This window comes from Brassica napus, chromosome C1 (assembly GCF_020379485.1).
Source record: "Brassica napus cultivar Da-Ae chromosome C1, Da-Ae, whole genome shotgun sequence".
Lineage (NCBI taxonomy): Eukaryota > Viridiplantae > Streptophyta > Magnoliopsida > Brassicales > Brassicaceae > Brassica > Brassica napus.
The window spans coordinates 13469283-13523468 of record NC_063444.1 but is presented as its reverse complement, the minus strand read 5'-3'; the positions used below and the strand labels follow the sequence as shown (position 1 = coordinate 13523468).

Genomic DNA, 54186 nt, shown 5'->3' with positions numbered 1-54186 from the left:
CATGCATTCTACCCACAAAAGAAATCTGGTATGGTTACTGAGGAAGACATTGTTGTGGTCACGAAATCCATGGTTCGACCAGAGTCTCACCAAACCGTCCAAACCGGCCATGTAGGAGGTACCAGCGACCGAGGTTCAGTCCAAGGCGTATATCTCTACAACCAGAAGGACTTTCAACATGAAACCAATTTTATTGGATTCTACACTCAAGAAGGAGTCCAGGCCAATTGGAATTGGGCCAATATATTCACGAAGAAAGAAGTTATGAATTTTACAATTCAGAGGTTTCTCAACCCGCCCATCTGCGAGTACCCGACTTTAGAAGAAGATTCAAGCTCAATTAAGGAGTGGCCTGAAGCAAAGCCCATCATAAGAGTCAAGAGGAGTTTATCAGCTTTCCATAAAGCTCAATATCAGGAGAAATGGCCACGGAAATTAGGAGTTATGATCAATTCCCCAGAACCGGCCAAACCGACGTCATCTATGGAAAGTCTCCAACCAATTCAACTTGGTTCGACCCAGAGCTATTTATGGGAACCAGGAGATCATCTTAACCAATCAGGAGGTATTCCAGAAGTCCTTTGCTGCACCAGAACCCAGGAGATCAGTTGGTTCAATGGAGAATCACTTAAACCCAACCGGAGCTATTTATGGAAAGATTGTCCAATCTTTCGGTTTGATCATTTCCAAGCAATTCCAATCCAACCAGGAGAACCAGACGACGTCCAGACAAAACCAAGACATCCAGGAGACATTATACACGAGCAAGAAGAGTTCTACAACTTCATCCCATGCACCAGCCCACATAGGAATAAGAAGATCCCCATTATCACCAAACTGGCTTATTTGGAGTCTCAAGCATTAAAACTCCAACAGCTCTTTTTCCTTCAGTCTATGCATGACATCAGCACCTTCCAGACCATTAAGAAGATTCCCAGGAAGCTCACTTACCCCCTCAAACCGTCCAGATACAAGGAGGACACCATCTACATTCATTTGGCCAAGATTCTCATCATTAAGCCTCCAACGGCTAGTTTTCAAGGAGCCATCAATTCCTTTGCTTCGAAGTTTATTATTTCGATTTTAATTCTTTCCTTATGTCATTTTATGACTGTTAGAGAGTCCTTGGTCGAGCCTATAAAGCTCTAGTCTTTGTTTCATTGTAAATCACCCCATTTTGAAAGTAATAAGAATTATTCAGTTTTCTAGTTTTCTTAAAACTATTGTTCTAAGTCTTTTAAGCTTGTGTGAAGCAACTCCAAAGCACCTTGACTTATCAAGGCTCCTTTCCATAGAGTCTTGTGGCGTCCTCAACCCCCCATCCTTCCATTCCAATTCGTTTGCCAAGCTTGAGAGTGATACACATCCAGCAAGCAAAGCACCATCTCAATCCACTTCAATCATCAACTGATTAGGCTGAGAGTGTCACACGACCAGCAGCCTAATTCCATCCTATCTATCTTTATTTATCTTGTTTTATCATATTAGAAATCATATCTCATTTGTTTTGCATTTGTTTTCAGGATCATAACTTGCATTCCATCATATCGCCCATCCGATCATATCTTTGGTCGATCCATCAAGCATCCCTGATTTCCAGCCTGCAACATTTGGTATCAGAGCTGAAGCTCATGAATCAGGTCACTCTATCCTTGCATCATTCATATTTGTTTGTATTTGTTTTCATCATAAACCGAAAAGCCATAAAAACAGTTTTTGCATTGTTATTGTTCTTAAGAAAAGAAAAACAAAAGAGAAAAAGTTTCTTGCATTTGATTCACGAAAATTTTAAAAAGAAATATCATATTGTGTTTACATTCATTCCCCAGCTCCACTTTCCATTTTTAGATTTTATGCATTCATTTAAAAAAAAAAATCAACATTCCATATTTGTTTCTTCTTTGAATCTTGCATAAAAATAAAAATAAAAAGGCATAGCATTTTTTTAATTTCGTGCATACCATAGTTGTTTCATAAGTCTCTTATGTTCATTAAAAAAAAAAAATCATTCAGCTTAGTTTATATCATTTTGGTCCAAGCATACATTTTAGTTTCCATTTCCGGTTTTGTTTTTGCATTTCATCCTATGAAAATTCAAAAAAAAAAATATCCTTGTTAGTTTGTTTCCATATTTTTCTCTCCATTTATTGTTCATAGCATCTCATACTGATTTATTTCGTGCTTGCATCAGAAAAGAAAAGAAAAATATTTAAAACCATAGTTTAGATCATTTGCATATTGTTGGTTTAATTGTTTCATCTTAAGAGAAAAATTCAAAAAAAAAATTCATTGTTAGTTTGCTTTTCATATTTTCTTTCCATTTGTGTTTCTTATCATATCATATAGTTTCATTTCGAATTTACATTCAGAAATCAAAAAGAAAAATCATTTATTGCATAGTTACTTCATATCGGTTCATATTTGCATATTTTCTCGGTTTAGTTAAATTGCATCATTGCATTTGTCTTATTTTGGTTCTACCAAAACTTCCCATACTTTCACTTGCTCTTTGAGATTGTTTTCAGGAAGCAATGAAAGAGGAGGGACACGGCCAAAACCTAAGGGCCACATTGAGCCAACAGTCCGCAGCTCTACAAAAGCTCCAAATTAAGATTGCTCAACTGGAGAAAAGAAATCAGGCACAAGGCCAACGACCCCAGCAAGGAAAAAGAAGATGTGGAGATGTACCAGGGGCTGTATATGTCGAGCCCAAGCAACCAGATCCTTCAAGGATCAATCAAACTCCAACTTCTAAAACCCACAACAATCATGTTGTTAATTCTCGGTTTGATTATAACTCTTTTGCTGATAAAATTGAACTCTTTAAATTTTCAGGAAAAAGAGGTTATCTTAGATGGGAGAGGAACCTTGATGAATGGTTTCACTTCAACAACATCCTGAGGAAAGAAAGGCTAGCTTATGCTATTGATCAACTTAGAGAAGAAGCCTTTAAATGGTAGGTACAAGAAGAAGATGATAGGTGGTTTTACAATGAGCCAACTATCAAAACGTGGAGAGCTCTTAAGGAAGTCATGAGGGATAGATTTGCACCAGATTTTACAAGTTCTGAAATCCAAGAACTATATCCAAGGAGGTATCCAATTCATGGTCCCAAAGAAGCAAGAAGATTAGTGGCACAAGAGGGTCAAAGAGTCTTGTCTCAACAAGATAACTTTCAGCCAAACCAGGGGCATGCCATTGTCCATTGCTTAGACCAGAAGAGTGACATCCCAAAGGTCAGGAAGATGAGTACAAGTGTCGGCCAAAACACTTTGATCAGGTCCAAAGACAAACCAGAGCAAGCTATTGTCTAAATAAAGGCTAAGGTAAGTCCTATACTTGATAAATCTTTTCATAAATCATCTACCACTTGTATGATGCACTTGTCTTTGTCCAAGAGTGTTATTACAGGTCTAAAGGAGCCTAGGTACATAGAAGAAGAGACGCCAGGCACAAGCCTTCCCACAGACCAGAAGGAAGCTCAAAGCACAAAACAATCAAAGTTGCTTAATAAACCAAAACCAGTGATCATAGTATCAAACCAAGGTAAGTGTCAAACAACACCTTTAGATACTGGTTTAAACATTTGTATTCTTGGTACAGGAATACCAGATGAGAGCCACATTCTTACCGAACCATAACATGAACTCAATCAAAATCCACACCACAAGTGGAAACCGAAAACTGAACAAAAGATTGTTCAAGTGCCAAAACCTGAGGTAAATTTCACTCTAGATCATCATGATATTATTAATTCCATGACAAGATTAATGCACTTGTCTTGTCCAAGGAAAAGTGAAATTATTACAGGAAGCCAAGGTGAGTACAAGGCAAAGAAAGAACAAGAAATTCTTGCTGCCACAACTGATTTAAGGGTTAATTGTTCTATGTTTATGTCATTTTATAAATCCCTTTATTTTGGTATAATATATTTGTCTTTGCCAAGATGTTTTGATCCAGGTATAAGTCAAGAAGAACATAAAAACCGAGCTGAGCTATCACAAAAAGATGGTCATACCAACCAAGTTAAACAGTTGCAAGAAAGGCGGCCATCTAACCAAATCTGCCCAAAGAAGAATATCATTCTTCATCATGCTGATGCACCCAAGGTAAATCCGGCCATAACACATTCTGTTCATAAAACTCCAGTATCAGATACAATTCACTTGTTATTTGTCCAGAATGTTGAAAAAATTTCAGGTTGCAAAGAAGAAAGCTTCAAAGAAATCCCACCGGATAATCTTTTGTTGCTAGGAGAATCAACTCCAAAGATGATCAGAAACGTGGCCACCAAAAATTTGAAGGACCATCCACTCCAGAAGATAAGAAATGACCATGTCCAGAGCAGAAGCGTGATCCATTCCTATTTTCTCAAAGGAGAACCACCTGATACAAATTCCATTCCCAAACCGAAACAGTTCCAAGGTAAGGTTTTAGAATCTCAAAAGAGGTAAGTTTCGAGGTCGAAACCTTGTCAAGAGGGAGGGGATGTTGTGGTCACGAAATCCATGGTTCGACCAGAGTCTCACCAAACCGTCCAAACCGGCCATGTAGGAGGTACCAGCGACCGAGGTTCAGTCCAAGGCGTATATCTCTACAACCAGAAGGAATTTCAATATGAAACCAAATTTATTGGATTCTAAACTCAAGAAGGAGTCCAGGTCAATTGGAATTGGGCCAATATATTCATGGAGAAAGAAGTTATGAATTTTACAATTCAGAGGTTTCTCAACCCGCCCATCTGCGAGTACCCGACTTTAGAAGAAGATTCAAGCTCAATTAAGGAGTGTCCTGAAGAAAAGCCCATCATAAGAGTCAAGAGGAGTTTATCAGCTTTCCATAAAGCTCAATATCAGGAGAAATGGCCACGGAAATTAGGAGTTATGATCAATTCCCCAGAACCGGCCAAACCGACGTCATCTATGGAAAGTCTCCAACCAATTCAACTTGGTTCGACCCAGAGCTATTTATGGGAACCAGGAGATCATATTAACCAATCAGGAGGTATTCCAGAAGTCCTTTTCTGCACCAGAACCCAGGAGATCAGTTGGTTCAATGGAGAATCACTTAAACCCAACCGGAGCTATTTATGGAAAGATTGGACAATCTTTCGGTTTGATCATTTCCAAGCAATTCCAATCCAACCAGGAGAACCAGACGACGTCCAGACAAAACCAAGACATCCAGGAGACATTATACACGAGCCAGAAGAGTTCTACAACTTCATCCCATGCACCAGCCCACATAGGAATAAGAAGATCCCCATTATCACCAAACTGGCTTATTTGGAGTCTCAAGCATTAAAACTCCAACAGCTCTTTTTCCTTCAGTCTATGCACGACATCAGCACCTTCCAGACCATTAAGAAGATTCCCAGGAAGCTCACTTACCCCCTCAAACCGTCCAGATACAAGGAGGACACCATCTACATTCATTTGGCCAAGATTCTCATCATTAAGCCTCCAACGGCTAGTTTTCAAGGAGCCATCAATTTCTTTGCTTCCAAGTTTATTATTTCGATTTTAATTCTTTCCTTATGTCATTTTATGACTGTTAGAGAGTACTTGGTCGAGCCTATAAAGCTCTAGTCTTTGTTTCATTGTAAATCACCCCATTTTGAAAGTAATAAGAATTATTCAGTTTTCTAGTTTTCTTAAAACTATTGTTCTAAGTCTTTTGAGCTTGTGTGAAGCAACTCCAAAGCACCTTGACTTATCAAGGCTCCTTTCCATAGAGTCTTGTGGCGTCCTCAACCCCCCCATCCTTCCATTCCAATTCGTTTGCCAAGCTTGAGAGTGATACACATCCAGCAAGCAAAGCACCATCTCAATCCACTTCAATCATCAACTGATTAGGCTGAGAGTGTCACACGACCAGCATCCTAATTCCATCCTATCTATCTTTATTTATCTTGTTTTATCATATTAGAAATCACATCTCATTTGTTTTGCATTTGTTTTCAGGATCATAACTTGCATTCCATCATATCGCCCATCCGATCATATCTTTGGTCGATCCATCAAGCTTCCATCAACCATTTTGCCATCCCTGATTTCCAGCCTGCAACAGACATGCGACTGCTCTGTCCGGCTATCCGTCCCTACGCCCAACCTGGAGTTTTACCCCTTCACAGCACCGACTTTTATGCTACCTTAGGGATGGTCAGTTTCTTTGTGGGTCGTCTCCAGCACTACAGAGACTGGGCGTGGTACACCACTGATTCGCGCCCAAAGATGGGGATAGGTGGAATGATCACACCACTGCTCCAATTTCTGAATGTTCCCTTGGGAAAGGACGCAGCGGGACCTAAGTTCATTGATGGCACCTACTTGAGGATTGCTACCTATTTTAGTGGGATGTATGGGAAGGACTACGTCTACCACTACTACTTGCAGGGCAAACCAGTCGAAGTGGTTCTTCCAAACCGGAACCTGACGAGTTTAGCGATACCTGGAGCTATCAGCTTCAACATACCCCAGGAGTACTTTCTTGGAGAACACGGGCCTCTCGATCCAGTTAATGCTGCTCTATCAAGGAGAAGGAGTGTTCCTACGCGACACGACTCGCCTGTTGCAGACCCTACTGAGCATATCTATGGACCTCCGCGCTACTACTTCAAGCCACATGACGGAGTTCTTCCCCCTGGAGATCTTCGTGATGCTCATGACCACATTAGTCGCATTCAGAGGTGGAACAAGGCTCATGACAGAACGATAGAAAAGCTTAAGGATAAGTGCAAGGCGCTAAGCAAGACAGTAAAGAAGCAGGCTAAGACCTCAGCCAAATTCATGAAGAAAGTAGCTGATGTCTTAACCAGGGGAGGAATAGCTGGATGTAGCTCAGCAGACTTCGCTTTCGCGAACACCTCAAACCCCCAGCCTCCACCTCCGCCTGATGCTCTTGGCTTCCCCCTCACTGCTGCGCAGCTTCAGCGTAAGTGGAGGAACCCACCCACTCAACCTTCCACTTCCGGTAACAAGTCCCCCTCCCTCGCTTCTTCTGATAGTAAGGTCGAGATTGACGAGGTTGAGAGCCAACCATGGTATGGAGGCTCCGGTTCAGCATCCGGTGGTTACTACACCTCCTTCCCACCTGACGACGACGATGCTGGGGCATCTACCCCCACCTACTATCCATAGGAGGTACTCCTTTCTCTCCCTTGTATATACCATTTCCTTTTTGCATATTAGTTTTCTTTTCGGTATCTCTCTCTTTACTTGACAACACAGAGACTGTGTAACTCAAGTTTGGGTGAGGTACCAAGCATTTGATCATATTTGCTTTGATGTTGTTTCATGAGTCATGCATTGCATACCTATTTGCATAAAAAAAAAATTAAAAAAAAAAAATTCATTTAGTTTGCATCATTTTGCATTTCTAGGAGAGTCTAGGGCATATAGGTTGCATTCACTTGCATTGGGAGCAATGATTTTAAATGCCTTATAAAGAACACTACGTTTCACCTGAAAAGCTATGCACCTCTCGAAAAGACTTATATGTTTCGTGCCTTTAAAACTCTTCTTAAAACTTGTTGATTGCTGAAACCTAGTCTTTGAAGCCAACTACGACCCTATTTGAACTAAACAAACTTAATGCTTCTTGCTTAGGGTTCCTTGTGTACTGAGTCATGGCTATACACACTTGAGTTGTCGCATCTTTTATGCCAATCTTTTTTGACAAACTCTAGTGGTAGACCACTCCCAAAAACTTTTCCCTCCTTTTAAGTTTTCATTGTTTGATGAGTGAGGCCTTCTTAGGAAAGTCTTACATGTGCATAATGTTGAGAGTATCGGGAACGACAATGCTTGATCTTCATTCTTGCTAGATTAGGCACATCATTGTCTAGCTATAGATGGGGGTGAGTGTTGTAAAGTTTGATTTGGGAGTATCAGAAAGTGGAAGGAAAAGAGTGAACTCTTGTGCTTAATTGACTAGTCTTTATGGGATAAGTAGAGAAACTTCTAGCTCAGTTTATGAAAAGTCTTGGCCCCCGAAAAAAAGAGAAAAAAAAAGAGAAAAAGAAAAAAAAAATAAAAGAAAGAAAGTGGGCTAGCAAAACTGTTTAGAGCTAAGTTTTATTTTGAAGTTGAGAAAAATCCTTATGAGATTTGAAAGAAAAGAGTTTTGTGTGCAGGGTGTTCTTGAGATCTTTTGGTGAGAGATGTGAGTTGGGCTTGACATTGGGGAAAGATTGTGTAATTGTATGTTTGGGAAAAGGGTAGGACAATGGAGATTGAGCATTGTATGCATGAGTTGGTCTCTTTCTTAGATATATTATGTGCAATGTCAAGGCTACTTGTTTCGAGAGTAAACCACCTTAAAGATTTTATGTTTCGAACCTCTTGAATCACTTGAATAAAAACCTTCCCTTACCCAAATGACTTGGACCGACTGACCATTTGCAAGAATTCACTAGATGTTTTGTGCATAATGAATGTGAGAGTTGGTTGATTTGAATGTGTGGATGCTTGATGATGAGTGTAGGGGCAAAAGGAGTTGAGATAGGACTAGAGAAGCTAGAGTGTAATAAGAGAGTGTGGTAATTGTGTTTGCTAGTTGTGTTTCTTTTGGCTATGAGCTCCCACCTTCAAACCTCTCTCCCTATGAGTTCTAGAAAGTTCACTTGTGGACAAGTAAAGAACAAGTTTGGGGGAGTTGATATCTTGCATATTTCTATTGTTTTATCCATTCACCCATGTGCATTTTGATCATATAGATTAGGATTTAGCCGTGTTTAGGTTCACTACAAGAAAATAGTAATATTGCAATAGTAATATATTGTTGCAATATGTTTATTTATTGTTGCAAATATTAAATTGCAATAAAAATGTGACAAATTTTAATTTCTTGCAATATGAATGTTGCAAATCCATATTTGTCGCAGATACGTAGTAAAATTAGCAACAAATTGAGTTGTTGCTATATATGTCATATTTTTGCAACAATTTCTTATAGCAATTTTGTTGTATATTTATAACATTTTTTGTAACCATAAATGGTGGCAAGTCATTGCTACTTAAAATATATAGCAAACAACATTGCAAATTTACAATTATTCTTTTTTGAAATTTAGTAATATTAATGCAACAAAATTTTTATATAAAATATTTTGGACGTTGCAATTTAAAATCATTGCGAAATTTGCTATGTAAAAGATATAGCAAATGTTGTTGCCAATTTCCTGTAATTGCTTTTAAATAATTGATTTGGTGCAAATGTTTTTTGACGGTGACTACTATATGGTTAATAATTAATATTCTAATAAAATTAGTAGATATTAACTGTGTTGCATAGAATAATTATTTTAGTATTCTATTTTAAGAAATATTAGGTGTGTTATTTATTTTTATGTTATATATATTTTATAATAAAAAAAGTTTTAATGACCAATTTTATTAAATAAATAAATTATTAAAAAGTTCAACGATGCATTAATAGAGAAAAACCAGAGATAATTTAAAACTAGAAAAAAACTAATAAAACCTTAGAAAAAATAACAAAAGCAGTCAAGTAAAACTTAGTTGTTGACATCCCTCCATAGAATAGCTGACATCCTCGATAGAATAGCTGGACAAAGGATCGCTATCATTTTTCCAAGCTTTCAAGTTTGCTCAGCCTTTCTTTGATATACCTTAAATAAGTACCACCATCGATCTTTTACTTTTACGTGTTGCGGTGCAGTTGACCAGTTTCGATATATATGGGCTAGGATAATCAGATCGAATGATTGTTCTTATCTCACTAGTGATTGAATCACGTTTGAACCTATAAAAAAATAGAACGTAACAGAAAAATTTAAAGTGACGTACATGTAATATATATATATATATATATATATATACTTTTTACCACAATGATCCATTCACTTTGGAAGGATTAAGAACACCTAAGACATTCCTTGGCTGGGCTGCTTCTTGATTATGACCATCATTTGCCATCTGATTCATCTGAAAAAAATTACCAGACTTAAAACTTAAAAGTAATTCATGAAGGATATAAAACGCACAAGGAAAAACAAAAGAATTTCTGGAGATGAGTTACTTTGGAAGAACTACGGTCTGCAGAAGTCAAATGAATTATTAAAAACACCGGTATAAGCTCTTTATATATATGGAAACAATAAAATCTAAGTGAATCTTGATAATGGGTTATCCATATCTGTTAATATATTATTCTGTAAACAAACTAAAAGTCAAGCTGTAAATGCAATATAAGGCGGAACTACATTTGATACAATAAAAAAACATTCTAGTAGTTGCCAAGAAATTACGTAACAAGAAAGATCACGTAAACAAAGGAATTACGTAACAACCCATTTTGCAACAATGACGCAAAAGAAATTTGAGAAGTTACCTGCGGCTGTTCTGCACCTTCCTCATGTGATCTACGATCTATCCGACGTAGTAAAACATGAACTTTGACAGAGAAGAAACAAGAATTACACTAAAACTGTATTAGTAAAAAATTAGATGTATCTCTGGATAAGAAAGATATTTAGAGAGAAGAGGCGAAGTTAATTAATAAATTCTTAGCAATCTAATATTAAAGAAGTGGCAACCAAAAGTACAAAAGTACATAATTAATATACGAAAAACCATTTAATTTCTTTTTATAAAAAAAACATATAATAAAAAATATAATCACTGTCACATTTTTTGCGATATATTTTTAATTTTTTTTTTTTTTGCAAATTAGCAATGATTTTAAAATGTTGAATGTTGAATGTTTCTTGCAAAATTTGCAAGATATTTTTTTATGTTGCAAAATGTTACAATTTAGTAACGAAAATATGAAAATATGCAACGTCTGTTATAGTTGTTATTTTGCAACAAATTTGTAATGAAACTGTAACGAATATTCTTTATAGCAAAAATATTGCAATAATCATAACAAATTATTAACGAAAATGGACGTTGCAATTTTTCTGTTGCAATAGAGCTATTTTCTTGTAGTGGTTGCATTTTTCATACATGAGTCCTTATCAGGTATTGGAGTACCACATGGAGTTCTTGGAGACATTTGGGTGCAATTAGAGTTCAAAAGAAGTGTTTAAAGTGATCATTGGCCGAGCACCTTACCGAAGCGACTAGTCCGGAGCGACACCATCAAGTCGCTCTGATCTCCCTATCAGAGCGACCTTACCAGAGCGACAGGGAAGAGTCGCTCGCGTTTTGATCACCCGGAGACGCGAGAACGAGTCCGGAGCGACCTCTCGCAGCGACACAGCGAGGACGCTCCCGAAGCATGGAGCGACTTCACGGAGCGACAGGGAAGAGTAGCTCGCGTTTTGATCACCCGGAGACGCGAGAATGAGTCCGGAGCGACCTCTCGCAGCGACACAGCGAGGTCGCTCCCGAAGCATGGAGTGACTTGTCGGAGCAACGAGCGGAGGTCGCTCGCGTTTTCATCACTCGGAGATGCGAGAACGAGTCCGGAGCGACCTCTCGCAGCGACACAGCGAGGTCGCTCCCGAAGCATGGAGCGACTTGTCGGAGCGACAAGCGGAGGTCGCTGCGCGTCATATTTCTGCTCGAACTTATGATTTCTCAAGGGTCTTTTGGTCATTTCATTATGCACGTTTTTATTTTCTAAACCTATGTTTTAATACTCTGTAAGCCACCATGAGGCATATCATCTTTGGTTCTGAAGAAAAACCACCAAAAACCTTTGGAAAGTCATCTCTTGAATCAATTGATCAGTTTTGTTATTGAAATTCTGTGTTCTTATATCTATTTTCTGTGTTTCTCTACATGATTAATCTGAAATCCAACATGGGTTTAAGAGGAATCATGGAGATTAGTGAGTACCTTTTGAATTCATGGGTTAGGGAGATTAAGGGTGATTAGGTTAGAGCTAGGATGTTTTAGTGTAGATCTTTCATATTTCCTTGCTAACAGAGTGAACATAATGCATCTTCTGAGTTGGCCACTCAGTTGTTGATCCTTAGGGATTTCTCACCCGAAAGGTGTTCGAGGAAATGCCCGAGACAACTCTTCTAAGCTTTTAGCATACTTTGCCAAAGACATTTGTTGTTAGAGGTGCTAGGATAGCCATTGGACTTGCTAGTTATGATTGCTTTCATATTATTCAAACATCAATTGTGTTAGTAAATGAACATTCATCTAGACATAGAGTCTGTTTAGGATTGTGTTCAAGCTTAAGGTTGATAGTTTGATTGATCGTTTGTCATCCTTAATTCGAAACTTGATCACCCGAGGTCTAATCCCTATATCCATGAGTTCTCTTTTCCCATAGTTAAGAAAGTATCATTTAGTTATTCCTTTTAGTTAGTTATAGTTTAAAAACTCTTTTAAAAACCATTGGCTGCACTTATATTAAGTGATTACTTGCATTCTCGGTGCTTTGATATCTCTCAGAACTGGTTCGACAATCATTGATACTACAACATTTGTCTTAGAAGCCTTGAAAACTCCTAACATCATTCCACATTAGAAACAAGTATGTGAAGAAGCATCATACGTGGAGGTAGATAGGATTCTGTCTCAGCAGTAATCCATATGACACATCAAAAATAACAACATTCCATTGCCTTAAATCAGAATGTATATGACTGTCCCAAGTAGATAACATAAGACATTTTCTCAAATTTCAGTAGCTTCTGAAACAACAGCTTGCAGCAATAGAGGATGACGAACTGTGGATATGATGTGCTAACGATAGCCATAAGAACTTGACCAAGAAGTAGCTTGAACACTGTCATATGCATCAGTAACACACGATCAAAAGAACATAGTGGATGCAGAACATGATCACAAAGCCGCTTCAGTAAACTGAACTTGTTGCAGATACAAACTTCTCTAATAAGTGATGAGGTGCTGACCCGGAAACATCTGAAGAGTAATAGAAGAGTGACATGGCATAACGTTTCCGCAACAACAATAAGCAGACTAGCTTCACAAATCAAGAAGACTGAAGATCCGAAACAAATATATCTTGGCCAAAAGACAAACGTTGCAACACCTTGTTGCTTATCAGGAGAGATCAAACATAATAGGATGTGTAAATGCCAAACCATTACAGGGGTATGAACATCCTTTTTCAATTATCTCATGTGTGATGCAGCATGAGAGCTGGACTGTAGAACTCTCACAGCAACGTGATATACCGCAGGAAGATCAGTCACATATATCACAAATATTGCAGTGAGATCTAAGTCATGGATATCATCACCACAATTATGATGCTGCCTAAAATGCTATAACCAAAGTTCCCCTTTTCTGTGAGAACCTCTATCTTCCAAAATTATCCATATGACAACAAAATCACCATGAAAGAAGTGATCATAGCCTATATCTCTAGCTTTATACCTTAAGGCTTGGTTTCATAGATCAATCAAGGAGGTGAAGGAGATTTTCTGATGTAGATAAGTATTTGAAATATTTTCAAATATCTTATTATTTGTTTTATTAATTATTTAGATAATTATCTTTAATGTTTTTAGGGTTTTATGGCTTTTTTATATATAGCCGTTTAGGAAATTTATATTCAATTTATGGAGTTTATGATTTGATTAATATAAGTTAAGAGATTTTTCTTTATTCCTTGTTTACGGCTAGAACATAGGTGTTCTCAACGAATTCAAGAAGATATTGATCTTAGGCATTCTTAAATTAAATAAGATCATTGTATTATTCTAGTTTTCCGGGTATTTTCAGAATCAACGGATCTCTAGTTCTATCCTATAAAGCTTCCGCTACATCATTTTAAGACCTGAATAATCGTCGAGGTGACTTTCTGGTGGTCTTGGAAGATAACCATAACTGAATTCACACTTGATCTTGGAGTTATCTTCACTTAATAAAGTGGATATGGATGATTTAGCCAAAGAACAAGCTTGAACCATTTTGAAGTATACGCAGAAGCTATTGAATCAAACGAAGATGATGATGATGATATCAAAGACGATAGGAGATGATGATGGTGAATCACCTTGAAGAAACAGATCCGATGACGGATCAGACTCTGATCCAGAAGAAACAATGTAACTTCAACAGAATCCAGCTCAAGAAAGGATCAACTGTGATCCAAAAAGAAAGCTGAACAATAACCATAGATCAACTCTGATCGGAATAAGTCGCACAAAAGCGAATCAAGAGGAACGAAACCGCAAATACGATCAAAACTGATCGAAAGAATACACGATCAACTCTGATCAAAAGAATACACGATCAACTCTGATCGGAATCGCACAAAGGCGAAAACAAGCGGAACAAAGCCGCAAAACTCCAACGCAAACGAACTCCACCGCACAATCAACTCTGCAACGAACTCTGTCGGTGGGAAAACGATCAACACTGATCGAAAGAAGATCAATCTGAGATAACCTCTGATCCAGAAGAAATTGTCAACTCTGACAATGACGAGACAAGCGGAACAAAGCCGCAAACAAACACTATCAATACGATCACAAAGAGATGAACACAATCAGAATGAAATGCGATCGAAACGGGATGAGCGATTGAGATGATAACAAGATGATGAACGATCCAGTGAAACGAAGCAAGCAGATGGAAGAAGATGGAGCGGAATGAAGATTCTACGAAATGCTCATCACCACCAAGAAACGAAAACAAGATGAAACGAAGTTGAATCAGTAACACACAAGCAAACGAACTTGACCAAGAAGTAGCTTGAACACTGTCATATGCATCAATAACACACAAGCAAAAGAACATAGTGGATGCAGAACATGATCACAAAGCCGCTTCAGTAAACTGAATTTGTTGCAGATACAAACTTCTCTAATAGGTGATGAGGTGCTGACCCGGCAACAGCTGAAGAGTAATAGAAGAGTGACATGGCGTAACGTTTCCGCAGCAACATTAAGCATACCAGCTTCACAAATCAAGAAGACTGAAGATCCGAAACAAATATATCTTGGCCAAAAGACAAATGTTGCAATACCTTGTTGCTTATCAGGAGAGATCAAACGTAATAGGATGTGTAAATGCTGAACCATTGCAGGGGTATGAACATCATTTTTCAATTGTCTTATGTGTGATGCAACATGAGAGCTGGACTGCGGAACTCTCACAACAACGTGACATACCGTAGGAAGATCAGTCACATATATCACAAATATTGCAGTGAGATCTAAGCCATGGACATCATCACCACAAGTATGATTTTGCCTAAAATGCCCTAACCAAAGCTCCCCCTTTCTGTGAGAACCTCTATCTTCCAAAATTCTCCATATGACAACAAAATAACCATGAAAGAAGTGATCACAACCTATATCTCTAGCTTTGTAACTTAAAGGCTTGGTTCCGTAGATCAATCAAGGAGGTAAAGGAGATTTTCAGACCTGAATAATCGTCGGGTGACTTTCTGGTGGTCTTGGAAGATAACCATAACTGAATTCACACTTGAACTTGGAGTTATCTTCACTAAGTAAAGTGGATATGGATGATTTAGCCAAAGAACAAGCTTGAACTAGTTTTGAAGTATAAGCAGTTTTGAAGCCAGTTTTAGATGATATCAAAGACGATAGGAGATGATGATGGTGAATCACCTTGAAAAAACAGATCCGTTGACGGATAAAACTCTGATCCAAAAGAAACAATGTAACTTCAACAGAATCCAGCTCAAGAACGGATCAACTCTGATCCAAAAAGAAAGCTGAACAATAACCACGGATCAACTCTGATCCAAAAAGAAAGCTGAACAATAACCACATATCAACTCTGATCGGAATAAGTCGCACAAAGGCGAATCAAGAGGAACGAAGCCGCAAATACGATCAACACTGATCGAAAGAATACACGATCAACTCTGATCGGAATCGCACAAGAGCGAAAACAAGCGGAACAAAGCCACAAAAATCCAACGCAAACGAACTCCACCGCACAATCAACTCTGCAACGAACTCCGCCGGTGGAAACACGATCAACATTGATCGAAAGAAGATCAATCTGAGATAACCTCCGTTCCATAACAAATTATCAACTCTGACAATGACGGGATAAAGCGGAACAAAGCCGTAAACAAACACGATCAACACGGTCGCAAAGAGACGAACACAATCAGAATGTAACGCGCCCGAAACGGGATGAGCGATTGAGATGATAACAAGATGATGAACGATCCAGTGAAACGAAGCAAGCGGAAGGAAGAAGATGGAGCGGAATGAAGATTCTACAAAAAGTTCATCACCACCAAAAAATGAAAGCAAGATGAAACAAAGCTGAATCAAAGCAAAAGAAGCTTGAATCCCGATGAATCGAAGCAGAAGAACCAAGATGAGATTGGCTCTGATACCATATTAGATGAATTGATGCTGAACAGAAACGATGAGAGATCACACTCTCGTGAGGAAGAAGGAGATGAACTCAAGATATAAAAATGAATATTATCTATACTATTAAAGCAGGATACTATTTTAAAATTTTAGGATTATGCCCTTAAATTTTCATCATATTTACAAAATAATGGAGATATTTTATATTTATGGTAACAAGTAAATTTTCTTTACAAACCAAAACAAAACCATAAATGCTAATTTACTATTAGCATTTATTTTCGGTAAAACTTTATCATATCCATAGCAATTTTTTTTTTGAATAATTAGATACTTCTAATCATATGAAGTATATTTAATTTTGCGGATAATAAATAAATTAAATTAAACTAATATAATTTATTTATGAGATACAAATTAATAATGTGTTTTTGTAGTGTATTTTCCTAATTCTGAGAAATAACAAATCATAAACTTTCCTTTTTTACAATTTCTATAGTTAAGTTTTATATGTTTGGAACAAATATATGCATCTAAGTAAATAAATAAATGAATGATCATTAAAAGTTAAAATCTGCAAAGAAAAAATATCTTTCATTTTTTCAACTTATATAGTAGTGTTTTTATATAATTGGAACATATATATGCATCTAAATAATTAAATAAAATATTATCATTAAAAATAAAATGTGAAACAATAATATTAAAATATATAATGAGAAAATATCTTTAGTATATAAATATAATACTTTAGAATAAATTAAAATTATTATAATATTTTTCTAAAATAATAACTTCTTTAAAAACAATTTCATAAATATAAATATAATTTTTATAAGATATCTAATATCTATGATTATAACATAAAAAATTAATAAATTTTAAATGTATATGGTATTCATATATAAAAACACATAATTTTATAATTAAAAAATAATATAACTAAAATTTTTTTATAGTTTTAAAAGAGAATTAACCCCGCGCTTTTAAAGCGCGGATCAAAATCTAGTTTCTGTTAAAGAGTAAAGTTGATGTACAATCACTATATAAAGACTAATAATATATCCGGTACAAACCACCGGTTATCAGTAAACCAACAACTAATGTGTAAACCACACTCTTATCTCTAGGAGGACCAAATCCCCAAGAGAAAGTAAACAGTGATTAGTTCCCCATCCATACCTGTACAGTTTCAGTTGGCTATGACGTATGGGAAACAAACACAAGGGATTGAGAAATATTAAGAGAGTGGTGTTTATGCAACACCAGATTTCTTCTTTTCATCAACGGCCCAGTCAATGGCCTTTCCAGCCGGTTCAGTAAGAGGAGGATGCTCCGGGCTGAAAAAGTACATGTCTGATTTCCCTAGCAGGTTAATTGTCTCATCTCGCACCTTAAAAAGTGTGACTCCATTCCCTCTCAGGAGCTTAGCAGCTGCAGTAGTACCTGAAATGAAAACCAACACCAGCAAGGATAACAAACTATGATGCACCGGGACGGATACGGGGACAGAAACGGGGACGGAAACGGGGACGAGAAACGAGAAAATTTAAAAATTATGGGTATGGGTACGGCAAATATATACTAGTAAAAAATATAAAATATTTATAAAAAAATAAATTTATATAGTGAATCTAACATAATTAGATATAATTTACTATAATATGTCTATTTTGCCAACTAAAATTAGAAGCAAGATAACAGTGACAGTTAAAAAACAATTGCACAAGCATTATGTCCCGTGAAAACTAGTCTTACTCATAGCTATGTTCTCTAACCGTCCCCAAGCTGTACCAGTGCTGTCCCCGTGAAGTACCCGTCCCCGAAACGTTTCCGGTACCGGTACGGCACCTAAATAGACGTCCCTGTGCTACATAGATAACAAACGTTAGTTAACACATATAATCCGAAACGATTTTTCATAAGTACACTTTTGAATAGCAGAAATAAAGGTCATGAGAAGCTAAACAATATGCTGTTCATTCTACCAAACACATAAGCATTACACAACCGAATATAAAGTTTCTGTTTTTATATCTAAGAAACAAAAGGATAGAAGTAAAACCTCATCCTCACTGTTGGGACGCTAAAGACCGTGCTGGCTGATGTTAAGCACCGTGCTTGGCAATGAAGCAGTGGCCCGATGGTTGTGTCACAAGAAGCCATTTTCACTCTAACAAACCCAAGCAAGCGCCCTTGGGTGAGCGATTAGCCGATTACTACTCAGCGAGTTGTATTTTTCACAAAAATCCCAAATCTATTCATTATTTTCATTTTAAGCACATACTTATTTAAGATTCGATTTTATCCCTTAATGTACCTCCGAAATAGCAAAATGTAAAATGAAACAAAAAGAGAAAAACAAAATAGCTTTCAATCTCAAAGAAACAAGCGAACGTGGAAGAAATACGATCCAAAACAATCCTAATTCTACCTCACCGTGGTTGACAAAACTCTACAAGTGAAGTGAGAGTTTATGTTTGGTTTATCAACGATCAAGAATCATAATAATAGTATATGTAACTCATCAGCTATTCCTTTTCCTGCCTTCCACGTCTCTCCTTATGAGCTCCAACACCATTTCATTCCACGTATCAACCGGTCCCGGCATGCACCAGTGCAAGCAGTCCTGAGGCGGAGGCCGTCCATCAGGTCCCCTTTTAGTGATCTTGTTTGGATCCGGACTCCTGTACGGACCAGGATGGCCATCATGTCGATACCCAAATGCCTCTGTAATATCCATCAGCTTTAACTTAACCTTTGAGCTCTCCGAAACTCCCTCCACAGCTTGGTTAAACCCTGTGGCTTGCTTCTCATGCATTACCTCCGTGAACCCGTTTTTCACCAGCTTCCCTGGAAGGATGGGTTCTTCTTTCCCGGTGCACGAGCCTCCTGTGTTCCAAGCCCCACCCTCGTAGTGATCAGGCGACCATGTTCTCACTATGGTCAAACCCGTGTAGTTAGGGTGTGTAGCCACGGACTTTAGGATTGTTTCAACTGATATTCCGAATGCTTCCACGTTGTTGACTTTCATGGGTTTTGATTTGTCCGGCCACCATAACTGGCCTCCTACGATCTCGTCATTGAGTATGTAGACAGACTGCTTTGCAAACCAGTGCCCTGAAGAGAAGACAATCACGTCGAATTTGGGAAGAGCTTCTATTATGCGCTCATCAGGAAGGTCCAGCTTTAGTTTGGTGACACCTTCGGGAGCATAATCGAATTTTTCGTTGAACTGATGGACGAGCCAAGATGACCATATACGAGCAATCATTACTGATGATGACTTAAACAACCATCTCTGCATCTTCCGGCTCCCACGATTGACCGGCGTTTCAACCTGTAAAAAGCAATCTACGTTACAATCAACCTTTATACAGGTTTTCATCATCAATTGACTATTGAAGAAGAATTACTTGCCTGCCAAAGAAGGCACAACATGGATTCCATTTGGTTACGAGCTACTGAATCACCTATAAAGGCTAATGTCTTGCCTCTCATTAGCTCTAGAAATTTCTTGGCATCAAACCGAGGAAGGTCACACTGAGATGGTTTCCATCTCCAGTTCTCGTATCCCTTGTCAGATCGTCCATTTCCCTGGCAGTTCTGCATCTGCGTTATGACGGGGCATGAATTGTTCGTGTACACAGGTCCCTCCGGATCATAAAACCAGCTACCTTGATACAAATCACACTCTACAAGCAATAATCAAAGGTGGAGTGAGCAACAAATTCAAATAACAGGATTAGAAAACATGGAGGATCCAGAGAAGCAAATAACTGAAGTCTAATAACTATCAAGTAAACTTGATAGAAATGAAACTGACATGAACAAAGCTACGAAACTGCTTTTCTCATACCAATTCACCAAACCAGAGAGAAGTCTCAAGCAAATGCCCAACCAACGTCCTAAAACAATATACAGTATGCCAATACATTTTTACAAGCCCAGCCCTCACTAAATGCTCTATCACCAACTCAAAACCACTCTAATCTTCTACATTCAATCCTAAGGTTAGATACAGTAGACCTCTTTTCTTCAAAACTTATCTGAAAACTAAGCGATTGGTCATAAAAGTGCACAACTCAATTTACAACATTCCCATAGTAGTTTACTCTTTGGTTTACAAAACTAAGCTACGACAAATCAATATGTTCCAAATTATGGAAACTAGCGTCTTTAAAAGACCCGTACCTGGTTCTGCTGAAGCGGTTTTAGAGTCATCATGTGGAGAAGATGATACTACACTTGGAGTGTCTCCAGCCTTGGAAACATTGGTGTCACCTTCACCTGATCCAACATCAATCTTCTTCTCATCCGCCTCCTCTTTCCCATCCACCAAAGGTTTCTTATCACTAGCAACAGCATCAGGTGAGCCCAAGCTAGAGTTAGAAGTCAGATTTTGATCTGAAACACTAACGTCACTACCCGTGTAAAGGCCTTCCACGGTATGGTTGCTCAAGGACAAAGGGACTTCAACTAGTTCAGGAGTCGCATTCCCATAAAACACACCACTCACTGATGAACCAATAGGGTACGAAAGACGAAGCAACAATCCGAAAACAAAGAAGGATGCTAATCCCCCAATAGCAATTGCAATGGTGGACACCTTCGCAGGAAAAGCAGCACCGAATATAGAAACCTTAGGAGATCCCAAAGCCATGGCCTTTCCCGAAAGAGAGAGCTTATAGGTGATAAGTCACACTATCAACATTCTTCTGTCCAAGCAAAAATGATTTCGATTGCAATCTTCCACACACTATTTATTGCTCGATTCACGGTTAAGATTCTCCTTCAAGATCTGAATCTGGAAGCACAACGCTATTAGAAGGCATACTAAAGGGAACAAACAACATCATCGATCTCAACAAAGAGTACACTAACTAGCAAATTAACAATCAAACCAACAAGATCATGTGAATCCAACTCAGATTCAGCACATAGCATATACTTATTCAGCATCAGATGTATTTCTTCGCGAGACAGATCCAACATGCAAAATAACGAACAAGAAAAAACAAAGTGAATCTATTAACCTTTTGAAAACTCGGGAGAAAATTTGCCAGTGATGAGGAATCATATGATGCTTGTCGTCGTCTTGTTCGTAAAGCGAGCTCAGGGAGAGAGATTCACAGGAGAAGCTTAATAAACAAACAAAGAAATTGTGAAAATCGAATTAACAGATTAGCTAATTAAAACGAATTTACTGGAAAAATTAATCATTTGTTTTCTTCTGCCGGTGCAATGAATGCCGTCTACGATCAATCGAGACGGCGCGTAGTTGGTCACGCGATAAGATAAGTTACGAAACAACCCTTCTTGGTAACGAAGGTCAACGCCGCACGCATAGACTTCGCATTGATGAGAATATCTATTATTCATTTGTTTACGCTTCTTTCGACCACCGACATGTACATCCACAAGATGAGATAAATAAACACTACAGAGGTTGATCAAAAAAAAAACACAAACACAAACAGATAATAGTTTTTTGTCCAACGCGTCGCTTCTCCGACGAATGTAGAACTTGTGGTTAAGAATTTGAGTACGTTTACGCTCTTTAAGGTTTGGAGGCAACCATTGATCAACAAAACACCATTAATCGTCTACGTTGGTTGCGTCACATTGACATGTGGCAAGCAGAGTCGGTTATAAGATATCAAGGCTTCTAATCGGGATTGCAAGGCTGGACATGCTTTTAGTTGACCTATGATTAAACTACTATGTTATTATTATACCACAAAAATAAAATATTAAGAAGTTAAAAAAATAGAAACTATCTAGTGGTAATGGTGATGGTGATGAAGTTTAATTGTAATACTTATAAAAGATTTAAAGGGTCACTCAAAATTCAAACAATTGAAAGTTTCCCAACACAAATCATTGATACCTTTAATCGCCATATAACTCTAAAGGTGTAAATTATACAAATATAAAAAATATATTATTTTTAATAATTTAGAGATTTTAAAGTAATTTAAACCGGTAATATGTAAATAAATATTTACTATTAAATAAAAATACAAATGTAGAATAAGATGAAATTCCTTAATAATAATTCATGAGAAATAGAATCTACTTTCTTATTCATCTACTTATAAACTAGGTGTGGGCTCGCACTTTGTACGAGTTAATATATATTTTAATAATTTTAGTTTAATATTATTTTTATATTTATGCTAATGTATTTGATTAGATAAAAATATTAATTTTTGTGTTTTTCTGTCTTTTTAACCAAATTTCAATTGTTTATTGTGTGATTTTTTTTTTATTGTTTATACATAATTCTTATATTTAGAAATTGAATCTCAATTTAAATGAGTTTCTTTTAATATTAAAGAGTTTAATTTTTAAAAAAATCTTTATTTTATTAGTATATGTTCTTGACCACATAGAACTATGGAGAGAACTTGAATAAAACTCAATAATACATATTATCGTGATTTTCATGATCAGTTTAAAGATCTGATACTTGGTTTGCATACAAGACCCAATGTCCATGTTAAACATGTATCACTAAATATTAAAAATTTAAATTGGTGTCATGTCATAATAATAGAACAATATTAATTAAATTAAGTGATGATAGTTTCAATAGTTTCTAGTTTTAGTTTTTGGGTTTTAGATTTTAGCTTTTGGTTTTTAGATTTTGGTTTTAGCTTTTCAGCTTTTGGTTTCTGATTTTTGGTTTCTAGATTTTGATTTTGGTTTTGCTATATTTTATTTATTTTTTAAATATTAATTAATACATTACTTTAAAATAATACAGCAAAATAACAATAAATATTTAGAATTACAATTAAAATTTATCAAAATATTGTGATTATTATTTAAAATAAAACGCAATACCATATTTTAATTATTATATTAAAAATTATATTATAGAAAATATAAATAAAATATATATAATTATACAAAAATAAAAATATTTAAAATTTTGAAACTACTTAGAAATTTTTCTTATATAAATTATTTTTAATTTTTAAAAAACTTGAATAGCAATAGTTTTTCTTATATATATATATATATATTATAAATTATACAAAATAAAAATACTCAAAATTTTGAAACTAATAATAAAATTTTAAATTATTTATATTTTCTTAAAGATGAATGGCTATTTTTATTTTTCAAGATTAATACAATATATTGTATGAATAAAACATATCATGTTTTCTAATTTTTAGTTATTTTTAATGTGACTAATAATTATTAAAAATATACAATTATTTTATTTATAGACATTAATAACTAATTTTAAAATTAATTAATATTATTTATAAAATATATAAATTTATTTTAGAGATATGAAATACAAATAAATTTTTTTACATTATTATTTAAATGATATCTAAAGTAAAAATAAATTGTATGATAATTTTATCTTTATGAAAATATTATTTATTAATTATTAATTAAATAAAAATGTAGTAGTTTCTTAAAAAAACATCAAAATTCGTTTTTGTTCATAAAAGCTAACAAAAGTTGGTTTTTGGTTTTTCTTCATAAATTAGTTAAACTTTTCAAAAATTAGTTTCCCTAAATTTTAGGGAATCTATTTGTTAGAAAGCTTGATTGGCAATTGAAATGGTTTTTACAAAAACAAAAACTAAAAGCTAAAACTTGATTGGAAGAAAAATGAGTTTTGAGAAAACAAAAACCAAAAACTAATCTAAAAACTACAAACAATCAACCTCTAAACTCTGAAAAATTTTACATTGTGTCACGAATAGTCAATTCTAACTTAGTTAAAGATCTTCCTTTTGCAATGAGATATTTCAAATGTTCAACATTCACAACTTCGCCAATAATATCTAAAACACACGACATTAGAAAGAAGAACTTGTGAACAAACATATCATAAATAAGACACATCAATAAAAATAAAATATGATATAGAAAATATACCGACTAAAAATTCATTTTCATATTGACGTCCCTATATTTCTTTAAATTCTTTGAAATCATTATTTGTTGACTCTTTTGGAAAATCATCACACGGTATGATTTTGGTTATTATATATAAATTTATCTTTAAAAGCAGAGGAGTCTTTTTATATTTTATGGTATAATCACCGAAAGTGAAATTATGCAGAATAAAAGAATCCCGTTGAGATAACGTGTATAGAAAATTACCAAAAAACAAGTCGCCAAAAGAATATTTTTCAATAGAAGCATGACTCCTAGTTTCCTACAAATTAAATTTCAAATAAGTGACTAACACTAAATCATATAATTAATGTGAATCAAAAATGAAATAAATTAATATATTTCAACGGCATCAATACCAATTCAATTGAAACAAATTTTGACTTTTTCATGATTCTAAAGTATCAACACCTTTAGTTTAATTTTATAGTAATCTTTAGCCGACTCAATAACTCTAATAAGAAAAAGTGAAATGGAAAAGACAACATTTGAAAGTGTTTCATATTATTTAAAAATGAAGTTTTGTAAGTTTTGTGTGTATTTCCCATCAAAAGTATGATGAGAATATATACTTTCATAGCATAGAGTTGGCAAATAATTATAATACATTATTAAGATGGATACTAAGATAAAGTCGGCATCATAATTCTGGTATTAGCATTTACATACTACTATAACTATAATACAAGATAGACTAAGATAAATATCACTTATACAAGGCTTGAGCGTTTTTACCTCAACCCGAAGTACCTACTTAAATCTGAACCGGAAAAACCGAAACCGAATCCAAACTGTTATACAAAAATAACTGAACGGGACTTATGAGCTTAGTACATTGGTGTTTGGTTATAATCCAAACCGAACCGAAATCCGAACTAGGATCCGAAGATATCCGAAATTAGTTAAATATATTAATATTTTTATATATTTTTAGATGATTTAGATATTTTAGAATATTAAAAATATTTTTTTAGTTTGTTTTAATTGTTATTTTGAATACTTTTTAGTTAATTTAGATAGTTTAACTAATTTTTAATTAGATTTGCAAACAATTTATATATTTTGAAAACAAAATTGTCAATTTTTGAGGTTTAAAACTTATATTTTTGGACAATTTTAAACATTGGTTACATCTGATCCGAATCAAACCCGGAAGGAACCGAACCGAATTCGATCCGATAATTAGTAAAACCCGAATGGTACTTCTGAGCATAACACCGAAAATCCGAAAATTTGAATCACCCGAACCGAAACCAAACGGTCTACCGAACGCCCATGCCTAACATATACATTATCTATATTATCATTAAACTATAAATTATAATAAAAGATAGATTATGTTCCACTTCCAGTAATTTTAAATTACCAATAACAAATATGATTTTAAAGCCGAATAATAAGAATTGGTTCTAACTTATCAAAGTTACAAAATTTATTTAAAAATTATATATCTAATTACAAATCTTGAAATAGTTATATTATTTAAATTAATAAATTAATGACTGAAAGAAAACTAATAATAAATTAATGACTTAGACCATCTCCAACAATAGATCCTTCATTAGAGTTCTAAATCAATTTTTTAAGTAAAATTAATCAAATTAAACATTTTAGATACTTGGTTAATTTCAACCTCTCTAATGGTAGAACCAATGAAAGGTTCTAAATTTCAAAAAAAGGAAAATTTGCAATAATAGATTACTTGCCTCACAAGCTATACTAAAAAAATTATAATTATTGAATTACATAAAATTGAAATTAACTTGACATAAAACATATAACATAGATTGAGAAATCATAAACTAAACTAAACAATTAATATTCATTTTGCGTTGTACCAAATTTACGCCATATATGCTCAACCAAATCATTTTTCAATTGTTCATGTATGTTGCGATCACGAAGTCGAGTTCGAATTGCCATCAAATTGCACATATTAGAAGGCATATCTTTAGAATACATGAAATCCACATGCGAACTTCGGTTTGATTCCGCTTGTGCGAATTCTGATACATCAAATTGAGTGTAACCATCTCGTTCGTCTTCCACTATCATATTGTGCAATATGATACATGTTCTCATAATCTTGCCGATTTTTCGCTTATCCCAAATAAGAGCCGGGTTTTTAACAATGGCAAATCGAGCTTGCAAGACTCCAAAAGCACGTTCGACATCTTTACGGACAGATTCTTGTAATGTAGCAAATAAGGATGCTTTTGGTGTTTGGGGAAGTGAAATAGATTGGATAAAAGTTGACCAGTTCGGATAAATACCATCGGTCAGATAGTAAGCCAAATCATACTCGTGTCCGTTGACAAAGAAATTCACTTTTGGAGCTCGACCTTGTAATATATCATCAAAAACCGGTGACTTATCAAGAACATTGATATCGTTTGAGGTACTTGGAGGTCCAAAAAACTCGTGCCATATCCAAAGATAGTGTGAAGCGACTGCCTCTAACACGATTGAAGGTTTTCCAGATCCACGTGTATATTGTCCTTTCCAAGCGGTTGGGCAATTCTTTCACTCCCAAGGCATACAGTCGATGCTTCCTATCATCCCGGAAAAACCGTGCATCTCTCCAACATCGAGTAGTCGTTGGAGATCTTGTGGTGTCGGTGTTCTGAGATATTCATCTCCGAATAAATATATGATTGCTTCAACAAAATTTTCTAAGCATGACATTGCAGTACTTTCACCAAGACGGAGGTATTCGTCAACTGCATCAGCGGCACAGCCATATGCCATCATACGAATTGCTGTTGTGGCCTTCTGTAGTCCAGATAGACCGAGCCTTCCGGTAGCATCTCTTCTTCGTTGAAAGAATGAAACTTCATTGGCGAGTCGAGTAACAATACGCATGAACAAGGGCTTGTTCATTCTAAACCGGCGTCGAAATAGATGATTAGGATATGTTGCATTTTCACAAAAATAATCATTCCATAGACGGTTGTGACCGTCTTCACGTTCTCTGTCAATATAGGCTCATTTTTTCTTTGGCTTGGTTGCTTGTTGACGAACGGTAAGATTTTTGAATTCTTCATTGAAAGCTTGTTCCATACTTTCATTCAATGCTGAATCGAACGTTTCTTCGATGGTTTGCTCAAAAATATCATAGGAAGAAGATGCCATTTTTTAGTAAAGAATAGAATAAGATAATTTTAAGGAAAGAAAATAAGAAGAAGATGATATAGAAAATTCTTAGTAAAGAATAGAAGAAGATGATGATATAGAGAGAATTCTCAGGTTTGTAATAAATTTTGTGCTATGCAATGTAAAATATATAGACAAATGTTGACGTGTTTAGTATAGAAATTGAAGGTGCATAATGAAATGGAATACAATTCTAAAAAGTTTTAAAATGCTAGGAAATGGAATGGAGTACAATGAAAATGCTAGAATATGGAATTTTAAAAAGTTTTCAATTTGTGGTGCCAAATTAAATGGAATACAATTCTAAATTCTAAAGTAAGTGAATTAATATTGAAAAGTTGGTGAATAAATAATGGAATCCAATTGTAAACTAAGTGAATAAATATTGGAATACAATTTGTGGTGCAAAATCAAGAAAGTGAGACAACAACAAAATCAAATGAGATAACAACAATTCTTCGACAACAACAAAGACAACAACAAAGATAATAACAAAAGCAAATATTGGAATACAATTCTCTTCACCATTTTCTCATTTTCTTCCATTCTTCCATCCGTTATTTATCACCTAAGACAACAACAAAGCAAATGAGATGAAACTAAGCACAAACTGAAACTAAGCACAACTAAGCATCCAGTGAAGAAGTTAGATGAAACTAAGCACAAACTGAAAATATATCCCAAAGAGATAAGCACAAACTGGAATAAAAACAGAACAAAAAACAGAGACTATTGATTGAAGGATCATGATACACAATCATAAGACACAAGCAAAGGATCAATACATAGAAGCAAATATCAGAAACATACAAAGCAACAAACTGACTCAACATCATTCATCCATTCTTTATCACTTAAGACAACAACAAACTGACTCAAGAAAATGACACCAAAGACTGACTCTATCACTTAAGACAACATATAACTTATTAGTTTGTCCTTCAAAGCTAGTTCAGTCTCACTAAGAGGCTCGTTTTTAGCAAGGAGAGTCTCCAACATATGTTGCTTATTAAGCTTGTCCTTCATTTCAAAGTCCTGCTTCTTCAGTTCATGATCCAGCTTCCTTATCTCCAACAGACCTTGCAACTTCTCCACAGACTTGCTGTTGGTTGCTTCCATCTCTTTGGCACTCTGTTGCGCCTTCAACCTCGACTTTGCCTTCTTCACACCTTCAGGACGAGCCTCTTCTTCATCTACATGGCTCGATGACTGGACAGAAGCTTGAGAGCCATCTTCAACCTTCCTTCTTTTTGACTTGTTGTTATCTGTCCCGAAAGTTGCCACCCACTTCTGTTCATATTTTAGCTCCCTCCAGCAATGCTCCAGTGTGAACTTGGCACCGTAATCATGGTGATAGATTTCATTAGCAAGCTTCATTACATCATTGTCATTCTGCCCCGAAGACTGCTGACTTGTTGCAGCACATAAGGAGCCAACAAACTTGGAGACTTGGTCACTGATCTTGGCCCACCTTTGCTTACAGTTGCCAACCTCTCTATCTGGCACACCAACAAGCTGAGGACTTGCGTTGAAGTAAGCTCCCACTCTTTTCCAAAAGGACCCAGCCTTTTGCTCATTCCCGGTGACCGGATCTTTGCTTGTGTTAAGCCAAGCATTTATGAGCACCACATCTTCCTTCTGTGACCACTTCCTTCTCCCTCTTTTGTCTTTAGTTGGCTCTTCAGCTTGAGTTGGATCATTAATCAACTGGGAACTTAAAAAAGGAACTTCTGAAGTTCCAAATGCTACGCTGTGTGAGACAGGATCACACTGTTGGCTAGTTAACAGATCCAGGAACCCGGAAGACTGAGTAAATGGATTTGAAGAATCCATTACTACTTTCTGGTTGAGAAAGGAGAAGGAGAGAGTTAAGTAGTTTTTTTGAAAAGAGATGGAGAAGGACGAGCAATGAAGAAACAAAGAGATGGAGAAGGACGAGCAATGGAGAGACAAAGAGATGGAGAAGGACGAGCAATGGAGAGACAAAGAGATGAAGAAGGACGAGCAATGGAGAGACAAAGAGATGAAGAAGGACAAGCTGTTTTGCTTTCTTTTATAACCAGTGTGAGTGTGTTTAAGTGTGTCAATTGTGTGGTGTTAGTAATAAAGTCTTACCTAATCGAAGAACAACCAAGCATTTATCACATTAGGTTACTAAATTTGATAAGACAGTCCTAATTAAAGCTAACTACCAAGAAACTAGACTTTACCAAGCATTGATCACTTAAGTAAATTAAAGCTAACTACCAAGAGTGTAAATGAAAGCTAACTACCAGAAGATAAGGTGTGATCTAAAACAAACCTGATTTAGTTGCTTCAGATATTCCTTTGAGTTGTAATCGTCAGAAATGACCTTCACCTCTTCAATAGCACCTTCTCGTCCTTCCTCACTATAAGAACTGCATAAAAAATTGTTCCAAACATATCAGAGAGCTAGCATTATACAAACTTGTGATTTCAATTGCCTTAATCTAGATTGTGAATGGTGAAATTAACCTTCACTTTTGATCAACTAAGCTAGATAGCAGGTGAAATTAACCTACAATCTTGATCTAACCATCAAAAAATACAAACTTCGAACATCATATAGCCAAACTCATCATCACACAAAGCAACTCTGGTTACTGGTTTACGAGAGCAGTATTCATAGCCTAGAGAGAAACCTAGCACCAAACGCCCAATCTACCAGGACATATCCAACTCTTGTCAACTAAAAACTAAGCCAACTAATAAAAATTCCAATTTGATGATCACCTGAATCGAATCTAGGAGCAGTGGGTTGGCTCTAATCTTCACCCGATCCAGACGAGCTAACGCTTGAAACAGAACCCGATCCAGATACCGATCCGTTCACCTGATCGTAAGAGAGCGCCGGGAGGGGAACAGGGTGAGATTTCTTCTCGTCGGAGAAACCAGAGGGTCCGGCGAATTCGTTGTTTGAAGAAGAAACGCACCTCTGCCGTCCATGGCTGCCGGAGAGCTCCTCAGAGGGTTTATACACGAAGAGATTCTCTGTAATCCCGGGTTCAACAGATCGAGAGAGACAAAGCGTTTTGGCAAAATCGCCGAGGTTCATCAGGAAAAGAGAGAGAGAGAGAGAGAGATTTTTCCGCGAAATCAGAAAAAGAGAGAGAGAACAATTGAGTTTTTTTTGTAAAAAAAAAACCAATCAGACAATGACACATATTGGCATAGAAGTGGTTCCAAAACATCTAAATTTAGAACCATATCTACCTAATTTTTCTCATTCTGATTTAATTTTCAGCATTTAATTAGTTAGAACCATGCCATTAATTTTCCTTAGATACACCATTGGGCCTGCTCTTAGCTAAATCCTAATAAAAACATGAAAAAATAGCAAACTTAAGTAAAATCATGGAGAACGTGACAAATAAACACAATCAAAATAATTATATATCTAGTTACAAAGTTTATAGTTATATTATTTAAATTAATAAATTAATTACTCAGCTAAAAACTAATAATAATTTAATAACTATGCTATAACCTAATAAAAATATGACAAATAAGCAAAAGTAACTAAAATCATGGAGAATATGACACATAAGCAATATCAAAATAATTATATACATGGTTACAAATTTCATAGTTATATAATTTAAATTAATAAATTATTGACTCAGAAAAAAACTATTAATAAATTAATGACCCAGCTTAAACCTAATTAAAACATGACAAGTGAGCAAAATTACCTAAAATCATGGAAAGAATGACAAATAAGCAAAATCACTTCATAAATAATAGTATAGATAGATGATTACATTCTTCAAAATTTTAAATTTAACTATATAAATTAATTATATTTAATGATAAACGTTATTTTATTAGATATTTGTTTGAGTTTCTTACCAAAGTAGTTGGTAAACTCTTTAAAAATAGTTATTTATGTAATTAAACCATATTGTATTATATTATAGGAAAAACTGGAAAAAGGGACACTCTTAACTTAAGTTTGTCCCGATAGTACTTGTAGATGATTATTTAGGTAAATTGAATTTATATTTTCTTTAATACCATTATACCTTTCAATTAACCAAATTAAAATTGATTGAAGTTTTCATAGAAAATAAAAAAGAAGAAGTAAAAACACAAAGTTAAAAAAAAATCCACAGAAGAGGTAAAACCTTTGTTCAAAAATACGTCCGCCTGAACGATTCGGCGGCCCAGTAAATGTTCAATGGTGGATGAACATGGCGATTCATGATGATTTGATTGTATTATACGAAAACGGGTGAGTACAAACTTAACAATTTGGTGATTTTGTTAAGTTTTGATGTTCTAAATCTGATGTTTACATGTAGATCTATTATCCTTACATTATAAAGCAAAGAAAAATGGTGAAAAACGAAAAAAGCTTGAAAAACCATAGATGTGTTTCAGAACTCGACCAAACACTTTTGAAGAAAAAGATGGTAAAGTCGTAATTTCCAAACTCACTTAAAAAATATAAAAAATTTAAAACACTGATTACTAGCGGTTCGAACCTAGGCTTTTGGCACAAAGTGAGAAAACACGAACCACTAAACCAAGTCTTACTTACCGTTACACTCAACTTATTTAATATGTATATGTATCAATGTAGATTTTTCTTTCACCTCGTTTTTAATTATATAAACGTATCAATGTAGATTTTTCTTTCATCTCGTGGGAAGAGAAAATCGTGGGAAAGAAGATACTATGAGAGATTTAAGATAGACTTAGTGTAGATTTAAAAAAGAGATTAACTGAAATATGAAAGTTTCCATATATTCGTGATTTCCTTATAATATGTATCGTACGTTGTGCAGAATACTGTAGATATGGTGGAAAGTTTATTCTTCCGAAGACGTAACATAAAGTAAAAGTAGAATAGGTTATGACACATAAATAAGAAAAAAGTAAATCGTAGAGTCGTGGCTATAAGTTGTAATAAAGTTACAAGTAGACTAAAGACATCTTGTTAGAATATAAACTAACAATCTAATCTATTAAAAGGAGAGTACATTTTGTACTTACCCTAGACTTTTTCACAATAATTACATCTTTATGCCACTGGTATTAAATACAAAGTTTTGTTTTTAAATTAAACCTAGCCCTGCGAATGTGTTTTAAATTTAACCGAGTGTTACTGATTGTAGTTTTATCATCAATTTTTGGATTATGGTGGGCCACACATAATGTTCAGAATCGTCAGTTTCCAGTGTTTGTTCTTTGAAAATGTGAAAGAAAATATGTTTTATAATATTTGTTTTTTTACTAAAGGTCAAAATCAAATTACAAATTAAAAAAAAATCTTTTCCGTTGCATTTACTGAGGCTTGCAACAATGAACGAAACGTTTACATGTCTCTGTACATTTGAAGAAAGCTCGAGTAGTTTGATTGTAATGAATTAAAGCTTCTATTTTCAAATGTCAGTAATCAAATCTACACACGCAAAGGAATCATATATTTTTAGGAAGAAATAATTTAATTCCTTAAAATTAGATGGTAAATTGGTAATATTGTGTTGCACATTTTTAGGAATTAAATCAAAAACCAAATAACAAACAAGATTGAGTAGTAATTAGTTGTTAGGTAACAATATATTCAACATTCTCTTAATGAAATGCTAAAACATTCAATAAAATTTTAGACGTAGGTTCATTTATAACAAAATCCACACGAAAATATTGTGTATTTGTTTTAATAGATAAAAAATGTTACTCCCTCCGTTTCATTTTAATTACTCCCTCTGTTCCTAAAATGAGGATTTTATCGAATTATTTTTTGTTCCAAAATAATAAATTTTCTAGAATTTTAAGTTAATTTTAGTAGTTAATGTTGATAAATTGTATGCTTTTAAGAAAAAAATAATTGAAAATATTTGAATTGATTAATTACTATCGGTTGATGGTTATTGGAAAATGTATAGTGAAACAAACGATAAATTTAATTGTAAACATTTATTATATTCTTAATATGCATGAATAGTCAATAAAATCTTTCTTTTAGGAACAGAGAGAGTATCGTTTTAGATTTGGACACAGAGATTAATAAAACATTTAGTTTTGTATATTTCCGAAATAAAAACATTATTACCAATACATCTAACCACATTTCAACCAATAGAAAAATAGATTTGAATAAAAAATCAATAAATTTTATATTGAAATTATAAAACGATACTTATCTTAAAACGAAAATTTTACTCTACAACGACACTTAATTGAAACAGTAACAATATAGTCAAACATGCTCTTAATGAAATGTTAAAAAATACTTTTAATAAAATTTTAAAGACATGGTTTAGTTATAAAGCTGTGTACTTAATTATGTTCTACTCCCTCAGTTTCATAAAGAATGTCACTTTGACATTTTTCGCACAAATTAAGAAAATGATTGAAATGCATTAAAGTTCTTATTAATTACACATATTCAACCAATAGTATTTGAGATAAATGAAATTATTTATAAAATTAATGCATTTGTAATTAATTTTAAGCTAAAAATTGCATTGAAATTCTAAAATGACACTCTTTTTGTAACAAGAAAAAAATGCTAAAGTGACATTTAATATGAAACAGAGAGAATAAGAGATAAGATTGGTTTTAAAACAGGTTATAGGTGTAAATCTTTCAAAACAAGTTAGATGATACACGTAGAAGTGCTACACATATAAAATGATACAATTCAACATCATGAGAAACTATAAAATTCATCTTAGCATATGAGAATGTAAGTATTCTTAAGGCTATATTTCTCTTAAATATATATTGGTTCATATTAGGTTATTCTAACTAAATCAAGAACCGAAAATGTAGTATTAAAACAAAACCAACACTGAATCAATGTTTACAAATATTTGAGGGGTTCTTATATTTCGGGAAAAATAAAACTAAAATCAAACCGGAACCAAACTGAAAACCAAATGGGTACTGAATATCCAATATACAGTTTATATTCTAAAACTACTACCTATAAACCGGACTGCCCAAAAAACTAGATTACCCTATTACTTTTTATTCGAAATATTTAAAATTATCTTAATTTCCAATATAACCGAATCACCTGAATAATGTTTATCCAAAATATCTAAATTTATCCGAGTTATGCGACATCTTATTCGAAATAATCCAAATAGCAAGAATCAAACCATAACCAAATTGAACTCAAAATTTTAATGGGTTTCTAACATTGTTATCTGAACTAAACAAAACTCAAATTCGTAAATAACTCAACAGTTTCTATATCTATTGAACCGGGGGAAAATGAAAACCAAACTGAAATTGGGAAAATGGCTTATTTCAACCTGTACTTATGCATCGTGCTTTTTTTCCCGAACTTTGAAGTAGTGCGTATTTCATACTGAACTAAAAAATAAATTAAAAATACTATATGAATTTTATGTGTTATGCTTTTTCATTCCGGGACTTTATAGTAGTGCATTCATGATGAACTAAACAAAAATTCAAAAATACTATATGAACTCTCAAATCGTGCTTGTATATATATATATTGATCGTCAAAGGTGTTAGACATCCATTAATTTATCAAATCGACGTCATTTTGGATAAATTATGTGAAATTAAAATTTAAAAATACCACATGAACTCTACTCGTGCTTATATATTTCATGACCGCCAAAGGTGTTATTCACCGTTAATTTATCAAATTGACGTTAATCTATCAAAACGACGTCATCAGTTCAACTAACACCAGTGTAAGAGTCAAAAAATTAATTTTTAATTTCACAAAATTTATCCAACATGATGTCATTTTGATAAATTAATGGATGCCTAACACATTTGATGGTCAATATATATTAAAGCACGATTTAAAGAGTTCATTTAGTATTTTTAATTTTTTAATTTTATAGAATTTATCCAAAATGACATCGTTTTGATAAATTAACAAATGACTAACACTTTTGATGGTCAATATATATAACAAGGGTTTTGAGAGTTTATATAGTATTTTTAAATTTTACAAAATTTATCAAAATGATGTTGTTTTGAAAAGTTAATTGATGACTAAACAGTCAATATATAAGCACGATTTTGAGAGTTTATGTAGTATTTTAAATTTTAATTTTACAGAATTTATTCAAAATGACGTCGTTTGATAATTAACGGATGACTAACACCTTTAACGGTTGACTAACACCTTTAACGGTCAACATATATAAGCACGATTTTGAGTGTTTATATGGTATTTTTGAATTTTGTTTAGTTCAGTATGTATTATGCATTTCCATAAAGTTTGGGAATGAAAAGGCACAATGCGCAAAGTTTATGTAGTATTTTTTTTTTTAATTTTTGTTCAGTTCAGTATAGAATACGCACTACTGCAAAGTTTGGGAAGTAAAAGGCACGACGCATATAGTTCATGTTGAAATATGCATTTTTCCCAACCGGAATCAAACTAAAAAAAATTAGAACCAAACAAAAAACACACGTCTAGATCTAAACATATTAGTATATGAATTCATAAATATGTTAGCAAAAAATAATCTCGCGCTTTAAAGCGCGGATCAAATTCTAGTTCTAGTTAAGATAGAATATACAAGAAAGTTTTGTTTGTGTTTTATACTAATGATATATATATATATATATATATATATATAATGATATATATATATATATATACAAGAAAGTTTTGTTTGTGTTTTATACTAATGATATATATATATATATATATATATATAATATGTAGTATCCGATTTCTAGACTAATTAAATGGTCATAATGAGTATTCTATCCTCAGCTATAACATAAAATAAAATATGATTTCACTATTGTTTAAAAGAATTTTAAGCATATAAATAGTTATACTTATGTTTCCACTATTTTTTTATATTTTCAAAATTTAGTTTATTCTTTTTTCATTACGGAAGTTTAAAACCTGTCAAAGAAACAAGTAAAAGTTGAGAGCGTTTTTTTTCAGTTTTCCCTTATACTAAAACCAGACTAAGATAAATTTAGAGAACTTCTCTAGGATATTTTTTTAAAAAATTTTGTCACAAAAATAGACCTCAAAGAAGAAAATGATCAAAATAAGTTTTATTAAAGAATAAAAATACATTTTTACCCTATAATTAACTAATTTAGACTTAAGATTTAGACTTAAAGGGTGGGGTTCTGGGGATATGGTTTCAAATTAAAACAAAATAAAAATAAATATTAAATTTTTTTTTTAAAAAAAAGAAATTTGATAATTGTTTTTAATGCTATTTTTACGACAAAAACTAAAAAAAAAAATTGATATCTGAGAGAATTGGTCTCCGATTTCAAATCTAAGACCTATTTTGGGCCTCGCTAAAACTCAGTAAAGCCCAAATGATCAGGAACGGTTCAGTTAAAAATTTCTCGTAACCGAAAAACCTCGACAACCGCTCATCTTATAAAGCGTCTGCAAAACCCCCATACTAGGGTTTTAAACCTTCTTCAAAACTAGTTGCCGTTTCAATCCAAGGGAGTTTTATCGCCGTCTTGAAGAAAATGGGTTTCTGGGGTAAGTTTCTCGCCGTTTCCCTGAACAAGGATTCTTAGTTCTGATTTGTGTTTACTTTTGCAGGACTAGAAGTGAAACCTGGAAAGCCTCAAGCTTTCCATCCCAAAAACGAACAAGGGAAGCTTCACCTCACTCAGGTATACAATCTTGTATAGCTCGTTGAGACTAATTCGGGAGCTGCGAGTGTTGATGTTTGTATGTTGTGTTGCTTTTGCTGCCGTTCAGGCAACTCTAGGCTCGGGTTTGGGCAAAGAGAAGAGTGTGATCCAGTGTTCCGTAGCAGGAAACACACCCATTTACTTGTGCTCACTGCTGCCTAACAAAACCGAGTGTTGCCCTCTGAATCTTGAGTTTGAGGACGATGACGAGACCGTTGAGTTCTCGGTGACTGGTGACAGAAGCATCCACCTTTCTGGATTCTTGGAGGAATATGATGACGATGAGGAGTATGAGCAGGACGAAGATGATTCGTATCCTTTACTTGTGTTATTAGCTGATGCTTTCTTGTTTTCTTTTTGTTCCTCTAGTCTTTAAAGTTTTCATTACGACATTATTATTAGAGATGGTATGGAGATTGCTGAAATGGGGTCTGAAGAGTCTTCTGACTATGATAGTGAAGAGGATGAAGATGACATGGATGAGGATCAGATGGATAAATTTGAGGACTTTCTTGATCGCAATCTCGAAATGTATCGCCAGTCTTCTGTCCCAAACAGCGGAGGTACCTTTTGTTTTACCACAGAGCTTAATCCATTTCCAATAGAATTTTAGTATTTTTTTTTTGGTTTTAGCTTTGTGTGGTTGCTTTTCGCCTTGACCCTCTCATAAAGATGTGTTATAAGATGTTTGAAACGTGAATTTATGTGCTAGTGTGGCTTCTGTGTACATTTGTGGTTATAATATGTACATGTGCTGCATGGTTTTGTTATCTTTCCTTTGTAATGTTAAAGCAAAGTGAATTGTATTTTTTCTAGTTGTGATTGAGGAGATAGAAGAGGATGAAGAGAAGCCTGCCGAAGATAAAAAGACTAAACGATCCAAGAAGAAGAGTCAAGCTGCCAAAGATAAGAACGCAAATAAACAGATTGGTGTCAAAGAGAGTGCCCATGCTTCAGATCTGGAGAGCGAAGATGAAGATGGTTTTCCCATTCCCAAAGAGAATAATAAGTCTGGTGAGAAGATGAACTCAGATGTTGACGAACAAGGTAGCAACAAGAAACGGAAGGCCAAGGCTTCTGAGCAAGATGGTGGACAAGAAAGGTACCCCCTCTCTTTGATCTTTATCTGACGCTGAGTACAGTGACAATATCATATGTCGAGGAATATGAAATTGTTTCTATCTTTTTTTTTTTCCAGTGAAAACAAGAATAAAAAGAAGAAAAATCAGAAGGAGAAGAAGAAAGGCGAAAGTACCTCAAATGAGAAAGTTGAGACGTGCAGTGTGCTGAAGAAGAAGGAAACCACCCAAACTTCTTCAAGCCAGAAAGCTCAAAACGAAACCAAAAACAATGCCATGTGAGAACTCTTATTTCTTGATATAAGGAATCTTTTGGATAATACAAATTTGTGAAATATATAGTACAAATTTGAGTGATTATTATTACAAGCATTGTGCCACAAAGAAGAGATGGCTTTGTACAAAGGTTCTTCCAGACCTTTTCTCATCTAGCAATTTTATGTGCTTTTACAGGAGTCAAAGCTCTAAGACCCCAGATAAATCTGCTGAGAAGAAAAATAAGCAGAAGAACACAAGTGAGAAAGCTACAGTCGAGAACTCCAAGGCTTCTCAAGAACAGACATACCCAAATGGGCTCGTTGTTGAGGAGTTAAAATTGGGCAAACCCAACGGCAAGCAAGCTACTCCTGGAAAGCAGGTATACTGATATAGTGTGCATATATGGTTACTGCATATATGCCACGTAGATTTTCGACAAGGTGGTAGTGTAATAAAATGTGGGTTTTTGAAAGAATCCACACCAATGTCTAATAAGACCAACCAGAGCCTTAAGTAGTGGTGAACTCTACCAAATGGTCTTTGTCGGCTTTGTTTGGATGCAGTTTATTAGATTGCATCAATGTGTTGTGTTAGCTATTCCGAGCTCTCATTATATTGTTTCTGAGTGCAGGTCAGTGTCCGTTATATTGGAAAGCTTCAGAAGAATGGGAAGATCTTCGATTCCAACATCGGAAAAGCACCTTTTAAGTTCAAGCTAGGTTGGTATTTTTGATTAGATGCAAAAGAAATTGGTTAATCTTGTGAATGATACTAGATACTTATGCGCTTGTTGGAACATGCAGGTCGTGGAGAAGTCATCAAGGGATGGGATGTAGGCGTTAATGGTAACATCTAAATTTCTTACTCTGATTCTCATCACTTTGTTCAATATGTACATCTTGTTGTTTTTTAATTGCAAGTTTTTTTATTTGAATTCCACAGGAATGCGTGTTGGTGAGAAAAGAAAGCTTACAATTCCTCCATCAATGGGGTATAAATCATCTTGGTCCTAGTCAGCTTGTTTTCTTGATTGTGATTGTTTTGTTTCTAAACTTTTGATGGGATGTGATTCACAGGTACGGTTCTCGCGGTGCTGGTGGCCAGATTCCTCCTAACGCTTGGCTGTCGTTTGAAGTCGAACTGATTGATGTTTAAGTAAAAACCGCTCCGAGTTGATTGAATCTGTGATGAGGAGTTTTGAACTGTGGTTGGGTTGTAAGAAACTTTGAGGTGTGGTTGTAGTTGACAAAGGTCGAACCTGTCCTCGTAACATTTGGTTTTAGTCGTCTTGTTACTTGTACGTTGAATTTCTCGGATTTTATTTCAACTAGTAATTCCTTTTCCTCTTGCTTGAAAATCCAAAATCATGACAAATATTTATATAATAACCATACCAAATTTATTCCATAGTAGACATGGGATTAACCATACTTTTGGATACAACCAGATTATTAAGAAAAGACTCTCCAGCTCTGTACGTTTTTGGTCTAACTATTATGGTGCCATACTGAATGATTACGCAGCATAATTATTTCTTCATTATGAATTTATGATCAGATTTTATTTTCATAAACCAGCTCTGTACGTTTTGGTCAAGTGTTTAGAGTGGCTTTCAGTTTTGGTGATTAATAGCTTTTCATTAGAATTGAAATTTGTGGTTTTATGCAAGTAGTTCTGTAATAAAAATTTCACAGTTATGTTTATGTATTCTTTTTCACTTTAGATGTTTTTTTTTTTTTTTAACACTGAAAATTTCATTGTATTGAGAGAATGTGATAACAGTGATCAACATCCCAACTAGAACACAAGAACTGAAAGAAAAGGCATTAAGTTTAGAAAAAGAAAGGCCTGATACCAGTAGGTACCGTAACAGATGGCCATAAAGGAATAAAAATGAGAAAGCTATTAAGTATTAACCAAGTCGCTTCTCTTCGTTGAGCGTTTGGGAGAGCCAGTAAGGACCTCCTCTAGCAACGTAGGACTGTGTTCGATTATCTCTCGTCACACTAGCAGCGATCCTAGTTGCAGGGAAGTTCCTTGAAGTGTTTACGTGTGCAAAACGCCACGATTCCAAGTCACTCAACATGGCTAGAATTGTAGAGGAGAGGCTTCTTAGTGACGGAAATCTATTAGGATTGAGGAATACCTCTCTCGCTTGTTCGAAATCCGCCTCAAAAGTAATGTTCTGTTGGTTAGTGCTTCTCATACCCTCTACTGCCCATAGTATAGCCCAGAGTTCCGCTTCTCTATTAGACCCAATGCCAGAATATTGTCTACGACTATGTAGCATCACTGAGCCATTACTGTCTCTAAGGATCCATGCAGCTCCACTAGATGATGAACCTTCTGACCAAGATGCTCCTATGTTGCATTTCACGGTCCCCTGTTCACTTTAGATGTTTAAAAGCCATCTAGAGATAAAAGCCATATATATATAATATTTGAAACATTTAAATTTGAAAAAGGAAAGAGAGAACTTTCTTGAATGAGAATGTTCTGCAACAGTAAGTTTGTTTTCTGATATGGCTACTACAACAATCACAAGAGGAGAGAAACCTAATGATAGCATCTTCTAACCAGTATGTGTTAATAAACCCATCAACCAAAACCTGAAAACCCATCACTCCCATAACAAATCCCATGAAAATAAACACAGCAAATGATCATCAGCTCGGAATCTCAGTTGTCAGATTCTCCAAATTCTTCATCCTCACCTTCTAACTCATCGCCATCTCCTTCATCCTCTTCCCCCTCATCTTCTCCTCCTCCTCCACCACCTCCTCCTCCTTGGATGGAAGAGAAAGGATCCTTGACGTGGTTAACCGAGTTTGTGTAGTAACTGTGAACCGCGTTCCCTGTGTTATCATGTGGATACGAAGGAGTTGGTGCAGGTACGGTAACAGAGTTGTTGTTAAGCCTCTCGAATCTCGCTTTTCTTTCTTCTGCTGTGATGTTAAAGGAGATAGAAGGTGGTGGTTGAGCTCCGAATCTTTGCCGTCTTTCTTTTGCTAACTGTAGGTGTGACTGCTCCTGAGCCGCTACAAAAGTCGCTACCATAACCTGTGTAATATAAGACAATGCCAAACACGTAAGATCCTCTAAAGGTCCAAGACAAGAACAAGATCTTGAAAATTTAGAATCAACCTGGACAGGACCAGCAGCAAGAAAGAGACCAGCGAGTCCTCCACCAAAGACACGACCATCTGGTCCTGCAAGACAAACACTCATACCACCAGCTCTACTTCGAGTCCCTCCAGAGTCAGTTTGCATAAACAAACCCGTCAAAGAGAGTATCTCAAAACGACCCTGATGATCACAATAAAAACACAACCCCCAAATAAAACATTTGAAGCAAAACCGTATAGACAAAAGAAGAGAGAAGTTAGACCTCGTAAGTTAGAGTACCCCCGGATGTAGTAGTTTGACGCAGCGTAACATTGGAGATGAGACCGTTTGCTGAAAGGATGCAGATAGCACGAGATCCTTGTTGAGAGAATGTCATTATCTTCATCGTCACATCCTGCACAAATCCATTTGTCAAGCAGCAGTGTTCACTGATTGATCATAGATAAGATATTCGAATGTGTGATCCCCAGTGCCTAAGACTATGATCATCATACCTCTCCTGCGTTAACTGTGAGCATATGAGGTGTAAAGTTAGCGCCGACAAAATCTGCCGCAGTTCCTACACCTGCAAAACTGGTTTCAACTGATTCCAGACAAGTCAAAACCAAAGCTGACACAACCAACAAAGACATTAAGCTAAAGTCTTAGCCTTTTCTCACTTGTGACTCAACAGTTCACTTCTTATTCCAAAATAGATCCATGTGAGTCACATAACTAACAAAACTGCTACATTTCTAGTTCTGAACAGACACAACATCGAAAGTAGGAGAGACATAATAATACCAGGACTTCTGTCGAATTGGAACATCTCAGGCTTCTTAAGCCATTGACTAGACCTGCCACGCCCTCTTCCTCGCTTCCTAGGAGGTAACCCCGACGTCAACGGAACAGAGGAGGAGATTGGCATCGGGGAAAGAGTCACTGCGAGAGTCCCGTCGGGATTATACTTTCTCGGCCTCCCTCTCTTCTTCTTCTGCTTCTCGGAGGAAGCTGTCTCCGTCGGCATTGTTAAGCTGAACGGAGGAGCCGCATTCCCAACAGAAGAAGTGGTGGGTGGGGCCGAGAACGGGTTAGGGTTATCGGGTCGTGGTGGGTCCATCGGGTAAGCAGCAGCAGCTTGGTGGTTCAAGCTGGTGGTGTTATTGTTGGTTCCTTCTCTCTCCTCCATCTGGACATAAAGATGAGTGACTCCGACAAAATGAGTAGAGCCCAAATCTGAAGATCCCCTTCCGAATCTTTGTGATCACGAAAGATTCAAGCTTGGTTCTACTACAAGCTCGAGATTCAGAGATAAAGAGCTAAAACGAAAGATCAAGTTTTTAGGGGAAAGAGACAAAAAAAAAAAAAAACACACAGAGCCTCCACGGAAAAAATCAATCCTAATTTCAGAATGATTCTATCTAAAACATCGAGAATTATAAGCAAAGATGAAAGATCTAATTTTTTTTTTTCAATGGGGGGGGGGGGGTGGGGGGTGGTTTAAGTTGGGGGAGAAATGTGAAATTAGGGTTTTTGCAAAGAGAAATATAAACAAATAAAAAAAAATTATAATCAATAAAAAAGAAAAGGGCGAGAAATAAAATAATGTAACTGTAGATTTAAATAGTGTAAATGGAATATATATAAAAATCATGACTTAATTTAAATAATTAATTACTCCCTCCGTTTTTAATATAAGTCGTTTTAGAAAAAAAAAATTGTTCCAAATTATATGACGTTTTCGGTTTTCTATGTAAAATTTATTAACACTTAATGTCATACGACCAATGATAATATACCTTATATTTTATTATTGGTTGATTTGTGGTTAGTTAAATAATTAATGATGTTTTTGTTTAAAAAATATAAAAATTTATTGATTTTTTAATTTATGTGTATAATTCTAAAACGACTTATATTAAAAAAACAGAAGGAGTAAAAGGTTAAGCAGTAATAGTGATTCAATCTATTATTAGTGTTTAATTTTTTTCATATCAATTAATAAATTGTTAACTTTTTCTGTTTCTTTTTATTGACTAAAGCTAATTAAATAAATAAATATATGGAACAAAATATAAATGATCAAAATAGTAAATAATTTCAAATTGTGCAAAGAAAATTGTAAAAATAATTTAAACTAAAAAAAAATAAAACATCATTTAAAATAAAACAGAAAGAATATATCGTATTCGGAAATTCTAAATTGGATAAGGACCAAACAAATGGTTTGGTATTTTCCCTTTTGTTTAGTCAACTAATCGTTTTCTATTTACTTAAATTGTATTAGTTTTTTGATTTGGGATATTAAAATAAGGAAGAAAAAAAGGCTGTAAAGAGAAAGAGATAACGTAACGTTTGAGCCATGCTATAATGCTTTTTTGGCCTACAATAAATATTAAGATAGTGACATATCTCTTTTTAGTATAATCTCGTTGACTAAGCTCAAGTTACCTCCCAGACTCCCCTCCCACACACGAGTGGTCACCGGTCCTTTCATTCAGACCCACGGTCCCACGGGCTGGGCTTGTCAGCGCTCCATTTTCACATGTCATGATGATGATGATACACATCATCATCCTGGGAATTGTAATGTCGCACACAGTGAGTGTATCATCTTCTTCTTGTGGGCTTTTCTTATTGGGCTTTACATACCAATGTAAAAGCGGATTAAAAACCTCTGAATCCGAAACCCGGATACCAACCACCTGACCCGTTTCCAGATCCATTTCTTCTTTCCCGCACCTACTCGGAGTAGACACGATGAGCACGGAGATGGAGGAATATTCAGCTGTGCGGCGGCGCGTGTCCTGCACTAAATACTTCGACGCTCTGTGGTTCTGCTACTGTATGTCTTGTTTCACTCCCTTGTCTGATCGCATTCTCTGATTCTACATCTTCGGTTTTCTTCAAAATTTGAACTTGATTGTTATTTGAACCATTCGTTAGAAACAGTCTTCTCTTTGCTCTGTCAACAACTGGTTTTGGAGTTTTCGTGTTTGTTTAATACACTACAAAAACATTGCTCAAGGTGTAGAAATGGTTTAGTTTTTTTTACTCAAAAGATGGGGAATTTTCGTATTTTGAAAGATGTATTTGTATGTTTTGTTGAAGGGATATCTAGATGCTCCAACATAACCAGCAATGGCGATGAGACAGAACAAGGTTGAGTTTCTTTTTTGTTTTTCAAAAGGAATAGTCTTGAAATGTTTTTAGCTAAGCTGTATCGCTTTGCATCATCCAAATTCTTGTTTCTTGATAAAATCCGATAAAGGTTTCACCTTTTAGGAAACCCTTTTGTATTTGGTCTTTAGATGTATCTGTATGTTTTGTACCTGTGTCTCTGTTTTCTCCATCGGTGCGAGCGAGGGTCCTTTTTGCATTCACTTTATCTATAATGCTGTCTTGCCTCTATTGACCTGAGGATTAACTCAGACTATTTATCTCTTGTGCAGCACCATATTACCAGATGCAGCAGTACTACCGGGTTGGAAAACTTGATGATTGTACTAAGAAGTTCTCTGCTCTCTTTGATTGTCTTTCCTTAAAGACAAAAAGTGCTTCGGAAGCCGAGGTTTGTACTTTCTTTGATCTGACAGTTTTTTTTTTTCTTCATTACTTTTGTGTACTCAAGGGGATCAAAGCACTAGCATCCTATCACATAGACTAGATAACCTCAAATAACAATTATGGTTCAAATTAGGGTTTTACCTGTTGCAACTAATAAACATGGAACATTGTTCTTCTGCACCTTATCGAAATCACAGGTTGAGTTTCGACTGTTTATGTATATGGGAATATCTGTTGTGCTCCAAAATAAGGTTTGTCGATTGCAGAAAATTATGGAAGAGCAAGAGAAGGCAGACGCAGCAAAACATATATGGATTATGCGGACGCAGGAAGAAGCTTCAAGTCATTGGAACGAGACTTTCGGGCATTTGGATGATCCCAATTATTAGATAGAAGTACAGTTTCACTTTCTCCACTGGATTCTTGATGGTCATTTTTACTTTCAAGAAACTAGATTTCTGCAGATTGTTCTGCAGGATATAAACAAGCTTTTGTCATCAGTTACCATGAACATTTTGAGCTGAGTTATCTCCTCAATCCCTAAAGAAGCGACCCAAAAAGATGGAGATCATTTGTTGAACCATAGTTGTATTTGGTTGATCTGTTAGCAGAAAGGTACTGAATTTTATTAATAAATTTGATACTATTTTTTACCTTTTTTTCTTTTTTTTTTTTTTAATAGAAGTCGTATATTACAAAGTTTAGCAGTTTTTATATATGATGATCAGAGTGGTACCACTAGGCCTAGAAATTTTTCTACAAATGTTTACTGTTTTCCCTGTGAAAGATTGAATGATACACCAACGATTAACTGTTCTAACGACTCTCCTGTATGTTGCCGAAACGTTGCCCGTATAGTTTTATTAGATTAAGCTTTGCGCAACAGTACATGAAGAAGCAAAAACGTTACGGACTGGTGTGATTGGCTTGAGATTTGAAGCAAAGAGAGAGGTTAACATAGTATAAAAACTACAACAAGAACGGTCGGAGAAGACAGTTTATTTGGCAGCATTGTTTTCCCTTTAGATTCTCCAAACATCAAGAAAAGCTTTTCCATCTAACTCACGAGAGGCCAAGCCCTTGAAATACTCTTCAGGGGTCACTGTTCTGAAACATGCACCCTTTTGCCTTTCAACGAGACTTCTCAACGGCCCAATCTCTTTACCCGTTCCCGTATTATGAAACGTCGCCACAGAAAGCCTCTCCTTCTCTGAGTTCACAACCCCACGATGCTCTATACTTTTGTATGCCCCATTCGTTATCATCTACATTAGTAACCAATACCCTTAATAAAAACCATTCACAATAATATACCATTTGCTCTCTCTCTCTAGTCCATATGACTTACCTCTAACATGTCTCCAATATTCACAACAAACGCATTTGGGAGAGGTTTGACTGAAACCCACTTGCCATTTTTCTTGATCTGGAGACCTTCCACTTCATTCACCTGCAAAAGGATGGTGAGTCCTGTAGCATCTGAATGAGGAGTTAGACCATAAACCTTATCCGGCTCCGGACAGGGAGGGTAGTAATTCATCCTCAGTTTCTGTCCTAAGTCGTCGCCAAACAAGTACTCCATTTCATCAGGTTTGATCTTCAGGGCTCTTGCCATGTTCGCTAGTAAGATCTTAGCTATGCTTTTCACTTCAGATGAGTACTTCTCTAGTGCATCTCTGAAAAAAAAAAACATAACCAAGTTTTAAAACAGAGAAGACTTGTGGAGTTGGCATAACCGGATCTGGAGACAGGCCAGTGAAATATGGACATTGACCCCAACAAATTTTAAATATATACTTCGACGTTCCTCAAATTATTTTTCTTAAACAAATATTTTATTAAAGTTCTTAGTAAATTTTTATGATCTCCAAAATCTTCAGGCCCTGAGAATTGGTAATCGTTTATTCGTCATTGATGCCAACCTAAAGGGAGGAGGTAACTTGGGGAACAAGTGAGGCTTGCGTAAATGAATAGGTTGCATTGTGAGGAGGAACATGTCTCCCCAGTCGAGTTTCTGCTCCTCTGAAACCACAAAAGCTTGTCCAAACCCTTCGATCTCACCTGGTCGTTGCCGGAGTTTCCTCTTCTCTTCCATGGGAAGGTTGAAGAAATCTTGAACCTCTGACTTGATTTTTTCCAAGGAACTTGAGTCCATTCCATGGTTTATAAGCTAGAGTCAATCATATATAAAGGCAAGTCAACATTGATGTAAGTTTGTAAAGAATGAGTTTTAAGACATGCCTGGAAAAATCCCCACTCTTTGCATGCAAAGTCGAGCTTGTCAATCTCTGAATCCATGGAGGTTGAAGAACACAAAAGGTTCATGTCGATGATTGGGATCTCGGTTCTTAAATCACTGTCGATCTCAGCTTTGTCTAGATCAAACCGTAGGTACCTCGGTGGAACCGTGGTGATCAGGTTCTCCTCCACCATCTCTTGAACAGAAGGAACTATAATGGAGCTCCACTGGATGCCTCTCTTGGCTTCCATTGCTGCTTGTTCTTGAATGATGAAAAAATGAAACTAATGCCGAATATAATGAGAGGTCTTTGATAACTGTTCAAATTACAAGACTTTTATTGTTTTCTTTTTTTGACTTTTCTGTTATAAACTTACGAGTGTGGAAGCACCAACCAAAAAGAAATTGGATTTGCCAATGTCAAATATTACGAGTGTGGTTCTTGGTAATTGTCCAAATGATTGTTTTGTTTTTTGACTTTTTGTTGCGAGTGTCGGAGCATTAAATTTGTTATATTATAAAGTTCTAAGTTTGTATTTTTTTGTTCTTTTGTTTTGTTAAGTAAATGGTTTTTGGCCTTCATAAAGCCTCAACCACACCATGAAAACTTGTTTAAGCAGAGAGGGTAACATCTGATAAGTGGTCTGAAGCCTCTGTTAGGCGTCAAGGTGCATCAAACTCGGTTTTAACTGTTGCAGCTCTTACTTTCAGCATCAGTTATGTTATTCTTACGGAAACATATAAACATTTAACATTGTTCTTCTGCACAATATCTAAATTACACAATAAAACATTGGTTGAGTTTCGACTGTTTATGTATATGAGAGTATCTGTTATGTTCCATAATATTTAAGGTTTGACAACTGCAAAAAATTCTAGAAGAGCAAGAGAAAGCAGAAGCATCAAAACATATATGGATTATGCGGACACAAGAAGAAGCTTCAAATCATTGGAACGAAACTTTTGGGGATTTGGATGATCCAAATTGTTAGAAGTACACTTTCACTTTCTCCACTGAATTCTTGATGGTCATTTTTACTTTCAAGAAACTCGATTTCTGCTAGAGATCTGCTGATTTTTCTGCCGGATAGAAAAAAACATTTTGTCATCGGTTACCATGAACATTTTTGAGGTAAGTTCAATCCCCAAAGAAGCGACCCACAAAGATGGAGGGATGTTCAGAGATCATTTATTGGTTGATTGCTAAATGAAATCTTACATCTGTCATCTGTTAACAGAAAGGTACTGGAATTTGATTAATAAAGTTCATAATGTTAGACATACACCAATGTTTATTTCTCTTTAAAAGGTCTTAATATTACAAAATTTAGCATTTTTTAATATTTGATCAGTGGTACCACTAGGCCAAGGAATTTTCTGCAAGTGTTTAGTGTTTCCCTTTGAAAAAATGTCTTTTGTGGCCTTAAGATTATTATAGAATGAATGATGCACCAACGATTAACTGTTATGATAACGACGATCTTGTGTGCTGCCAAAACGTTGCTTTCTAGTTTTATTATATTAAGCTTTGCACAATACATGAATAGCGCGATTGTCTTGAGATTTGAAGCATAGAGAGAGATTTAACAAAGGAGAAACATAGTATACATCTACTACACCAAGAACGGTGTTGGATCAATTTAAACCAAATGGGTTTAATTAAAGTGTGAAAAGAAATGGGCCAATGTAATCAAAGCATAATGGCATAAGTTAATGAAGGATTGGGAAACATCCCACGTCGCTTACAAGGGCTGAGGATGAGTTGTATATATAAGCTATTACATTTACCTTGTTTCAAACGGCTTACAGGAAAAAATGGCTCCCCACGCGCGCGCCACCGCCCGGACGGCTCGGCTTGGGTCTTGGTGGAGGGCCGCCTTTTTGAACTAAGTTAAGGCTCAACGTTTTGCCATTTAATTCGGAAAAAAACGACATGTATTTTTATTTAAAACGACAAGTAGTTTGTTTAGAAAATAAAAACGTCATGCATTTTATTCTCTCGAAAGTTTTAAACGAGATAAGAGAGAGTCTTGAGGAAGAAGTTTCGGAACTCAACTTCCCTCGATCTCCGCGAGATTCTCGCCCACGTGCAGCAGCTGTTGCGGGAAGTGGGTCTTCTCCGTCTCTTTAAATTCGTCTCTCCTCTTCCTTCATTGAAAAACTTTTTTCACATCGAAACCAATAGCTAAAATCCCTTAGCGTAAGTCATAAATACGAAAGTGTTTCGTAGAGTTTATAGTTCGATAGGGCAATCACGAGTGAGACGTGATTTATCTGCCATGGTTGTATCCTGGGACTCTATATTCGTACAGTCTCGTCTCACTAACGGAACGAATATTTTGAGGTAAGGAAAGAGATCATATCTCGACTCCATGTTTGTTTGCGAATACAATTTCTTATCGTTCTTGTATTCATTCTTACATTCGTCTATTTTCCTTAACATCGCTTTTATTTTATCGTTTATGTCATTCCGGTTTACCGGCGTCTACAAACGGTCGGAGAAGACAAAGTTTATTTGGTGTTGCATTATTATCCTTTAGATTCTCCAAACATCAAGGAAAGCTTTCCCATCGAGCTCAAGGGAGGCCAAGCCCTTGAAATACTCTTCAGGGGTCACGGTTCTGAAACATGCACCCTTTTGCCTTTCAACGAGACTTCTCAACGGACCAATCTCTTTACCCGTTCCCGTATTGTGAAACGTCGCCATAGAAAGCCTCTCCTTCTCTGAGTTCACAACCCCGCGATGCTCTATGCTTTTGTATGTCCCATTCGTTATCATCTACATTGATAACCAAAACCCTTAACAAACTATTCACAAATGATATACCGTTGTCTCGTCCATATGACTTACCTCTAACATGTCTCCAATATTGACAACGAAAGCATCTTGTAGAGGTTTGACTGAAACCCACTTTCCATTTTTCTTGATCTGGAGACCTTCCACTTCATTCATCTGCAAGAGGATGGTGAGTCCTGTAGCATCTGAATGTGGAGTTAGACCAATAACCTGGTCCGGTTCAGGACAAGGAGGGTAGTAGTTCATCCTCAGCTTCTGTCCTAAGTCGTCACTAAACAAGTATTCCATTTCCTCAGGTTTGATCTCCAGGGCTCTTGCCATTTTCGCTAATAAGATCTTAGCTATGCTTTTCACTTCATCTGAATACTTCTCTAGTGTATCTCTGATAAAAACATAACCAAGTTTTGAAACAGAGAGGACTTGTGATGTCGGTAAAAGCTTCTATGAATGCAAACCTGAAGGGAGGACCTAACTTGGGAAACAAGTGAGGCTTGCGTAGATGAACAGGTTGCATGGTGATGAAGAACATGTCTCCCCAGTCCAGTTTCTGTTCCTCTGAAACCACAAAAGCTTGTCCAAACCCTTCTATCTCACCTGGTCGTTGCCAGAGGTTCTTCTTCTCTGTCATGGGAAGGTTGAAGAAGTCTTGAATCTCTGACTTGATCTTGTCCAAGAAACTTGAGTCTATTCCATGGTTTATAAGCTAGAGAGATAATCATAAAGCTTTTGTTCAAACCGTCCTTGTAACCGAAACTATTGCCCGTTTTAAACGGGACGATGTTATAATATATAAAAAAAAATATGTCTGAGTTTTTGAAACTTGCCTGGAAAAATCCCCACTCTTTGCATGCAGAGTCGAGCTTGTCGATCTCTGAATCCATGGAGGTTGAAGAATACAAAAGGTTCATGTCGATGATTGGGATCTCGGTTGTTAAATCACTGTCGATCTCAGCTTTGTCTAGATCAGACCGTACATACCTCGGAGGAACCGTGCTGATGAGGTTCTCCTCCACCATCTCTTGAACAGAAGGAACTATGATGGAGCTCCACTGGATACCTCCCTTGGCTTCCATGGCTGCCTGTTCTTGAATGATGAAAAAATGAAGCTAATGCCAAATGCCAAATATAATGAGAGGTCTACTTGATAACTGTTCAAATTACAAGACGTTTAGATAAGAGAAAAATGAAAAGCAGTATAATTATTTAGACCATCTTGTTCGCCCTATTTTTAGGGTCTAATAGACTAAACCCATTTTTTACTCTATTATAGAATGAAAAATAGAATATTATTATAACATTTTTACTCTAAACTCTATTTTAGAGTAAAAAATAGAGTGCGCATACACATGACCTTGATCTCTTTCAATTGACAACACTAGCACACTTACGTAAGAAAACGATGAACATCTTGAAGTTGATATGATGTCATCAAAGAATATGTTTTGGTTTGTAGACAAAGAGTCCGAGATATGGTTACTTTTCAATGCTGTATTCCATTTAGTCCAACCTGAGTCCAATCAAGGATTATATGCTGTAATCCTTTCATTTTTTTTTTGACTAAGTAATCCATTTTTTGTGATCTTAGGAAAAGTAAATGTCTGCGACTCCAGAAATCTCATATCCGGCCTAGTCGAGAGGAGGTGAATCCTATCATGTACGAATGATGAAGACACAGTGAAGGCCTCAGCCCAGCAAAACTACCAGAGTAATAACAAAAGAAAATCAAGTATTCGGTCAGCAAAGCGCAGTTTCTGCGATGGTGTTGTCAAAAAGACATGGTTGATGCCTTCAAAATGTAATTGGTTCATATATGTCGTCACCGGTTCAAATGTAACAAAGATCAATACTGTTAAAACAGAAACACAGAGTTGGACCTAACTTGCTTTTAGGTAAAAACTATATATTATAATAAATTTGATTATAACATTAATAATAATGAGAGGTCTACTTGATGAAAAAATGAAGCTAATGCCAAATGCCAAATATAATGAGAGGTCTACTTGATAACTGTTCAAATTACAAGACGTTTAGATAAGAGAAAATGAAAAGCAGTATAATTATTTAGACCATCTTGTTCGCCCTATTTTTAGGGTCTAATAGACTAAACCCATTTTTTACTCTATTATAGAATGAAAAATAGAATATTATTATAACATTTTTACTCTAAACTCTATTTTAGAGTAAAAAATAGAGTGCGCATACACATGACCTTGATCTCTTTCAATTGACAACACTAGCACACTTACGTAAGAAAACGATGAACATCTTGAAGTTGATATGATGTCATCAAAGAATATGTTTTGGTTTGTAGACAAAGAGTCCGAGATATGGTTACTTTTCAATGCTGTATTCCATTTAGTCCAACCTGAGTCCAATCAAGGATTATATGCTGTAATCCTTTCACTTTTTTTTGACTAAGTAATCCATTTTTTGTGATCTTAGGAAAAGTAAATGTCTGCGACTCCAGAAATCTCATATCCGGCCTTGTCGAGAGGAGGTGAATCCTATCATGTACGAATGATGAAGACACAGTGAAGGCCTCAGCCCAGCAAAACTACCAGAGTAATAACAAAAGAAAATCAAGTATTCGGTCAGCAAAGCGCAGTTTCTGCGATGGTGTTGTCAAAAAGACATGGTTGATGCCTTCAAAATGTAATTGGTTCATATATGTCGTCACCGGTTCAAATGTAACAAAGATCAATACTGTTAAAACAGAAACACAGAGTTGGACCTAACTTGCTTTTAGGTAAAAACTATATATTATAATAAATTTGATTATAACATTAATAATAATGAGAGGTCTACTTGATGAAAAAAATGAAGCTAATGCCAAATGCCAAATATAATGAGAGGTCTACTTGATAACTGTTCAAATTACAAGACGTTTAGATAAGAGAAAATGAAAAGCAGTATAATTATTTAGACCATCTTGTTCGCCCTATTTTTAGGGTCTAATAGACTAAACCCATTTTTTACTCTATTATAGAATGAAAAATAGAATATTATTATAACATTTTTACTCTAAACTCTATTTTAGAGTAAAAAATAGAGTGCGCATACACATGACCTTGATCTCTTTCAATTGACAACACTAGCACACTTACGTAAGAAAACGATGAACATCTTGAAGTTGATATGATGTCATCAAAGAATATGTTTTGGTTTGTAGACAAAGAGTCCGAGATATGGTTACTTTTCAATGCTGTATTCCATTTAGTCCAACCTGAGTCCAATCAAGGATTATATGCTGTAATCCTTTCACTTTTTTTTGACTAAGTAATCCATTTTTTGTGATCTTAGGAAAAGTAAATGTCTGCGACTCCAGAAATCTCATATCCGGCCTTGTCGAGAGGAGGTGAATCCTATCATGTACGAATGATGAAGACACAGTGAAGGCCTCAGCCCAGCAAAACTACCAGAGTAATAACAAAAGAAAATCAAGTATTCGGTCAGCAAAGCGCAGTTTCTGCGATGGTGTTGTCAAAAAGACATGGTTGATGCCTTCAAAATGTAATTGGTTCATATATGTCGTCACCGGTTCAAATGTAACAAAGATCAATACTGTTAAAACAGAAACACAGAGTTGGACCTAACTTGCTTTTAGGTAAAAACTATATATTATAATAAATTTGATTATAACATTAATAATAATGAGAGGTCTACTTGATGAAAAAAATGAAGCTAATGCCAAATGCCAAATATAATGAGAGGTCTACTTGATAACTGTTCAAATTACAAGACGTTTAGATAAGAGAAAATGAAAAGCAGTATAATTATTTAGACCATCTTGTTCGCCCTATTTTTAGGGTCTAATAGACTAAACCCATTTTTTACTCTATTATAGAATGAAAAATATAATATTATTATAACATTTTTACTCTAAACTCTATTTTAGAGTAAAAAATAGAGTGTGCATACACATGACCTTGATCTCTTTCAATTGACAACACTAGCACACTTACGTAAGAAAACGATGAACATCTTGAAGTTGATATGATGTCATCAAAGAATATGTTTTGGTTTGTAGACAAAGAGTCCGAGATATGGTTACTTTTCAATGCTGTATTCCATTTAGTCCAACCTGAGTCCAATTTACAAGTGAGGGGTGATCCCCTTTATATACACTTTCTCTTCCTCAACGAACGGTTCAGAT

At 35.4% G+C, this 54186-nt stretch overlaps 8 protein-coding genes and 1 long non-coding RNA gene across 12 annotated transcripts; 2 read left to right on the top strand and 7 right to left on the bottom strand.

Moving 5' to 3' along the window:
* Nucleotides 1-9381: 9381 nt before the first annotated feature.
* LOC111215562 lies at nucleotides 9382-10342 on the bottom strand. Its single transcript, XR_002664454.2, has 3 exons — nucleotides 10042-10342; nucleotides 9850-9947; nucleotides 9382-9765 (listed from the first exon to the last, which is right to left on the bottom strand). It is a non-coding gene; the product is annotated as an uncharacterized LOC111215562 (long non-coding RNA).
* Nucleotides 10343-17513: 7171 nt separating this feature from the next.
* LOC125579822 (ATP-dependent Clp protease ATP-binding subunit CLPT1, chloroplastic-like) lies at nucleotides 17514-18424 on the bottom strand. Its single transcript, XM_048743683.1, has 3 exons — nucleotides 18324-18424; nucleotides 18017-18123; nucleotides 17514-17704 (listed from the first exon to the last, which is right to left on the bottom strand). Exons 1-3 carry the CDS (start codon nucleotides 18422-18424, stop codon nucleotides 17514-17516), a joined length of 399 nt encoding a protein of 132 aa, XP_048599640.1.
* A 188-nt stretch (nucleotides 18425-18612) lies between these two features.
* Nucleotides 18613-21663, bottom strand: LOC106439700 (protein trichome birefringence-like 18). Its single transcript, XM_013881202.3, has 4 exons — nucleotides 21295-21663; nucleotides 20453-21065; nucleotides 19679-19953; nucleotides 18613-19598 (listed from the first exon to the last, which is right to left on the bottom strand). The coding sequence occupies exons 2-4, from the start codon at nucleotides 20919-20921 to the stop codon at nucleotides 18786-18788; spliced, it is 1557 nt and encodes a 518-aa protein (XP_013736656.2). The 5' UTR covers nucleotides 20922-21065; nucleotides 21295-21663; the 3' UTR covers nucleotides 18613-18785.
* Nucleotides 21664-36703: 15040 nt separating this feature from the next.
* Nucleotides 36704-39674, top strand: LOC106439699 (peptidyl-prolyl cis-trans isomerase FKBP53-like). Its single transcript, XM_048744186.1, has 11 exons — nucleotides 36704-36830; nucleotides 36894-36967; nucleotides 37056-37300; nucleotides 37391-37551; nucleotides 37805-38090; nucleotides 38187-38345; nucleotides 38521-38704; nucleotides 38957-39044; nucleotides 39129-39170; nucleotides 39268-39316; nucleotides 39402-39674. Exons 1-11 carry the CDS (start codon nucleotides 36818-36820, stop codon nucleotides 39478-39480), a joined length of 1380 nt encoding a protein of 459 aa, XP_048600143.1. The 5' UTR covers nucleotides 36704-36817; the 3' UTR covers nucleotides 39481-39674.
* Nucleotides 39675-40237: 563 nt separating this feature from the next.
* LOC106442377 lies at nucleotides 40238-40946 on the bottom strand. The gene is made up of 2 exons (XM_013884069.2): nucleotides 40935-40946; nucleotides 40238-40708 (listed from the first exon to the last, which is right to left on the bottom strand). Exons 1-2 carry the CDS (start codon nucleotides 40944-40946, stop codon nucleotides 40238-40240), a joined length of 483 nt encoding a protein of 160 aa, XP_013739523.2.
* On the bottom strand, nucleotides 40781-42910 carry LOC106439698 (AT-hook motif nuclear-localized protein 3). Its single transcript, XM_013881200.3, has 5 exons — nucleotides 42235-42910; nucleotides 41946-42034; nucleotides 41714-41845; nucleotides 41470-41631; nucleotides 40781-41385 (listed from the first exon to the last, which is right to left on the bottom strand). The coding sequence occupies exons 1-5, from the start codon at nucleotides 42617-42619 to the stop codon at nucleotides 41005-41007; spliced, it is 1149 nt and encodes a 382-aa protein (XP_013736654.2). The 5' UTR covers nucleotides 42620-42910; the 3' UTR covers nucleotides 40781-41004.
* A 1132-nt stretch (nucleotides 42911-44042) lies between these two features.
* On the top strand, nucleotides 44043-45650 carry LOC106399521 (uncharacterized protein C227.17c). 4 transcript variants are annotated; one of them, XM_048744187.1, is made up of 4 exons: nucleotides 44043-44275; nucleotides 44542-44592; nucleotides 44883-45001; nucleotides 45195-45650. In XM_048744187.1, exons 1-4 carry the CDS (start codon nucleotides 44191-44193, stop codon nucleotides 45384-45386), a joined length of 447 nt encoding a protein of 148 aa, XP_048600144.1. In that variant the 5' UTR covers nucleotides 44043-44190; the 3' UTR covers nucleotides 45387-45650. The 4 variants fall into 4 exon arrangements, with proteins under 4 accessions (XP_048600144.1, XP_048600145.1, XP_013695451.2 ...); XM_013839997.3 differs by having other exon boundaries at nucleotides 44109-44275; nucleotides 45264-45650; XM_048744188.1 differs by lacking the exon at nucleotides 44542-44592 and having other exon boundaries at nucleotides 44044-44275.
* A 180-nt stretch (nucleotides 45651-45830) lies between these two features.
* On the bottom strand, nucleotides 45831-47525 carry LOC106397852 (protein SRG1). The gene is made up of 4 exons (XM_013838472.3): nucleotides 47239-47525; nucleotides 46920-47167; nucleotides 46346-46673; nucleotides 45831-46262 (listed from the first exon to the last, which is right to left on the bottom strand). Exons 1-4 carry the CDS (start codon nucleotides 47485-47487, stop codon nucleotides 46020-46022), a joined length of 1068 nt encoding a protein of 355 aa, XP_013693926.2. The 5' UTR covers nucleotides 47488-47525; the 3' UTR covers nucleotides 45831-46019.
* Nucleotides 47526-49666: 2141 nt separating this feature from the next.
* On the bottom strand, nucleotides 49667-51203 carry LOC106375266 (protein SRG1-like). Its single transcript, XM_048744185.1, has 4 exons — nucleotides 50858-51203; nucleotides 50489-50736; nucleotides 50088-50415; nucleotides 49667-50015 (listed from the first exon to the last, which is right to left on the bottom strand). The coding sequence occupies exons 1-4, from the start codon at nucleotides 51104-51106 to the stop codon at nucleotides 49773-49775; spliced, it is 1068 nt and encodes a 355-aa protein (XP_048600142.1). The 5' UTR covers nucleotides 51107-51203; the 3' UTR covers nucleotides 49667-49772.
* Nucleotides 51204-54186: the final 2983 nt, after the last annotated feature.

What these genes read in the sequence shown, in the direction of transcription:
- LOC106399521 (XM_048744187.1), top strand. Translation starts at nt 44,191, where the DNA reads ATGAGCACGGAGATGGAGGAATATTCAGCTGTGCGGCGGCGCGTGTCC. An exon ending in CGCTCTGTGGTTCTGCTACT is followed by an intron (nt 44,276 to 44,541) that starts GTATGTCTTGTT and finishes GTTTTGTTGAAG; the next exon opens with GGATATCTAGATGCTCCAAC. An exon ending in TGGCGATGAGACAGAACAAG is followed by an intron (nt 44,593 to 44,882) that starts GTTGAGTTTCTT and finishes TCTCTTGTGCAG; the next exon opens with CACCATATTACCAGATGCAG.
- LOC125579822 (XM_048743683.1), bottom strand. Translation starts at nt 18,424, where the DNA reads ATGGCTTCTTGTGACACAACCATCGGGCCACTGCTTCATTGCCAAGCA. An exon ending in GTCCCAACAGTGAGGATGAG is followed by an intron (nt 18,124 to 18,323) that starts GTTTTACTTCTA and finishes TATGTAGCACAG; the next exon opens with GGACGTCTATTTAGGTGCCG. An exon ending in GTTAGAGAACATAGCTATGA is followed by an intron (nt 17,705 to 18,016) that starts GTAAGACTAGTT and finishes TTTTCATTTCAG; the next exon opens with GTACTACTGCAGCTGCTAAG.
- LOC106375266 (XM_048744185.1), bottom strand. Translation starts at nt 51,106, where the DNA reads ATGGAAGCCAAGGGAGGTATCCAGTGGAGCTCCATCATAGTTCCTTCT. An exon ending in AAGAGTGGGGATTTTTCCAG is followed by an intron (nt 50,737 to 50,857) that starts GCAAGTTTCAAA and finishes TTATCTCTCTAG; the next exon opens with CTTATAAACCATGGAATAGA. An exon ending in AAGTTAGGTCCTCCCTTCAG is followed by an intron (nt 50,416 to 50,488) that starts GTTTGCATTCAT and finishes TGTTTTTATCAG; the next exon opens with AGATACACTAGAGAAGTATT.
- LOC106397852 (XM_013838472.3), bottom strand. Translation starts at nt 47,487, where the DNA reads ATGGAAGCCAAGAGAGGCATCCAGTGGAGCTCCATTATAGTTCCTTCT. An exon ending in AAGAGTGGGGATTTTTCCAG is followed by an intron (nt 47,168 to 47,238) that starts GCATGTCTTAAA and finishes GATTGACTCTAG; the next exon opens with CTTATAAACCATGGAATGGA. An exon ending in AAGTTACCTCCTCCCTTTAG is followed by an intron (nt 46,674 to 46,919) that starts GTTGGCATCAAT and finishes TTTTTTTTTCAG; the next exon opens with AGATGCACTAGAGAAGTACT.
- LOC106439700 (XM_013881202.3), bottom strand. Translation starts at nt 20,921, where the DNA reads ATGGCTTTGGGATCTCCTAAGGTTTCTATATTCGGTGCTGCTTTTCCT. An exon ending in AACCGCTTCAGCAGAACCAG is followed by an intron (nt 19,954 to 20,452) that starts GTACGGGTCTTT and finishes TATTGCTTGTAG; the next exon opens with AGTGTGATTTGTATCAAGGT. An exon ending in TGTTGTGCCTTCTTTGGCAG is followed by an intron (nt 19,599 to 19,678) that starts GCAAGTAATTCT and finishes TGCTTTTTACAG; the next exon opens with GTTGAAACGCCGGTCAATCG.
- LOC106439699 (XM_048744186.1), top strand. An exon ending in GAAACCAAAAACAATGCCAT is followed by an intron (nt 38,346 to 38,520) that starts GTGAGAACTCTT and finishes GTGCTTTTACAG; the next exon opens with GAGTCAAAGCTCTAAGACCC. An exon ending in ACCTTTTAAGTTCAAGCTAG is followed by an intron (nt 39,045 to 39,128) that starts GTTGGTATTTTT and finishes TGGAACATGCAG; the next exon opens with GTCGTGGAGAAGTCATCAAG.
- LOC106439698 (XM_013881200.3), bottom strand. Translation starts at nt 42,619, where the DNA reads ATGGAGGAGAGAGAAGGAACCAACAATAACACCACCAGCTTGAACCAC. An exon ending in CCAATTCGACAGAAGTCCTG is followed by an intron (nt 42,035 to 42,234) that starts GTATTATTATGT and finishes GTCTGGAATCAG; the next exon opens with TTGAAACCAGTTTTGCAGGT. An exon ending in TTGCTGCTGGTCCTGTCCAG is followed by an intron (nt 41,386 to 41,469) that starts GTTGATTCTAAA and finishes TATATTACACAG; the next exon opens with GTTATGGTAGCGACTTTTGT.